Source organism: Euphorbia lathyris, chromosome 1, assembly GCF_963576675.1.
Source record: "Euphorbia lathyris chromosome 1, ddEupLath1.1, whole genome shotgun sequence".
NCBI lineage: Eukaryota > Viridiplantae > Streptophyta > Magnoliopsida > Malpighiales > Euphorbiaceae > Euphorbia > Euphorbia lathyris.
The window spans coordinates 32,607,300-32,679,388 of NC_088910.1; the positions used below are offsets into that span (position 1 = coordinate 32,607,300).

General features: G+C 36.5%; 5 protein-coding genes across 5 annotated transcripts in view; 2 read left to right on the top strand and 3 right to left on the bottom strand.

Moving 5' to 3' along the window:
- LOC136227113 (GTP-binding protein YPTM2) overlaps nt 1-507 on the bottom strand; it is a 3,118-nt gene extending 2,611 nt beyond the window's left edge. Inside the window, exon 1 of the mRNA XM_066015817.1 lies at nt 304-507. Within this exon, the coding sequence (XP_065871889.1) occupies nt 304-317 (14 nt within the window). The 5' untranslated portion in view covers nt 318-507. The remainder of the gene's footprint in view (nt 1-303) is intronic.
- A 7,207-nt stretch (nt 508-7,714) lies between these two features.
- On the bottom strand, nt 7,715-10,411 carry LOC136227993 (flavanone 3-dioxygenase 3). The gene is made up of 3 exons (XM_066016842.1): nt 10,008-10,411; nt 9,528-9,775; nt 7,715-8,515 (listed from the first exon to the last, which is right to left on the bottom strand). Exons 1-3 carry the CDS (start codon nt 10,242-10,244, stop codon nt 7,936-7,938), a joined length of 1,065 nt encoding a protein of 354 aa, XP_065872914.1. The 5' UTR covers nt 10,245-10,411; the 3' UTR covers nt 7,715-7,935.
- An 18,000-nt stretch (nt 10,412-28,411) lies between these two features.
- LOC136228067 (mavicyanin) lies at nt 28,412-30,234 on the top strand. The gene is made up of 2 exons (XM_066016918.1): nt 28,412-28,589; nt 29,801-30,234. Exons 1-2 carry the CDS (start codon nt 28,415-28,417, stop codon nt 30,184-30,186), a joined length of 561 nt encoding a protein of 186 aa, XP_065872990.1. The 5' UTR covers nt 28,412-28,414; the 3' UTR covers nt 30,187-30,234.
- Nucleotides 30,235-33,299: 3,065 nt separating this feature from the next.
- LOC136227124 (peptide methionine sulfoxide reductase A1-like) lies at nt 33,300-41,284 on the top strand. Its single transcript, XM_066015826.1, has 2 exons — nt 33,300-33,886; nt 40,719-41,284. The coding sequence occupies exons 1-2, from the start codon at nt 33,347-33,349 to the stop codon at nt 40,968-40,970; spliced, it is 792 nt and encodes a 263-aa protein (XP_065871898.1). The 5' UTR covers nt 33,300-33,346; the 3' UTR covers nt 40,971-41,284.
- Nucleotides 41,285-41,422: 138 nt separating this feature from the next.
- On the bottom strand, nt 41,423-43,362 carry LOC136227131 (nucleoside diphosphate kinase B-like). Its single transcript, XM_066015833.1, has 4 exons — nt 43,186-43,362; nt 42,805-42,853; nt 42,424-42,655; nt 41,423-41,768 (listed from the first exon to the last, which is right to left on the bottom strand). The coding sequence occupies exons 1-4, from the start codon at nt 43,234-43,236 to the stop codon at nt 41,654-41,656; spliced, it is 447 nt and encodes a 148-aa protein (XP_065871905.1). The 5' UTR covers nt 43,237-43,362; the 3' UTR covers nt 41,423-41,653.
- Between the last annotated feature and the right edge of the window lie 28,727 nt (nt 43,363-72,089).

Consider the following 72,089-nt stretch of genomic DNA (forward strand, 5'->3'; position numbering starts at 1 on the left):
AAAGTGAAAAATAACAATCCTAACTGCTTGATCTAAAGAATATATTAAGCCTAACAGCATGAAGTCAGACTTGAGGTGAAATTGAACCCAAAATTAGAGTTGAGCCATTTTTGCAATTGAGGGAACCGCAAACTATTATACTCTATAATAAACGTGGTGATCTTTAAAAAGTAACAGATCCAACAAAAACCCGGAGCAGAAAAATGAATTGAATCTTCATATCATTTACGAGACAAACCAATAGCAGATCTCGACAAATTTGAAGTGTAAATCAAAAGATAAAGTAAGATCTACAGGACTTACTATTCAGGATTCATGACGGTGAATAAGACCGGGATCGGACCGGTCCAGGCGGAAGCTTAACTGGAAATCACAGGTGTAAGGAAGGGGGAGAAGAGCGAGAGGACGATAAAAGGGGGTTTTTTCGTAATGTAGAAATAAACGAAGTGGAATAATGGAAATGAGAAATCTAAGTAAGAATTTGATGGAGCCGACAAATTCGGAGTTGTGTAGTGTTTCTAAATCTGGACCGTCCAGATCCGGCCTTATATTACACGAGTCCAACGAATCGCTGTGCTAGCACAGCTGGCTCTTTTCTCGTTTTCAATTTTTGTTCTTTCCTGCTCCAAAAGAATTAAGAAAAAAAAATTGGTAAATTGCATTTATGGTCTTCTAATTTTGTCTTTACTTTCATTATAGCTCTTTAATTTGGGTTATATATGTACATTTCGATACTAAAATTAGTAAAATTGTTAGAAAAAAATACTAAAAAGCGAAAAGTAGAATTTATTGTAAAGAGACAAAAACATATCTTTCTTTATAGGGTCATATGGATAAAATCACCTTGTTTTTCTCTGGATAAAGTGGTGACGTTCTAGATTTATAGAGGAATGAACCTTTTTAAGAGCTTCAGACTTATTTGAGATTAAGTTTGTATTTTAGAGGATTCGTAACAGATATCCACACATACAAGTGTATTTCGAATCATTGCATGTGAGTTAATACTTGAATATCGTCCGTCTGATGGTACGCGTGCTTGATGTCCACTTGAATAAGTGAGAGTTAATAGTTGTTACCTTTTGATTTGCTGGTGGTTATAGAATGGTGAAGGGTTTATAGACCAACTGTTTAGCGTGAAATCCTTTCGTCTTCTTATTAGTTCTAGTTAATGACTAGCTAATATGTTCTCGGGGGAGGCCAATCCCTGCTGCCCTAATAAATGATCGCTAAAGTCTGATATGGTTATTAACTTATTAATGATTATCTAATATATTCTCGGGGGAGGCCAACCCCTGCTGCCACTAGCATTGTGACTAAGTTGGTTCAAGATTTTATAAGGGAGCTAAACTAGATATGGAGGGGATGAAGGTTCCCACTGGTTGAGGGCCTAAACGTTGGGCATGTTCGCACTATTCTGTAGAGGCAAGGATTCCCCATCGAGAGATTAAGATTGCTCGAGCTTATTAGGGTTGAACTCAAGAGATATACCCTAGATCAATGAAGTATGGCCTTCTCTTAGTCATTGACTATTGTTATGTGCTTTTTTGCTTTATTCAGGATGTCACCCTTTTTTTCAATGTTTGAGCTAATGACTTGCTCTTGCAGGTTCTATAAGCGATCGAGCTAAGGAAGATTGGTGCTTAGACCCAGATTTGACTAATATGGATTTAACTCTGCCCGCGTCAGATGAGGGTATTGCTCCCACTTCTTTGTGACCGATTGGCCCGGGTCACCTTGTTGGGACTACTAATCTGGGTTCTGAACCAATCCCTAAAGAGTGGCTGAGGGATATAGTGGGATCCTAGCTTGGATCAAACTTCGTGGAGGCAGGGGCTCGTGTTGAGCCTCCCCGATCTTCTCTATGTAACAACTTTGGTCGTGTTATTTATTTGTATTGCAGGGTCTTCCTTTTATCTTGTGGTTGTATTCCTTTTTCTCCATTCTCATATATTCCCAGAAAAATCTATAGGAGGAGGTGTGAGCCTTCAGGGGCTAGGAGCTCAAGGCTCGAGTCTCATTCGTCAAGAATTTTGGGCCTGGAAGTTTTGGCCATCCTAGCTTTGATAACTTTTGAGATTGGTATGAGGGTTGACGAGTTTGAGAATAAGAGGAAAGGGCCAAGAACGCCTATTGAGAGAGTTAGGAAGCAGTCCAAAGGTCTAGTCGATACCCTTACTGATCAGTCAAATGATATCTTTGGCGCTGATTTACTGATCGAGGAAGCGCTAGTGCATGAACGAGAGCTTGTTGGAGTTGTGGTTACTTTTCCCAGGGCTGCCATGCCCGAGGGTTCTGCTCCTTCTGTTAAGCCGCTCAGGGATACCATTTCCCTTACCCCTAAGGATGTGAGCGATGAGGTTGCTGAAGGTCCCAAAGTTCCATCCTTGCGAGAAGGTTCATCTTCTAGTCACTAACCTCTTAACCCCTCGACTTTGACGAGAATGCGTATGAGTTTAGAGGTGTGTGAGAGGTGGCTTTGCAAGTAAGCCCATCAGTCTGACCATGTCCTCAACATCGATATGGTTATGTACATGGTGAAGTTCTTCCTTATGCATGCTAATTTAGATCGGTTGAGGGGAGACATTCTCCATACTTATTGAAAAATTAAGAACATTGAAATAGCAAGAGGAGGCTGCCATGCCTATAGTGCAATTTGGCAAAAACGGGTATGGGGAGAATTTATTCCCGTAATTGCAAGCTATGTCCAATTCTTGTGGTTATAAAGGAAGCTCGATTTTTATCTCCTAATCTCTCTTTAAAGATAGCAATCAAAGGGAACGTCTCCCACTCCGTAGTGTCAGATTTTTAATGCTTTAACTTTATTTTATATGTATGATTCATGGGAATCAAATGTTTTTGTGTTTTATGTTTTGTTTTCTGCCTTTAAAGCACGTTAGAAAATCCAACGTGGTATCAGAACGGTCACATGCTAGATTTTGTTAAAAAAGCACCTAATTAGGATTGCATGTACGCATATGTTATTGATTCAGGTTAATTAAAATTGGATTTTAATTATTAGATTAAATGAGATAAATGTTTTTATATGTTTAAAATGTTTTTTCGGATTTGAAATAATTATTTTATAATTCCAGAAATTAATTATAAACTCTATATTCACGTTCTTTGTTTTTCTATCTATTTCAAAACAAAAAGACAAACAACTTTATCTTTCCCGAAGTCATGCATCATTTGGTGTTTAAGAAAAAACGTTTTCTATTGTCATTTTTCCAAATTGTATTTTTAATTAAAAATAAAACAAAATTTAAGTACTATCTTTATCCAACAGTAAAAACTATACAAACTTGATTCTTGTTTGGGAAAAAAACTAGACAAAAAAAATCTCAATTGAAGTGCTCTTGGAGGGAGGATGTAGGTCGGACTCGCGAAGTCTTTCTTACTTTAATCTTTTAATCCACCCAACTCATTTATTTTCAGTATTTAATATTATACAAACATTTTCTCTTTTTTTATTTTTTTATTAAAAGCTGGGGACAGAAAATTGAACCCAAAAATATTCAAAGAACGAAGAAAAAATAAAGGAACAACGAAAACCAGAAATTAAGTAAAACGAAATAAAAGATGTCCTATTGCATTATCACGAATAAACAACAAACAGAAACCAGGAGATGAATCCCAAGAGTGACGACAGGCGCTGACACGACCAAAATTAGCAAGAGCATCCGCAACCTAATTACCCTCTCTGAAGACATGAGAAGAAAACACAATCATATCAGCCATAATCTCTAAACAGGAATACCACTCCGCATGCAAAGTCCAAGGTACCAATGTAGAACGAGAGCGAAATAGATGGATGACATAACTAGAGTCACTCTCAAGCCAAAGACGTCTCCAGCCAATGGAATGAGCAGTCAGAACAACAAAAATGGTATCCTTAAATTCAGCCATGTGCACCAGAGGGCAGTCAACCGGAAAAGCAAAAGCACCAACAGCCCAGCCACGATGATCCTTAAAGACACCCCCACAACCCGCCAAACCCGAGACCACCAAGGCATCAGTATTAGCCTTAATCAAGCAAACAGAAATCATACGCAGAGCAGAGTGCAGTCGCGGAAGTAAACCAAGAATGTGAAGAATTTGCAGCTCAACAGATGAGTTCCAAGTGGAATCAAACCCCCTAGAATCAGCCTCACAAATACAAGCCCATAAAAGCCGGAGCAAAACATGAATATTATAGGAGGAACATCGTGAAAAAAAAGCATTCCTAGCATGCCAAATAGTCCAAATAACATTCATCACAATACTACCCCATAAAACAGAGATTTGAGAGCTGAACCGGAGGGAACAAGAAGCATGTAATAACAATTCATTCAAAGAATAGTCTAGTTTAATACACCTACCAAACAAGTATGAGATGTTAAGCCAGACTTGCTTAGCAAAACGATAAGACACAAAGAGGTCATCCAGGGATTCAAAGTCCGAATACAAAAACAACATCTTGAAATAATTACTAACCCGCGGGCCTGAAGAGCATCATGAGTAGGTAAATAACCCAAAAAAGCTGGCCAAATAACCATGGAATGAGAGGATGGATACCAGGATGCCAAATGAAACCAAACATAGGAGGAGGGGTAGGAGTAAGCCTAAGCCAAAGATAAAATAAACGGGAGAAAAAATATCATTACTAGCCGGACGCCAAAAGCAGATATCAGAATCCATGTTGCAAGGTTGAAGGCTAGAAATCTGTTGAACTAAATGAGAAGGAAGACCAGGAAGATTGCTTCAAATACCATGCTCCCAAAAATCCGAAATTTTATCCAACGTCTAGCTCGGTCAGAATAAACAAAAAATTTCTTAACCGTGTTTATCTTTTGATATTTGCATGAACTTTTATCTCTAAAGAAAATCAATTGTTAAAACAAGTTTTTGCTTAACACTTCAATGCGTATTTTTTGGAGTTAAGAAAAATAATTTTTGGCAAGTTTTATTAAATAAAAAAGTAATTATAATTTTTAAAAGAGCAATAAATCCTATTCACTCCTTCTAGGCATTTATATAGTCATATTGATCCAACATCAGAGAAGAAATATTTGAACCTTTATATTATTTTGAATTAAGGAAATACATGATACAAAATGGTCCTATTTATAGAAAGGTAAAAACAGTAAAATAATTCCCCATCAACAGACCCGATCCTCAGATCTTGGAAGTCTATGGACGAAGTAGTAAATGTGGACCTTAACAAATAAGTACAAGTAAAGTAGGAAAATCAATTATGTAAAAGAAAATTGCTTGGAGATGACATTGTTTTATTACACAGGATCTAACAAAGACATCCAATTTCATATAAAAAACATTTTATTTCGCTTTAAACACCCATTTACTATACAAAACATTTTTATGAGCATTTTGTAGATGCAAAATCATTACACATCAATATGTTACTTTCTCTTCTTTGGGTTGTGGATATGTACTGCAATTTTTTAATCTTAGGATTATCGTGGTTGCATCTTTTAAAATTTAATTTCAATATTTTCTTTATAAAAATATTATTTTTGAGCCGCTCCATCCATTGGATCCTAAGCAGATGTCCCTCCTACTCATGACATGACGAGAAACGACCCAGCCCATCAATAAATTATGTTATAACAGAATTTGCATTCTCCCGCCAACTTCCACCTCTTATTCTTTCATTCTGTTACTTCAAAGTTTCCACACAATTTCAACAAAGAGTAAAGTTACTGCTAGAAAAAATGAATAATTATGTAAAGCTCCAGAATATTTCAAGGTAAAAAAAAGCTTTTTTTATTAATATAATGCTAGACAATGTGAATATTGTTTATCTATATCTAGAGAGTGTTACACGTTCGGTGTACTCCGTCATCCGTGCTACATCTAGGGGTTATAATTAGTTTAGGGTATAAATTTATTTTTTATTGTCTAGAATTTATATTTTAGGATCTAGGATTTCATTTAAACAATTAAACAAAAATATATGTAATGAATTAATTATGCAAGTTAATTTATTTTATTGGTTGAAGTGTAACATGATATCAAATCATTGGTTTGACAAACCCAATGATACCTGTAATATTTTTTTGTTACAAGCGCAACCTTACAAATACCTTAATTGTTTAGTAGATTCAGAGTCAATGAGATCAATTGGTAATAATCCAGTTTGAGTACCATCACTATCTGTATCAATGTCTCCTTCAATTGTCAATCCTTCAATTCTTGATGCAACTGTATCTGGTTTAATCTCCACCTCTACATCTGTTAATCAATTAAAACCAATTTTATTATTATTTAAAGAAAGAAAGAAAGAAAGAAAAAGAGGGAGAAATGAAATAAAAGAAAAGTACCTGGATTAGAAAAGAACCATAAAGTGAAGGCACAAAGAAAGAGAATAAAAGGAATAAGGTGAACTGAATTCTCAGCAAACTTAAAACGAGATTTGTCCTTCTTAGCCACGTCTGGAGTTGAATCATTGTAAATAGGAAGTTCTGTTGATGCACTTGGTGATGATGATGAGTGCATGAAATAATCATCCACCACCCTGCTCCAGCTTGCTGATCTATGCATCTCTTTCTTTTTCTGTAAACTAAATGATATTTTCTATAAAAATGTGATTTGTTATGTTCTTATTAGGACACAGAATACCATCTAAACACAAGAATTCCTATTTTCTTGTTGATGTTTTTCTTTTTGTCTTCCAAGTTCAAGGAAAAACGGCTTAGATTTGGGGTTAATTTGACCATCACATATTTTTCCTGTGAAAACGCCACTTGTTATAAAAATATTTTTTTATATAAAAATTTAAGATAGATGTGGAGATACATTTTAAAATTGAAATATCATATTAATTATTTGAGCCCTTTACATTGGTTTAGATGGATACTATAAATATATTTATAACAAAAAATCTTGCTCTATATAAAGAGTAAAAAAAATTTGGATGCCTTTTAGTATGTGCTTTAGACCGGCGTACTCTTATCCTATTTCTAGGACCGGTTCTAACACTACATTATGTTGTGTCAAGCTATATATAAACATACCTCCTTTTGAGATACTCATTGTATTTATTCTTTATTTTTTATTTCTTCTTAATAAAGGCGGGTCGGGGGTTCTGTTTCCTTAGGGGTGCCAGCTTAGCTGGGATGTGCTTGATCTTTTCCCTCCTCCTCAGTTTCAATAAAAAAAAAAAAGCTATATATAAACATACATGTTTATTAACAATTTTTTCCTTTTTTTTTCAATTTAGTCTTTGTATGTAGAATGTAGTGTGTAAAATTAGAGTTTATTTTTCAATTAATTCATTCAATATTTTGAAGGAGAATTTACAGAGAAATTCAAAATTTAAAAATTAACTACACCTTTAAAAATTAAAATTATGAATTATGTCAAGTTAGCAGTTAACAAATTTCAACGGTAAATTCATCAACTAAATCACTTAAAAAATTGACATTTGTAAAATAAAGATTTATACTTTTGATATGATACTAATTAAATTGTCAATATTAATTAAATAATAAATATTATTATATTCATGAATTTCCCGTAAAGAACTCTATTTTGAATTGGTTTATAATCATACATGAAAGGTTAAAAATTGTTATTTAGTTCACTTGTTTGCTGTTTGATGATATATAATAAATATTAGTAGATTTTTATACTAAAAGCAACTGTTTTCAAATTTTACTAAATCATTTTTATCTTCCGTTTAAAATTAAAAAGTAAAAAATAATTACATAAAATAGAAACAAACAGACACTTAATTGTTGATTTAAACTCGGAGGCAAAAGCCTAACCCATAAGCAAACTACAGACACGTATGAATTCGAGAAAAAAACAAGACGCACATTAGATAGACAGAAACAAAACAACATAAGATAGTGATAAGACTTAACTAAGCTAATAATAATGGAATAAAAATTGGCCAAATTTGATGTCTTAATCCCAATCCAATTGCCTGATCCATTAGCTGATTTTGAGTGTAGCAAGAAAGCTCTTCCCTTGAGTAATATCATTACTCGAAAGAAAATTCAAAAAATCTCTGAAACTACTTTCCTTATACCTCCTACGATGTTCATCATCATCAAGAAGCTCAGATGCAGTTGCCATTTTCTGATCCATACCCAAACTGTGCAAGCTAGCAATCGAAACTCTAGTAATATCAGAATTAAGGGTAGCCCTATGCAATACACTTTTGTATAGCCCATTGCTGAGCACTTCAAAATGGTCACCAACGTGGACTTGAAGGGCACCCTTGATTTGTGGGACAATTCGCCACTTGTTATCTCTAGGGTCGTCCTTAATTTCGAGCCCAGGTGAAGATTGTAGGACAATGGTTATGCAGCTGTAGTCGGAGTGAGGAGGTAGTCCGAGAGCTATTTCGGGGCTGGGGCATGGTGGGTAGCAATTTGCTGCTATTACTTGTACTCCTTCCTCCATTTTGTCTTGCATATAAGTTGAGCCTAGCCCAAGGCCTTCTGTCATTGCACTCATTAATTCTAGGGCTAAATTCCGAACTTCAGTGCAATAATTGCCCATCTTTTCCCTGAAACATTCAGAAATCAATGAAACATGTTCTACAAGTAGTACTTAATTTTCTGCTAAAAGTATTTTGTGCCCATCTTTTCCCTTCTTTTTATTAGAATAATTTTTGGAAAAAAAGCATAATTAACCCTTGAACTTTATATGTTTTAAAGATCAAGCTAATAATCAATTATTTTTCCACATTGAGTCTATGATCATTGATTCTGTTTCCGTCGAGTTTGGGCGGCACACATCGTTAGGACGATTCGGCCTATTGATGTGGACAAATAAAAATAAGAGTTTATTGACTAGGATAGATAAAGAGTAACACAGAAATCAATTTTCTATAAGTTCTTTCAAGCTCGACCTTATTTTCTCCTATTTCGCAATTTCCATCAAATCACCAAATTGATCTTCTTTCCTAATACCAAAATCCATTTCTAGCAGGTTCTTCCAAACTCGATTTCGAGCTTGAAAGAACCTGGTGGAAATCGATTTCTGTAATTTCTTTTTAGTTTTACTTTCTCTCCCCTAGTCAAGGAAGTTATTTTTTTATTTGTCCCCAAGGAAGTGAAAATGTCCACATCAACTGGTTGAATCTCTCAAAGGCTCGTGTTACCCAAACTCGATGAAAAAAATAAAGGTCAAATCTATAATAGAATCAACGATCAGGGATTCAATGTAGAAAAATAATTAATCAGAAATTTAATTCTTAAAACAGACAAAGTTCAAGATTTTATTATATTTTTTATTTTTTTAACAAAAAAAAGTATTTTCATAGTATTTAGAAGATATCATCATGTCATACTTGAAATATTGTACATATAACATAGATCGAGCTAAGTATTGATTTCTCCATTCAGATAATACTACATCAGTGATGTAATCCAAGTGGATTGAGCCCATATTGATTCTCACCTATTGTAGAAATTTTCTAACAATGAATACTAACATTCTATATGTTTTTTTTATATATACAAGGGTGAGATATTGATGATGTAGAAATTAGTTATGAAAAAGAATATATATAATACCTATAACTAGGAGGATTTAGAGGCCAAAGATGAATCCAATGGGAAAGAGGATAAGCATAGTGTTTAAGGAAAACCCTCCAGAACTGGAACTTGTCTACACCGTCCTTAATGCTTGTCCCGTATCTTACAGGGCTATGGACATCCTTTGACATCACCTTCTTCTTCTCTTCCATTGGTAATTCGAAAAATTCTGATGCTACTTCAAGAGCTCCTTCCATTACTGATTCACTTATCCCATGGTTCATTATCTAAATAACAATAAATTATATTACACAATGGAATTGGATATATATGAAAATAGCACGTGGCTTTTGATATAGACCGACAAAGTTTTTAGAATACATACATTCTCAACCGAAACCGAACAAATAAAATAATTACATTTTATCTATTTCTTTTTTTCTTTTTACCCACAAAAAAGTAAGAAACTGGGACAAAAAAAGAGAAATAAAGAGATTGGTTGAGTGATATTATTATTACCTGAAAGAAGCCGATATGGCGACATACATTAGCAATATCTCGGACAACCTTAGCCCTTTGGACAGCACCCTTTCTGAGGCCACCCAAATCAATGCCAGGCACATTCGCAATCTCATGAACTAAACTAGGACGCCCCGAACTGGGAATTTTATAACAATCAGGGACATAAGATAAGCTCCTCTCTTGTGCAGTATTGCCTATTGTAAATTTACTGCTTGACCCTTCATCACCCTCCATTTCTATTTTAATTAATATCAAAGAAAATGATTTAGTAGAATGAGATCCAGATTGGGGTTTATATACGAATTTCAGACATCCTAAAATGGCTGATGATCATATGACGGTTAGTCTTAACTTTTTTTTTTAATTTTAAAAAGAAGCTAGTTGAGGTCTGTATGCAGACAAGCTCCAAGGCAAGAGGAGGTAGAACCCAAACTTGTTGTTACCTTTAAACGGTCAGTTAAAGATGTAATAGCCCATTGGATTTGGACAATCTGTATACTACAAGTGGATTAGAATTAGATAGAAGAAGGAGGTCAAAAAGTCAAAGCACTAATGACCTTGAGCTCAGCCTTTTCATTTATATATATATATATATCCACAAGTAGTAGTAATACATTGTATGCGGTTATCATAAATGCTAATTCATGTCACAAGATTTCGTCGTATCATTGAAGATTTGATAATACATTACTCCCTCTTAGCTATAGTTAAGTTTATTTAACCTTAACTCATTTTCTTAAAAACAAAAGAAAAAAAAATGATAGTTATTGAATTCCATTCTAATGAACACATTTATATTTGCATGGGAGAAATAAATTTTGTGGCGAAGGTTTAAATCTAGTGGTTAAGAGTCTACCTATCGCGTAATAAGGATTGTTGGACCAAAAACTTGTAAAATCGAGACTCTAGAACGAAAAAAAGATTCATAAAGTATGTAATGCAAATCTCTCAAAAGTCTATTTCTAGACCAGTTGTATTGTGTAACCATTATTCTGAAATAATAAAGGTAATGGAACCGTAATTATGGTCTGGTGGATTTTCCCTTCATTGGGATTTCCAAGTAAAATTTATTGTGCTTGTTTCTATTATTTATTTATTTTCTCCAAGCAACCTAACTTAAAATTTGATATTGAGTGAGAAAAATCTTAAAAAATAATCTTCATTTTATAAAAATAAAGTTAAAGGAAGGTTAACAATCTCATAGAATTACCATTTTATATGAAAGGCTTTATATCGTGGTCTTTTATGAGGAAAGATACATTTATTCATTTATGCTTCAAATTTTGATAAGATATGTGTCATGAGAAATGGATCATTTTCTACAAGGGAAGATGAGCTTCTAAGGATTCATCTTCTACGGAGGAACACCGGTTTCTACCATAATGCAGACACATAGTAAAGAAAAATTCATATTCTACAAGAGAAGATATTTTATCTATACCATGATGCAGGCAATGCCAATACATTTATCAAAATTATATGAAATCCAAGTTGAAGTAATTGGGAGCAGGAAAGATTTTATGGAAATTAATATAATTAAAGCCAAATTGTGCCTTTTCCAAAGATTCACAAAGAAAATAAAATATGCGTACCCAAAAGATAAATTTATCATAAAAATAGAAAGTTTAAGGGTCTGCTTGTTTTACCAACTGTTTTTGTTGTTACGGTTTGCTATTTGCTGTTGCTGTTACAGTTTGCTGTTGGAAAAAACTGCTTTTCCAAAAAACAGAGATTCTCTGCTTTTGTAAGAGGCTGCTTTTCGGGTGTAAAAGGTAAACATGAAATTACTAACCAAACAACTAATGCGGATGTAAAAGACAAACAGGAGGTCACTAACCAAACACTTAAAACTCTCTCTTTTAAAATAAAAAGGCAAAAAGGAGTATGAAAAGGAGCAACCAAACACCGTCTAAAATGCAGGAGAAAATGGATTAAACTTCTGTTAGGGGTAAAAAGTAAAAATTATTACATGGTTGGTCATAGTTGAAATTTATTTTCACCAAAGGGGTTGTTTCTCAACCATAGTAATTATATTTTTTTTTGGAATTTTTTATTCATTACGGCGCCATAATGAGCTAGTGGTCCTGTCCACAAATGGGGCAGTGGCAACAAATATTAAAAAAAAATTAATTATTATTTAATAAAAATAAAAATAAAATTTATAAAACAATTATAAAGAAGAAGTTAATTTACCATTTTATAAAAATAAAATTATATATTATAATGATGTTATTGAATTTAACCGTAACGTTTTAAGTAAAGTATAAATTTAACCCCAACGTATGAAATTGTGCAAATTTAATTCTAACGTTTCAAAGCAAAATTAAATTTTAATTTTAATTAAACTTTTATAAAATAAAAATTCAATAACATCATTATAATATATAATTTTATTTTTATAAAATGATAAATTAACTTCTTTCTTTATAATTATTTTATAAATTTTATTTTTATTTTTATTAAATAATAATTAATGTTTTTTTTAAATATTTGTTGGGGGCAGTGGCATGAAGCCACTGCTCCATTTGTGGACAGGAATTTATTCCTATCCATTAGCTCATTACAGTCGTAATGAATAAAAAAATTCTAAAAAAATATAATATTTAACTATGATTGGAAAACAACCTTTTTGATAAAAATAAATTTTAACTATAACCAACTATGTAAAATATTTTACGCCAAACAAAGGTTTAATCCGAAAAAAGTATCATCGAAAGGAATGCTCCTCCTCATCAACTCCATGATCTTCATCCAATCGTTGCAATGTTGGTATCCTCTCATCTGGAGCAATATCTACTTCACAAGCTTTAATCCCATTCTTTCCATGAAATTCCCAAGGCCCATTAAGGTTCTCTAAATCAGCAATGAAGTATTCTCCCCCAACTTCTTATAATTAATGAAGGAATATGTAGAAGCATCTGCTTTTAAATTATCACGCTCACACTCTAAAGAGTAAATCCGTTCTTGAAGTCTTCTGTTATGATCTTGAAGATCATGGATGGTATGGTTGTAACACCCTGATCCAATACCATGTAGATATTATCCGCTTTGGCCCAATTCCAACACATTGGGTCTCACGGCTTTAAAACGCGTCACGGCTTTAAAACGCGTCAGCATGTATTAGATTCACATTTTACTAATAAGCCCCAATCACTCCCTCTCCATTTCCGATGTGGGATTCAGTTCATTCCTACCCCCATCGCCATCCCTTAGGCCGCTCCTTGCTCAGGTCTTCTACCCCGGCGCCACCTATTCCGGACCGGGTCGTTACACTGATTCATTTTGAATTGATGAGTCAAAGAGTCTACAAGCTTGTTTAGCAATGATATTGCAAATCCAGAAGCTGCTGAAGCATGTTCAACTCCCTATCATTCAAGGAAGAAGATTATTTTCGAACTTCTAAAAAAATGAATGAAAAAAGATATATTATACCTCAACGATTTGATGCTCAGCTACATCCTTAGGGAAATACTTTTCTCCATCTTGAGATAAAATGGGAAAAGTTAGATAACCAAAATAAAAAAATATACAATTCCTAGAAGTTGAACAGAAAAGTTGTATCTAAACTTTGGCATACAAGTTCACTTTCATGGCATTAGATTAGAGGAATTTACAGAGTAAAAAAGAAATTTGATTTTAGACAATTTAGATACTTGGGCCGAATTCCATTTTGCAATAAGCTTTAGGGGGCGTTTGGTTCACAAGGGGTAAGAGAAAATGAATCAAGAAGGGGAAACTAAGCCTTTATTTGGGAGTTTGGAGGTTAATGGAGGTGAGAGTTAAAGGAGGTAATGGAAAGGAAATGGAAGTGATGGAATGGAAAGTTAAAAATTAATCTTGTTTGGGAGTTTATAGGATGTAAATGAGTTAACCTCGTTTGAGAGTTTTAAATATGGAGGGGGGAAGGTTAAATTTACTCTGTAGAGACAAAAAAATTTAAAAAAGTTTACGTTACTTGGTTAGAGTTTGAAGGTTAGAGAAAGTAAACATTTAACCTCATTAACCTCCATTTACTCTTAAAAAATAACTGTCAAACAAGGTTAACATAATACTTAACCTTCCATTACTCCCATTTACTCTCATTAACCTCTTCCCAAACAAGGGCTAAAGGAAAGGAAATGAATAAACATTAATTCCCCCATGTGTTTGGATATGTTTAGGAAAGGGAATGAGATAAAGTGAATCCAATTCCCTATAAGGCTTGGAGTAATGGGCTTAACCTAAAGTGGGGTAAACCCATAATCTAAAATGAGTGAAGGAAATGAGTTTTTTTTTAAACAAACAAGAACAAAGGAAATGAAACCCTTCCATTCCTATTCCCATTCTTAAAGATCCAGAACTAAACGCCGCCTTAGTTTCTTTCTATTGTGTGTGTGGAATGAAAGATAATTGAGTAAGGCTCTGTTCTTTATCGCTGAACTGAACTGAATTAAACTGAACTGAATGCTACTGAATACTGAACTGAACTGAATTTAACTGAATGCTACTGATTTGGAACAATTTCGTACACTGTCGGAACAATGTAAGTATTCTGTTGGAATAATTTAAGAATTCTGTTGGAACAATATAGTTATTTTGTTGGAACAATTGATACACTGATTTGAAACCTATGAAATTAAATAAAAATGAGTCTAATTTAAATTAAGGGTTGATAAAATCTTGGCTCGATAAAAGCCTATGAAATTAAATAAAAATGAGTCTAATTTAAATTAAAAATAAAAATTACATACAAACACAAATTTACATATAATTTAAAGCCTATAAAATTAAATACAAATCTTCATATGAATACAAACTCTTAACTTTTTATTTTAATTAAGGGTTAAAAGTGCAAAAATAATGTTTTGGGTCAGGAGTAATTTTACCTCTAACGTCTAAAATGATGCAATTTTATCCCTAACATTGATAAATTCGGTAAATTTGAGAAATAATTCATAATATGGATATAATTCCTAATTTTTAAATATGGATGCATACTTTAGTTTTAATTTTTTTTATTAAACGATATATACTTTAATAAACTATCATTTCTTGACTTTTATCTAATTTATAGACAATGATAAACTATAAATAATAATAATAATAAATTATGATAAATTATAGATAAATAATAATAATTATAATAAATTATATATAAATAATTATAATATAATAAATAATGATAAATTACTGAATACTGAAACTGAATGTTGAAACTGGATACTGAAACTGAATGCTGAATCTAAACTAAACTGAACTGAATTGAATTGAACTGAATTGAACTGATTGTTACTGAAATTAAGTGATAAAGAACTGGGTCTAAATCCCTTATTAGGAGGTGAGGGTGAGGTCTAAATCTATCTATCTATACAATATATTAAATCTGTAGACAGATTTGACACATGTCACTTCTAAATTTACTTTTGTGTGATGTGTCAAATGCATAACCAAGAGTTGCAACTGCACTTTTTTAAGTTATACTTCGTTGTAAACTTCTTGCACCATAACTGTTCATCTTCTACCCACTCCACTATCACGATCCCAAATTCTTGCACCATAACGGTTTCTTCTTCGATAGCCTATTTAGCAGTTTCTCATGCATATGTCCTACTTTATCTTCTTCACCCTCAACAATCTCTTTCTCTGTGTCGATTTCTAATTGTTCAGATTCTTTCTTTTTTTGCTATTGGGTGTATTATGGAAGAGGATGGATTGGAATCTATTGTGACTGGTGAGCAATTTTACTATTTTCTTTAGGCGCTTTGGTACTACAGTCATGATACAAGAGCAATTTTAATGAAGTTTAATACAGCTTTTAGGAAGAAATAGATGTGGTGATTTACATATGGTTGAATCAACTTTGGATGAAATTGAAGTAGCTTTAAGGAGAACGAAGTTTTTTGAACCTTTTTAACCAATTCGGCTCTTCTGAGAATGTGAATTGCCTGATATTTTCATTTTTAATCCTTTTGATCTCAATCTTACCTCTGCCCATTTTTCCTCTTTCAAAACTGATCAAAACTCACAAATTTGAAAAAGGAGAGATCAATTTAAAGTTCAATTTTGAAGCTTTGAATATATATATATATATATATATGACTTACTGGTTCTTTTTTATGGCAATTTCAAATGATTTTCTGATTGTTATCTTGGAAATTATATAATTATATTCACTGTAACATTCAATTTAGAATACTTCACTTCTGATAATGTTATTCCAGTTTATTCAGCTTTTTATGGGTTCTAAATCTACTCTTCATTCATGAAGAGCGTAGTGGATGAAATTATCATATTTTATTTACGATTTAATAAAATTTGCTGAGGAGAACCAAGGCTACTGCAGAATTCTCTTTGGTTGAATCATTTCCTAATTTTAAAACATGAATGAGTCAAAAGGGTTGAAAATTCACTTATGAAATGTAGAGGTAGAGAGGGAGGGGGATCAAACAACTTTAAATGGGTGTTTTAAAGAGAGAGAGACAGAGAAAGCAGAAGTGTATTATTCAACTTCGTATTGCTCTGTACACTAATCAGGTTATCTAGAAAATATCTTAGTGAAAAAACATTACACTACTCTCTTTCACTTTTCACATAGAAAGAAAAATGATTTTAGACTTCCTGGCATGATGTTGTTGTTTTCATGCTATTATAGTTCCTCCAAAATTTTTAGCAAAAATAAAAACATAATGAATATGTTACTGAGTTTGTGATCTCTTGAGACTAAAATGATTTAACATTTGTTATGATTATTGTACTTTGCTAATTGAATTTAAATTAACTTGCTAATATAGGTATAGAATCTCAAACTTATGGGTGGAAAATGAATAATTTGTTCAAATTTCTGTTTTGCTAACCTCATTTTTACGCCCAATTATTTGGCTTCAACTTACAGATATGTTTACAGCTTCTTTTCATCCGTTTTTACTGCTCAATTCTTCCCAATTTTGAAATTGCTTGCTAAATATTATATTTGTGCTTCTGGCTTTAAGTTTAGAATGCCACCCACCTGTTTATTTTTCAATTTTCTTCTATATTATATTCTTCAAAGAATTTAGACTGGTGCGAAGTGTTCAAATTAATTTATGTTTACCTGCTAAATATGTAATGCGATTTTGCCTATCGATGTAGCAAGTTCTGAAGTGAGTGACTGATCAGCCTACATAAGGGAGAGATCACATTCTTCCTGTTTATCATTCTGGTCTGTCAAGTTTGTCAATAGAAATATGAAAAATTCAATTTGGTTGCTACCAAATATGGACTCTACTGGGAACTGGTGACTATACAATTAATTGGGAATTAAATCTATTTTAACCAGTTTGGCTTCGTATGTTCTGAATATCGTTTCAGATTTTAGGTACGAGCCTGGACAAGTGTTTCTATAGCAAGATCTGATTCTTCCATATGTCCCCAATGTTGAATTGTATGATGCAAAGTGTGTAGAATCGAGTGAATCAAAGAGAACTAAATGGAGAAATGCATATGTCACTTTCCAATATGGAGCTTCTATTTTTCTGTTGTACTCCTAATAATGTGAAAATGGTGTCAATATCACATGTGGCTCATGAGTAATTTCTCGCACATGATTTGAAGTCATTTTAACTTATTTTTCTACCCATTTCTTATTTTCTGGCAGTTTTCTTCTCCCTTTCTAAAATACTAAAGTCTACATATGCTTATTGTTTGTTATCAGATTTAAAAAAAAAAGTACAGTCTCCTCGGATAAATTTGTTATATTGTTCTTTTATTAACTTTATATTTGATTTTTTTTTCTCAATCAAACTTATGGTGGTAGTCTAAGTTTTTGCTTAAGTTGATATTTTCATTGCTTAAGTTTTTCTAGACTATTAATTAAAAGTGGCAATACATACTATTAGAGCTGCATTAGAAGAAAATAAAACAAATACGAGTACAAATTTCAGTTTATATGTTCATTAGTATTTTTATAAGATAATTAATACAAACAAAAAATTGCATTCCTAGAAAATTTTATAAACTCCGTGCAATTGCACGGGTCTAAACTAGTATACTACTAAAACACAAACAATCCTTCTCCAACTATAATCAAGTAATGTTATCCCATAAAAACATGTTTTCAAAAAGCATTACTACTATCCCATACACCATTCTTATTATTATTAATATTTAATTGTTAAAAAATGGTACTAGTAGGCAAAGCTTGATGAGAACTAAAAACCCAAGTTGCCAAATCCGCGCAGATTTCGAATTTGGATCATATTAGTTTTTTTTTTAAATACAAATAATACAACAAACATTAGAACCAATTTGTGACTCGGTGGTTCAACCGGAAATCAGGACCCGATTTCTTTTATTAATTTTAATTTTAATAAAAAATATTTTCGACCGATATTAAAAAAAACATAAGATGTTTTTGAAATGGAAATAAAAAAAACTCTAATTCAGCAAGGGGAGAAATTTTATTGTACACCCGACCCACCTCTTAAGGGTGAGGTGGTATGTATGCCTCACCAATTAGAAAATTAAATGTATTAAAATTATTAAAAATAATTATAAGGCAAAAAAAAATGTGGATTTATCAGTCTTCTTCTCCTCCACGCCCCACGCCCTTTCTGCAATTCTCCTCCTTTTTTTTCATAGGGATCTATCCCAAAAACCAAACTCTCAACTTTCAGAAAAGATTGCGGGCACACAATGAATTTTCGGTTAGTTCCACTTCACAGGTCGTCATCTTGTTTCGTTCAATCTCCACCTGGTGACTGCTAGTTGGTCCTTCCCCTCCACTATCATTTTCCGTCTGCTCCAGGGGCGGATTTAGGGGGGGGGGGGGTCAAAAGGGGGCATTTGCCCCACCCCCATCCTGGAAAAAAAATTAATCCAAAACGACGTCATTTTGTTTCCCCTCAAAACGACATCGTTTTACCTTGTGGGTTTTTGATATAAAAAGAAGCAGTATAGGTAGAGGCAGCAGATGGTTTTTTTATATATAGGGGATTCTTTTAATAGCAGCCGAGCTCCCTCCTCCAAGCTTTGAACTCCTCCTATCCGTCCGGCCAACGTCTTCCTTTTCCGGCCGAGTAGTGTCGCCGTCGGCCGGCCACCATCTCCTACAACACCTCAATTTCAGATTTAGGTTAGTTAACTTTTACCCTTTAATTTTAAGGGTAAATTACAAAACTAGGTCAAATGGGAGGCTCATTTATATATTTAACACATTTACTCAACCTACTACATATCTAGACTGATTTTGTGTGACTTTTCCATAATACCCCTAACCTTCCCACTTCCCCCTTACGCGAACGTTCTCTCCCCTCTTCTCTTTGGTTGCACGAAACGGTTGGCAACTCCTCCATTAATGATTCCAAGACTTTTGATCTTCATATCTTCCTTTAAATTGCACGAAATCTACACCATTTCTCCAAATCACAATGTATTTCTCTTCTTCCTCCCTTCATCTCTTGATTCTGCAACTTCCTAATCCTAGAAAACGAAGCCATGGTTCCTCATCTTCCATTTCCTGCTCGTTTCTTAGTTTCATTCTTCTTGTGACCATCGAAGAAATGGTGATTCTATGTTATATTCATCGTTTTTCCCAGTTTATCATATTGGTTTCGTTGAAAAATGTAAGTATATACTATTTTTTTCTGCGTTTTTCTCATAAATCCACTTAGCATATGCAGTTTTCACGAAGTCTGTGGGGAGAAATTTATCGATTTCACTTCGCGAAATGATGATTACGCGAAGTTTGCGAGGTAATTCGATAAATTTCTCTCGCAGACTCCGTGAAATCATCGTTTCGCGAAGTTAGAGCGTCACATTTCTCCTCACAGACTCCGCGAAATCATCAATTTGCGAAGTCAAAGCGTCACATTCCTCCTCGCAGACATCGCAAAATCATTGTTTCGCTAAGTAAAATCACCCTCTTCCTTGCACATTTATGTTTGCATACTTAGCGAATCATCGTTTTGTGAATCCAAATCTTCCTTTTTTTCTGACTAACACGATTAAATTTTTCTAAAGGTGGTTGAATACATAATATTCATTCTTGGAAGTCGGCGTGTTGGGGTGCCATGAGCGACATCCATTCCAAAAGGCCTAGACTTCCAACCATCGGTTGTGAATAGGAGTCTACACCGTGGGACACATCCATCCCTGTGGTGAAAAAGAGCCTATGTATCGTAAGACATCCATCCATCCATCGATCAGTGATGAATAAAAGCCTATGTATAATGAAGTGATTTGTTATGGAGTTTATTGTGGTAATCTTGTTCTGTACCGTGAGACACATCCATCCATCGGTATTGAATAGGAGCCTATGTATTATGAAGTGATTTGTTAGGAGTTTATTGTGGCAATCTTGTTGTAGATTTTGATAATGTTATGATTTTAATGTTAGAATCCGTTGTTGTTTGGTATTTTTTTGTTATATACCACTTCACGAATTAGCTTCAAAACACATCCAGGCTTCGCATATGCTAATTAAATTCATCAACTAAATCAAACATTAGCTTCGCAGGCTTCGCATATGCTAATTAAATTCATCATGTAAACCCAAACATTAGCTTTGCAAGTTTCGCATAAGATCGAATCTGCGAAGTCAGACGGGAGGGAGACAGACACGCTTAAATATTAAGGGTATTATGGGAAAGTCACACAAAATCAGTCTAGATATGTAGTAGGTTGAGTAAATGGGTTAAATATGTAAATGGGCATCCTATTTGACCCATTTTTATAATTTACCCTAATTTTAATTCATGTGTGAAATTGGATAACCATGTATAAATTTGGTTGATTGATGATGACATATTTTATTTATTTTGAAGAATAATAGATGATGATTTGATGATGATAGATTGGTGTATCGCCTAATTGAGTTGACATTGCTTTTACCAGTTGCAACAATTTATGTTAAAAGAGTATTTTCAGCAATGAATATTGTAAAGACCGATTTGAGAAATTGGATGTCAGATGATTGACTGAATGACTGTTTGGTAGTATTTAGCTCGAAGGATATCTTCATTAACATTGATAATGAAGATATTTTGGATCGTTTTCAAGCTATGACAGATCGTAAATGTCAATTGTCACCTTGTAATCGTCGATCTACTTAGCATTAGATTTTTTTTTTTATTTTAAGACACTTTCTATCGAATAGCAATTATGTACTAAAGTATATTTTTTTCAATTAATGCTATTTTGTCTAAAAAAATTTACATAGAGTTTTGCCCCCCATCCCTCAAATCTTGGATCCGCCACTGGTCTGCTCTTTTCTTTTTCTCTTATATTGTCAAAGTAAACCACCTGGCCGACGAGGCAAAACTGACATTCAAGTTCCGGCGACGGCTATTCTGTTTTCTAACTCTGCCAAAATCCAACGCCACAAAGTAAGTTTGAAGAAATAATTCAAATTCATAGGGATATTAGTGAGATCCAATTGAAAATCATCAGTAATTTTCAACTTCATCTTTTCTTTTGAGTAAAAATCCCTCATCTAAGGAAAATAGCCTTAGATCTAATGGTGAATGATAAAATTCTACGTGGTCATTAAGGTGCATGTGATCAAAACTGTATGAATAGAATAGCCTTTGGTTCTGGGATGGGATTTGCTGTAATTTTTGTATAAATTCTAATATATCACTCATTCAATTGTTGTAACTATGTTTTGATTCAACCTTTTAGTTTTAGCCTATAGTTTGAGACGAGATATGAATGATAAGAAACAATCTATTATTTTGGTTTTTGGGACAGATTCATATGAAACAAAAGAGAATTGCAGAAGGGGCATGAGGCGTGGGAGAGAAGAAGAGTGATAAATCCACATTTTATTTTTTGCATTATAATTATTTTTAATAATTTTAACACATGTAAATTTTCTAATTGGTGAGGCATACCACGTCACCTTCACCTTTGAGAGGTGGTATGCCCGGCGTAACATAAAATTTCTCAAACAAGAGCAGAACATACATATGGGGGAGGCTCTGAAAGCCAGACCTTCCTACCATTGACCGATGTAGCTGCACGAGCTAACGAATGAGCAGCACAATTAGCTGTTTTACGAATAAATGAAATAGACGAATTAGCAATTTCCTTGATTAGGTGTTTGCAGTCTTCAATTATGAGGTCGAGAGTCGAATTGCCACTAATTTCTCGCTGGATAGCATACACTAGTAGTTGGGAATCCGATTCAATTAACACATTTTCCTTTCCGGAGTCTTTAAGCCAGCTCAAAGCCTCACGACACGAGATCGCCTCAACCAGGAAGGGGTCTAGATTGCAATGAAACACACCATTACCCGCTGCCTGAAAGTCACCTACGCTATCCCGCAACACAAACCCATATCATGCAATCCCCAAACTAGAGAAAATAGCCCCATCAAAGTTTAACTTATACATACCAGGGGGCGGCTTACACCATTTCTGGATATTGCCCGGTGACGAACTTCGAGCACCAAGCCGTTGGTTTTGTGCAGCTTTCCAGCTCGCGAGGAATTGCAGAGCAGACGCAGAGAGGGCTGTTGTTGTCATTACCTGTTGATTCCACACTTTATTGTTCCGATTAATCCAGAGAAACCAACAATTGATTGCTGTGTTGCCCGCTTCATTCGGATAATGCTCAAACAGTTCCGCCCAAAAGGTTTTAAACGATGTGCATCTATTACCGAGTGCAGAGAGCCGCGACAGATCCCAGAGGTTCCGCGCATGTCTGCAAGAAATTAAGGCATGAAACTCGTCTTCTTCCATTTCTTCACACATCGGACAGCGATTGTTAATTGGAACCATACGGGCCGTCAATGCTTTTAGTGTCGGGAGGCATCCAGACAGAGTCCTCCACAGTAGATTCTTCACTTTTGGTGGAACTTTAAGAGCCCAGACTGATTCCCACTTTACTTCACTTGCTTCCGATGTCAAACTAGTTCCGAATTGATCATTCCAGAGGCGTCGGTATGAGCTTTTAACACAGAATCTGCCTCTCTTACCCAATGACCATTCCCACGAGTCCGGGACCGGGCGCATACACAGTGGGATATTCCGGATGAGGGTTGCATCTCTTTCTACAAAAATACCATTTATTAGTTCTTCGTCCCATTCCCCTGTGTCTCTCTGGAGGCTTAATACCTTTGTGCTGTCAAGATCCGGGAGATGAGTACTAATAACAAAAGGATTGTCCGGGTCAGGAAGCCATGGATCTTCCCAGATATTGATAGATTCGCATGTACCTACAACCCGCCTTGCACCTGAGGCTATCAGAGATTGTGCCGCATGAATACTCCTCCAGATAAAGCTAGGTTTATTACCCAATTCCGCTTCCAGGAAAGAAGAGGATGGATAATACTTAGCTTTGTACACTCGAACGGCAAGTGATTCGGGGTTGGTTAGAAGTCTCCATGCTTGTTTAGCTAGCAGAGCTACATTGACAAGGTGAAGTTTACGGAATCCCATTCCTCCGTCACTCTTCGGGGCACACAGCTTATCCCATGATTTCCAGTGTATGCCTCTTCCATCTGAATTAGACGAACCCCACCAGAAGGAGTTCATCATCCTCTCTAGTTCTGCACATAACAACTGAGGGAGGAGAAATAGACTCATTGCATATGATGGCAAAGCCTGAATAATAGATTTCAGAAGTACCTCTTTGCCTGCCCGAGATAGCAACTTCGATTTCCAGCTGGTGACTCTGGTTCTAACTCTGTCTGCTATGTACTGAAAGATCTGTGATTTATTCCTTCCTATCAGAACCGGGAGACCTAAGTATTTAGCCGTGCCCAGTCCTAATGGAATCCCCAATAGAGAGCTCAAGGTGGAGCGAAGGTCAGCGCTGCAGTTTTTACTGAATGATATCGATGATTTGGAAAAGTTCACTTTTTGCCCCGAGGCTGCTTCATACTGCCGTAAACACTGTTGAACTGCTAAACACTCCTCTCTTGAGGCTTTAAATAATAAATAACTATCATCTGCGAAGAAGAGATGGGATATCGAAGGAGCTGACCTGACAACACGGCATCCACTAATCTTTCCTTGATTCTCTAAAGCTTGTAATGAAGCTGATAGACCTTCTGCACAGATCAAAAATAGGTAAGGAGAAATTGGATCCCCCTCTCGAAGACCTCGCTGTGGTATAATAGGGCCAATCGTGTGATTGTTATGTATAACGTTGTACTTTACCCTGGTAACACACTGCATAACAAGAGAAATCCATCTGTCGTCAAAACCCATCTTCTGCATCATTTGACTCAAGAAAGTCCATTCTACTCGATCATATGCCTTAGCCATATCGAGCTTGAGAGAAACGTACCCTTGTCAACCGCGTGTCTTGTGTTCAAGAAAGTGGTTCACTTCAAAAGCTAACATAACATTGTCTGTAATCAGCCGACCCGGGATAAAGGCACTCTGTGATGGAGATATGATTAGCTCAAGGACCTTCTTTAATCTGTTTGCTACTGTCTTAGCTAGGATCTTGTACACCACATTACACAAAGCGATTGGACGGAGGTCAGACACTTTTTCTGGAACTGTTTTCTTAGGAATCAGCACAATATTTGTTTCATGGATAGCATCTGGAAATACCCCTGAATTCAGCCAATGTATACAAGATTGAACCACATCCGGGCCAACTAGGCCCTAGTAATGTTGATAGAAGCAAGGGTTGAAACCGTCAGGCCCAGGGCTTTTATCAGGATGCATTGAGAAGATTGCTTGTTTAATTTCATCCTCAGTGAAGGGCTGCAGCATGTCTGCGTTAATCTCAGGCGAAATTTTGTGTTGGACATGGTCCAGAATAGGAGAAGAGTGGCAGCCTGTAGAAGAAAAGATATCGTTAAAATAACCTGATATAAGGGCGGGAAGCCCAGATTGCCAGTCAACCCAATTTCCAGCTTCATCTTGTAGCTTATGAATAACATTCTTTTTCCTCCTAGTGCTAGCCGCTGAATGAAAGAACTTGGAATTCTGATCCCCAGAGCTAAGCCAAAGAGCCTTACTTCTTTGTTTCCAATACGTTTCTTGCTGAAGAAGGAGTTCATCAAGCCGATTTCGTGCTGTTTGACAGTCCTGGCGGGCCTGAGCATCAGTTTTATTTTTGATCCTTTTGATTTCTGCCCTACAGCTGCGAATTTCTCTCTTGAATCTGTTCCTGATACTATTTCCCCAAGTTTCGAGAGCCTCCCCACAGCTCCTCTGTTTACTCAGAAGATCTCCTTCTGCTGAATTCTGCCAGGCCAAGGTGATCTGATCCGTACAGTCTACCTCCTGTATCCACGCGTTCTCAAAGCGAAAACGATGAATCATTGGACTAGAAGCTTCAACTAAAGTCAAGAACAGCATTGTGTGATCACTGCATTGGGCGTCTTCATTAGTGACTGAGGCTGCACTGAATAGAGAGAACCAACTGCCATTTGCTAGTGCGCGGTCAAGTTTTTCTTCAATAGGGTGAATTGAGCTATGCCCCCTTTCCCAGGTGAAAGGGTAACCTGTCATACTAACCTCTGCCAGACCACAATCCTGAATGGCTTCACTGAATCCCCTAATTAAGTTTGGGGGATGCCTGTTCCCCCCTCGTTTTTCTGTCTGTGAGAGCAAGTCGTTGAAGTCCCCAATAATAACCCATGGGTCGGAATCCATAGCTCTGAGGCTTCTGAGAAGATGCCAAGACTCTGCACGCCTAGATCTCTCAGGGTAGCCATAAAAACCGGTTAATCGATACTCCGGCAAACCTAATAAAGTGACCCTGAAATCAATGAAATTAGAAGAATACCCCAATAGCTGAACCGAGTTGGCTGTTCTCCAAAGAAGAGCTAACCCACCTCCATTATTAATAGGATCAACAAAAAAGAGGCCCTGAAAAGCAAGTTTCTTTTTTATAGCTTCTACTTTGGTACGACTACATTTGACCTCCATCAGAAAAATAAATTCGGGTCGTAGATTGAGTGCACAATCTACTAACTGACGAACTGTCGGAGCGTTCCCGATACCTCGGCAGTTCCAAGATAGAGTGCTCATATCCCCTTGCAAGCCGGACTGTCACGGCTTGCTTCAGAAATTTGTTTTGTGCCTGTTCCCTGACCCACTGCTTCGTTATCCTCCATCTCCATGAACCCACTCAGCTGAAACAGTGCCTCTTCTGTCTGCGGCTCTATACGCTTCCTTTTCGGATCAGTTATCTCAATCCCTATTTTCTCTGGAGTCTGTGTAAAAAATCCTGACAGTTTATTCCCGCCCTCAAGAATGTTTTCTTTTCCCTGTTTACAAACTGTCCCTTTATCTTTCGAAGTGAAGCCTGGTGGGATTACTACAAACTTCGGAATACATACCTCCTTTGCCCCAGATACAGTACCACTCTGACAGCCAGCTGTGTTCAGATTGCCCAATTGAGGAAGTGCCTGAAGAGGACGGTGTAACAGGAACTTCGATTGTGGTTGGACTTGGGAACGTCGAGTAGGTGCCCTGAGCCACGGACCATAGGCTCTCTCTACTTTTTCGGGTTCTGCTACTTGTAAGAGAGCTTGACAGAACTTATCTGCATGTCCTATGTGCCCGCATACAAAACAGAAGGTTGGTAGCCTCTCATATTTAAAATTAATCCAGTAGACTGTACCCCCTGAGATACTGATTTGCATCTTTCTTTTCAGAGGAGCAAGAACATTAACAGAGACTCTTATCCTGAGATAAGTTCTGGCAATCCCTGTGAAGTTATTTGGGTCAGCTTCCACAAAGGTTCCCACAAAATTTCCTATACTGGCAGCTACCTTTTCGGACATAAAACCAATTGGAAGATCATACACCTGTATCCAAAAATCAGCATGGGATAAGCACAATTCCATGGGGTTTTGGTTTTCTTCCAATTTCTTCATCAGAAGTAGGTGTTGTTCAAACATCCACGGTCCTCCCTGAATCACTCTATCTCGTTCCCATGGATGGTAGAATTCAAAACGAAATAAATTAGGACCCAAATCTTCAATGAATATACCTTTCGACGGACTCCAGACGTCAGCGAGTGTTGTTTTCATGAACGAGCTCTTTATCGGGCGGTCAGTGAGAAAAGAGCCAACTAAGCACCAGGAATTTGGGCGAGCTTGGACTTCAGACTCGTCCTGCTGAATGATTAATCCCTTGTTTCATCCTCCAGAGTAAGCAGAGAACTCATGTTAGTAATGTTATCCATGGAAGCCAGGAAAACGCGGCTTGGGAAAATCAAAAACGGGTTTTGGGATGTAATTGGTAAAATCGGAACTGGAATTATGCAGAAGTCGGGAAGAAGGGATATGGTGATTGGGTGTTTGATTACGGGGGGGGGGGGGGGGGGAGAGTGGGCTAGTAAGTCCAGCGGCCGGTCACCGGACGGGGAGCAGGGGCAAGAACAGGGGTGCGATTTTGGGGTCGGGCTGCAGAGACAAACGGGGTCGGGATAAAATAAGAGGGGAAATTGAAATTGGGGTTTTTCCTTATAGGTTGTGCGGTGTGTTTGAGGAGGACGGAAGGTAGGATCTGTGCTTGATTTGAGGGTGAATCTTGGTTGCCGGAGGTACTGGTAATCAGCGATGGTGGGAGAAGAGGAAGAAGGGGCTCGTCAATAGCGAGGTATTCTCAAGTTCTCAAGTTCACATAACTCAGATAGTTGATATTATCAATTGTTATATTTCGAGTGCTTAAACTATACATATAACCTTGATTTCGACATTTAAGTATCAAACAGTTAGTCAAAAAAAAAAAAAGTATCAAATAATTAAAAATTGAAAGGATAAGAGTGAAATTTATTATTATATATTAAAGTGGATATAATTGGGAAAAGTCAAAATGAAGATAAATAAGGAGTTGGAAGAGGTTTAACTCCTTCCACCAAAGATCCTTTTGGCTCTCACCCACCTCACCAACTGGACGAATGGAGCATGGATTCATCAAAGACTGCAAGTTTTTACTTCTTAACTACGCCCAAATCTACAAATTCGAATCATAGTTCAGGGTCCAAAAGTATAAAATTGATCAAGTCATAGACTAAAAATATTATAAACCGGTCTGATAATTTAAAAGCCCTAAATAAAATAAATAATAAAAACCACTTTAATATAAGATTTACTAATTAAAGTGTAAAAGTTGGACATACGTTTTAAATTATTTTTATTAATGAATCTACAAAAAGAATTAAACCCTTTTATATAATTTTATCATTATCTATATATAAAAAAAATTAATTTTCATATATAACAAGGCCCCTGTATTTACCCCTGTCTCAATCCAACATTTATTACCCTTTTATATTTTTTAAATTAGTAATTAAGAAATTGTTTATACATTAGATGGGAAAATATGACGATATTGGTAAACTAAGAAATCATGCAAAAGATGAAGTTAGGTGATCTAATAATAATCAAGCTTCACATATATATTATGTACAAAAGGCAGGGCAGGCCATGCTTAATTAATTGTATTGTCATTTGTTTGTTGTGTATATCTCCATGGATATGGCTAGACCAAGGTTACCTTTGATTTATGTTGTTGCCTTTCTAGGCTTTTGGGGTTTAACATGTTCTGCGACAACTTACGTTGTGGGGGATAATTCAGGTTGGGACATTAGTACTGATCTCGACACTTGGACACTGGCCAAGAAATTTGTTGTCGGCGACATTCTATGTAAGTCCTTGTTTATTTCTCCCGCTGCATTAATTGCCACAAATTGCTTTCTTTTTTTACAAGGTTCAATTTCTTTTCGTAGGGTTGACTTAAAAATTAATCCCTGTTTTTTTTTTTTTTTTTGTTATGAGTAGATTTAGCTTCTAAACGGTTGAATCTTAATACTAACGTCTATTAAACCGGTGCAGTTTTAGATTTCATTAAAACGCTTTATTAATAAAAGATATACAATTTCAATTTTTATTGGGTGTTTAGAATGATAAAGGTTGAAAGGAGTTCCGAATATGAAATTATACATTAAAAATTACTCAACTTTTATTAATAAGACTTAAAATTGTAATTGTTGATAAATATTAGTTTTAAGATTGCAATGTTTTATATGTGAGTATTAAATTCAATTCTCCCCAAATAAAATTGTATCTTTTTAGAAGTGTAGATATACATTTTGCACGAGAAATTATGAAAATTTTATTCTTAACGTTTTTAATTTGAAGCAATTTTAAATTTAAATAATAATACATGAAGCAATTTTAGATCTATTTTTAGGGTTTGGAAGACACTTAAGCCCCCACTATTCATTAGAAAACTTTATTGAACTTAGGGCATGGGGTTTTAATCTTTTAGGTAAAATCACACAAAAAAAAAAAAAAAATCCTATTAAGTTTCATTAGAAAACAATACTTATGTTAGTAAACTCTGGATACATCACTAAGTCCATGTAATAGAATCTATAAAGTAAAATCCTATCTAAGTTTAGAGGTTGAGGTCACGAGTATGTCGGCACACTTGAACCATCGGGACTACCTATGTCTATCTTTACTTATAGTCACCACCAACTGAAGAGTGCTCGATATTTATTTATTTTGCATTAGCTTGGGCAACACCTGAAAATTTTATTTTCTTAGAAACACATAAAAATTGTTACTACAAAATGGACGGTGATAATCACATTATTAATTGTTTCATTAATTAACTACTTCATTTATGAATTTTATAATAATAGAAATAAAATACATGTATATCTTACCGACTCAGAATTGTCACTCCTTTTTAATTGACATTGCTCTGTATTGAAACAAAATTTACTATGAGAAGTATATCTATGCTTCTACAAAAACATTTAAGTAAATTTGAATTTATTTTTCAATTTCAATGAAGAGAAGTCATGAATGTTCTTGTTTTAATGGTTTCTTTTTTTCTTTTTTGGTCAGTGTTCCAATACTCATCATCGAACAGTGTGAACGAGGTGACAAAACAATCATTTGACGGATGTAACACAACCAATGTTATAAAAACATATTCAAATGGGAACTCAACAGTGACATTGTCAAGAGCAGGGGGTTGGTATTTTATTTCTGGTAATAAGTTATATTGCTTAGGAGGAATGAAACTAGAGGTTAATGTACAAGGTAATCAAACTATTTCTCCGGTGGCCGGACCTCAAGCACAGCCTGGAACTACTCTTCCTCAGCAGCCATCCTCTAAAAACAATAATCCTGTTCCAACTTCTCATGGTTTTACGTTTAATAATCCTAATCAATTTCTTGTCAATGTCTTCTTTGCTTATGCCGCCGTCATATTATGCTTGGTTGGTTAACCAATAATTGTCCATATATATGTGTTAATTATTAATTGTTTTTATAACAAATTGGATCATTTTTCTCCTTTCATTTTCATTTGTACCTATTTTATTCCATCAGTAGTCAATTTTCATTGCTATTAAAACGATATGTAACATTGAAACTACATATCAATTGTGGCAGCTATGTATCGTTTCGGTCAATTAGATAGTAATCACGTGTTGTTTCGAATAGTAATGAAAATTGACTTGCATGACTTTTTGTGGTCAGAGTAATTTAATGGAGATAAAATTTAAAATTAGAATATTTTGTAGAGATAAATTGAAATTGAGACGATTTTGAGATAACTATAATAATGGTGTATTTATCCCAATAAACTTGTTGATAAAATTGACTTGAGAGCCCAAAAGATAGAATACTAGGCTTAAGCCCATGATACATGGAATAATGCAATCCACATACACATGGGTGATGGGCTTTGAGACACGTGATACATTCTAAATCACATGATTGGTATGATCTCAGTAACCAACCAACCAACTAAAACTAACCCTATGTAATCTACCTACCATATTCCACCTTCAATTATTCTTATTGCTTTATCAACTTCTCCAATCAATTTTAAAACTAATTTTTTATTTAATTTATTTCTGGTATCAAATTTTTATAAGTCTAGATTTAACCGTAACGTATAGTATAAATTTAATCATAATAATAATTTTAAGCAAAATTAATTTTAATTTTATATTATAAAAAATTTTGTAAAGTTAGTTTGATTATTATTTAACTATCAAATCAGATATTCCAAACAAATTTATAGATAAATTGAAGCAATTTTGTACGATTTTAATTGGCTATTTATAATTATATTAGTAACTTAACAAATATTTTAGACACTTTTACAAATTTTGTTGTGATTAACTTATATTTTTAAAAACATCTTAGACATTTTTTTCAATTTCTTTTAAAAACATAATTGATGTTTAATGTGAGTTAAACAATAATTAAACCCGGTTTTTGAAATTTTCGGTAAAGTAAAAATAAAATTGATCTTATTTGAAATGTTAATATTAAATTTGAATTATTTTATATGTTAAATCTGCAATTCATTAAAAACGTTAAAGATCAAATTTTGCACTTATCTTTTACCTTTAAGGCTTTCTCAATTGACTTCCTCAATTGTCCTAATCTCCGCAAGCAATTATAAAAGAAAAAGGAGGAATTTTATAATACTCCAAAAATGATATAGAAAATGATATAAACGACCATTTAATGAATGTCATTTATACATATTTTTTAATATTAATTATTGCATACATCACGAGAATGTCATTTTTATATATTTTTTTAATATTAATTACTGCATACATCACGAGTTTTTTGTATTCTTATTTTTGCAAAAAGATGAGTTCGAACCAAAAGGCTGTCACCTCTAATTTTAAAAGTATACAAATGAATATACTCTCTCGTTTTAGCTACATCATTGTTTTAGTTTGTGACATACATTAAAATATAATTGAAATATTCATAAAAAAGCTAAGAATGTTTACATTTGTCTAAAGTTCCATAAGCTATTAATTGGAGTAGTTAGTGGTGAGAGGAGAAATTATACAATACGCCTGGCATACCACACAATCTGATGTGGTATGCCATGGCCAATGGAATATAGACAAGTGTCATTAATTTTTTTTAAATAATCAAATTAATATTTCACCTCCTTCAACAAATTTGCATCCCATTCCTTCTAAAAAACGGTGGAAATCTTATACGGCCAGACATGTTATCTTCTCCGTTTGTTTCCATCCATTGACACCTCCTTTCCGTTGATAGAACAGATTCACAAATGTTAATGTTTACACTTTCCATCATTGTTTAAAATTTCTTTATTTATTTTCTAAAATCTAACACTAGTACATATATAAAATTTGAGCCAAAATATGCAGATGAAAGTGGTTTTATTTTTTCAATTTCTTTTGCTTCTTCACAATTTCCCATCTACTAAACAACTGATAATATCAAGTTTCCAACCTTTCCGCTTTTTAATTTTTATTCAGAATTTATTTGGTTGCTGAGAAAAAGGAAAAAGGAGGAACAAAAATGGCAATTGGAAGCCTAAATAACATAAAATCACATTCTCTCTCTAAAATTTTGCAGGCTGTCAAACAATAGATTACACCCATAAACAAAATCCAATTCCACTGATATTTTAAAAACTTCACAATCTCTGTTTAGTTCAGAGAAAAAGAGAGAAAATCGAATTAACAACACTCAGAGAAACTCAGATATTTGGGGTAGAAATAATAATTATGAACGGGGTGGAGTAAGTAACAAAGCAATGGTGAGTGGACAGCGGAAGGAGAAGGAATGGAGGAGGAGTATCGTTGCCGGCCGTAGTTTTTGAAGACGGATACAGATTCCGATTTTGAGAAAATTAAAATTATTATATTTTTCTAATTATTATTTAAATTTAATAACACTTGTCTCTGTTCCATTGGGCATGGCATACTACATCAGATTGTGATGTGGTATGCCGGGCGTATTGTATAATTTCTCTAGTGAGAGGGTTTATCAATAAATTTAAAATTTGAGAAGGAATAACCACAAATTAATTAATACTAACTTAGGCAATTGATAGTGATGGTTTTTTTTATACTTTCTAATGTCAAACTATGCAAATAAGCTTGAAGTGCAAGGAATAAATATTTTACTCAAATTAAACATCATCTCACATTACCTCCTTAACTTTATTGTTTTTGCATATAGAGCTTTTTCAACATTTCATTTTTCAATTTAACACCTCAAAATTTCAATCAATTACATTCACACACATCGAATTTCTTCATAGCGGGATTAATATCAAATTCAGCTAAAAACGCATCTCATAATTTAATATTGCATTACTTGAGAAGTTATTTTATCATCATCTACCGAGTTCGTAACTGAATTCGTCTGAACTGTTTGCCTAGATTTCAGATAGTTAGAAAAAAATTATAATTTAATTTGTAAGAACAAAAAATATTAGGGACCTCATGAATATTTTTTTTCCAAAGATTTTATTAATATTTTCAAATAATATTAAACAAAAATGAAAAAGATAATAATAAATAAATAATTGTATGAAAAATGCATTACTAAAAAAACTTCACGCAACACGTCAGAGATATCCGCCCAAGAAAAATGCTCCAAAATCTGGCCATCTCCACCATCGCCACCACCTCCACCAGCACACGGCTCCTCGTCATTTCTTCCTCTCTTTCAAAACCTTTCTTATCTCTCTCTAGGAAACTTCAATTTTCCTGCTCTAAACCCTTTACTTCCCCTCACAATTCCAAATCCATCTCCTACTACAAACCCCCAATGAACATCTTAAACAAATTGGGTTTCGGCAGCAAGTCTCCTGACCCATCCACCATGGACCCAACAATCCCTCAAGGTCCCGATGACGATGTGCCTCCTCCTGGCCAGCAATTCGCTCAATTTGGTGCCGGATGCTTCTGGGGCGTCGAATTGGTATTCCAGAGAGTTCCTGGTGTAACCAAGACTGAAGTGGGTTATAGCCAGGGGTTAGTTCATAATCCTTCTTACGAGGATGTGTGTTCTGGTACTAGTGGTCACAATGAGGTTGTGAGAGTTCAATACGATCCTAAGGAGTGTAATTATGAGTCTCTTCTCGATGCTTTCTGGGCTAGACATGACCCTACCACTTTAAATCGTCAGGTTAGTTTCTTTTGAAATCGTTTCATCTTTCTTCCGATTATTGAATATCTGTAATTTTTCTTGTTTAATTGATTGAGGGTTTTGATTGATCTCCTCCTATGCTTGTTTAATTTTGTACATGTTGGGTTCTATTGGAATTTGGTGTTTTACTTTTGGGGTTTTATTAGTTTGGATATGTTTTTTATTATTTGATCACATGGGGTTGTATATTTTAGTTCCTAATTTTGTCTTTCATGCTGTAGCTTGATGCGAACTTCAGGCCGATGTTAAAGTCCTTTTATTTTCATCCTTATTTGTCGATATCAATATGTTGTTAACTATCAATTTTCTTAAGCATAACACCGGATTAAGTTCAAGTAATGATTAATAATATTAGCATAAATTTTTTATAAATAATCTATCCTTTCTTCTAATTCTAGTTATTATGATGAGGTTTTGCTTTAAATTATGTTTATTATATTAATTGAACTTGACTTTGTTATGAACTTAAGTATCACTAGTTTTTATGATCTTGATTGAACTTGACTTTGTCCCTTTTACTGCTGCATCTGATTCCAACCCCAAAAACTAATCTTACTAATAACTTGCTATTTTAAGTATGTTGTTCGCAGAGAGTTATGACTAAATCAATATACTTGATCATGTATATAGTTATAGTCTTGTTATCGGAATAATCTAACCTTTATTCCAATTTTACTTTATCAGTAGCTTTATGTACGTTGTTGTTGTTGTTGTTGTTGTCACTTATAGTATAACTTAATTCAATTAACGCAACTAAATCAATTATACAAGAATTTCATTTAATACAAGTTAACACAACTACATCCATTAACACAAAGATTTCAATTAACACAAGAATTTCAATTAACACAACTAAAAAGAAATCACAATTATCAATTCATTTTATTCCCATTACGAATAAAAGAAAGAAAGAAAAATTACCTGTTGGGGAAGAAAAGCAGACTTCGAAGGACGGACAGACACCGGAGACACGGACGGAGGTGAGTGATGAACTGATGATCGGTCGTTTTAGTTTTAGGGATTTCAATTTGGGAATTGGGGATTTGGTTTGGGGGGTTGAACAATAGAAGTCGAAGGCTCAAGGCTGGTAATTGTTGTATGATGCATCAAAGGGGAACTTAATCTTTAGGGTTTACATATTTGTTTTTTTATTTTATTTCCTTTCCTGTTGAAATAAACGACACCGTCCCACTTAAGTGGAACAACGTCGTTTTGTTCAACAGAAAAGAAAAGAAAAGAAAAACAGATATGCTAACAGTTTATCTCCAACCTTTGAAGAGCCAGCAACGCTGGCAATGGAGGGAAGTAAGGCTGATAATGTAGAATCCTTGCCTTTCCATTCATTGATAATGTGATATATATACACAAGATATATGTGTGAACATGATAATTACAAATCAATTATATTCCTAAATTACAGCAGAAATATCCATATCTAATACACCCCCGTAGTCGAAACGGGAGGTGGTCGAACGTTGAGACTAGAGCGGAAGTCGTCGAAAAGAATTTGTGGTAGACCTTTGGTGAAAATATCTGCAATTTGATGACGAGAAGGAACATGAAGTACCCTAACCTCTCCTTTAGCAACCTTTTCTCGAACAAAATGTATATCCATCTCAATATGCTTGGTACGTTGGTGTTGTACAGGATTACCAGTGAGGTAAACTGCACTCACATTGTCACAATATACCAAGGTGGATTTACTAATAGGGCAATGAAGTTCAAGAAGAAGATTTCTAATCCAGCAAGTTTCAGATACGACATTAGCAACACCACGATACTCTGCTTCAGCACTAGAACGAGATAAAGTGGGTTGCCGCTTAGCAGACCAAGACAGAAGATTGTCACCAAGGAAAACACAATATCCTGAAGTAGAACGTCGAGTGTCAGGACATCCCCCCCAATCTGCATCTGTATAGGAGACCAAGGAATCTAGTGAAGAGGTTGTGAATGTAAGTCCGAACTCCAGGGTTCCTTTAACATATCGAAGAATCCGCTTGATAGCTGCCATATGAGACGTTTTGGGATCGTGCATGAATAAACAGACTTGCTGAACAGCATAACTGATGTCTGGGCGAGTGAGAGTCAAATACTGTAATGCACCAGCTAAACTTCGATACTCAGATGGATCATGATAAGCAGAACCAGATGAAGCACTCAGTTTTTGCTTAGTGTCAACAGGTGTTGTACAGGAATTTGCTGAAGAAAGACCGGCTTTAGAAATGATCTCAGTAGCATACTTCTTTTGAGACAGAAAAAGAGAGCCGGCGCTCCGAGTGACAGATATCCCTAAAAAATAACTCAATGGGCCAAGATCTTTCATAGCAAATTCGGAACTCAATTTGTTGATAATTGACTCTCGTAGAGCAGTGGAAGAAGTAGCTAGAACGATGTCATCCACATATAAGAGTAGATATGCCATCTCTGCTCCCCGACGAAAGACAAACAGTGAATGATCAGATTTACTGTGAGAAAAACCCATGGTAGACAAGAAAGAGGCAAACCGTTGGTACCACGCCCGTGGTGCCTGTTTGAGACCATAAAGAGACTTTTGAAGAAGGCATACATGATCTGGATAGTTGGGATCCCGAAATCCCAGTGGTTGATGCATATAAACAGTCTCATGAAGATCCCCATGAAGAAAAGCATTTTTTACATCCAGCTGATGTAGTGGCCAACCTTTAGAAAGTGCAATACTTAATACAGCTCGAATTGTTGCTGGCTTAACAACTGGACTGAAAGTATCACCACAGTCTACCCCAACAAGTTGATTCGCCCCATTTCCAACAAGTCTTGCTTTGTATCTTTCAAAAGATCCATCTGCATTAAATTTGTGCCTGAGAATCCACCAACTACGAAGAACATTAGCATTAGAAGGACGGGGTACGAGGACCCACGTCTTATTTTCAATAAGAGCCTTATATTCTTCAGTCATGGCTTGTTTCCAATTAGGGTATTGTAAAGCAAGTGAGGGATTAGAAGGAATAGGAGAAATAGTGGTGGTGTGTAAGTTGAGCTTTCTTTGGGGTTTGAAAATTCCAAGTTTAGCTCGGGTTGTCATAGGGTGAGTCGGTTGGGTTGGGTTGGCGTGTATAGGATCGGGAGAAGGCGGGGAAGTGGGCTGTTGTGGGGAGGTGAGCTGTTGTGGGGAATTTGTGTTTGGGCCGTGTTGAATTGGAGAAGGAAAGGGACTGTCGAGAGGAGAAGGGGGAAGTGCTGGGCTGTTTTGGGAAGATGGGTTGGGACTGTTGGGCCGTGGTGAAACTGGGCTTTGGTTAGGAGTGGACGCATTAGTGGGGAAGGGAATAATGGGTTGGGTTGTTTGTGTAGGTGAGTTGGAAATAGAAGAAATGGGAGGGGAGGCCGAGACATGTTGAGTGGAAAATGGAAATTTGCTTTCATTGAAAATAACGTGACGAGATATAATTATTTTCCGCGCGGAGATGTCGTAACACTTATAGCCTCGATGATTGGATGGATATCCAAGAAACACACATGGAGAGGACCTAGGTTGAAGTTTATTTCTAGAGGAAGAAGGGACAAGTGGGTAACAAAGACAACCGAAAGTGCGTAAGTGAGTATAAGAAGGAGTACGATTGTAGAGAATTTGAGTCGGTGAAAGAAGACTAAGATTTTTGTGAGGGAGAATATTTAAAAGATAGGTCGCATGAGCAAGAGCATGAGGCCAGAAAGAATGAGAGCAAGAAGCATGTGTTAGAAGAGTGCGAATTATATTATTGATTGTTCGAATCGTTCGTTCAGATTTACCGTTTTGGGAGGAAGTATGTGGACATGAAAAACGGAATTGCATACCATTATTGTTAAAAAAATCATGAAAATGACTATTGTTATACTCACCACCATTATCACACTGAAAAGTTTTGATATCTTTTTCAAATTGAGTACGTACGTAATTTCGGAATGTGAGGAACACAGAAAAAACTTGAGATTTATTTGCTAAGGGAAAAGTCCACAGAAAATTAGAATAATCATCTAGGAAAAGAACATAATATCTATAGCCACTAGAACTTAGAACAGGAGATGTCCATATATCACTATGAATAATATCAAACGGCATTGATGACATATTTTTAGAAGCATAAAAAGGCAATTTAATATGTTTCCCAAGCACACAAGAATTGCAAATAGAAAAATCAACATTTTTAGGACAAGAAATAAAATTATTAGTTCGAAGATTGTCTAAAATTTGAGGACCAGGATGGCCCAATCTATTGTGCCAAACTGAAGGAGATAAAACAGAAGCATTTAAAGCATAAGAAGACTCTGAAGAGGAGGATGTGACTGGATATAAATCACCGGTGCTATTACATCTCATAATAGGGATCCCCGTGCGCAAGTCCTTCACAGAGAAACCAACAGGATCAAATTCAACGGACACATTATTATCAATAGCAAATTTCCGCACAGATATAAGGTTTTTGATTAATCTAGGGGCATGTAAAACATTGTTCAATTCTAGGGTTTTGTTGTTTGTTTTTAAGGATGCATTACCAAGACCGATAACAGGAATACAAGTGCCATTACCTACTACGATACTCGTGTTAGGACTCTTATTTAAATAAGATGTGAGTTTACCTCCATCCCCGCTCATGTGAGAAGTGGCGCCGGTGTCCATATGCCAAGGTTCTGCAGGTGGTGTGATTGTCAAGGTGTGCATAGCCGCCTCAATGTTTGTTGGAGTGTAATACTGGGCCAGATGGGCCTGCGGATGGGCTCCCAATATGCCTGGCTGGACTGCAGAAGAATTGTTATTAAAAACAGGCCCGCGAGTTGCACCATGAGTTGCACCATGTGAAGAATTGGGCCAAGAAGGATAAGGACATGGGGGATAGGCCCATTGGGGCGCCTGTCCAGTCCATGGCCCGTACCCCCATGGCTGTTGTAAAGAAACAGCCCTTGACCAGCGAGGACCGCTATTTTGCTGCCATCGTCCGCCTCTGCCCCGTCCGCCTCTGCCACGGCGATAATAACCCCGGCCACCGCGAGCAGCGCCAGAATTTTGAGGGAAAGAAGGCCGAACGTGATTTGAATATGGAGGAGCTTGATTCGACGGGGACTGTTGGGCGATAGTAACGGCGGCAATTTCAGATCCGACGGTGGCGGCTGTGCGTTTTTTACGGGCAGATTCTTCCAATAATAACATGGACCTTGCCTTTGTGAAATTGGGCAGAATGTCATTGTGGCGAATTTGTGTTCCGATTGTCTCGTAGGCGTCAGTGAGCCCCGAAATTAATTGAAGAACGAGACGATCGTTGGATACGGCAGCCCCGACGTTGCTTAATTGGTCCGAGAGGGACTTCAAATGTTGGCAGTAGGCAGAGATATCATCAAAATTTTCAAGTCTAGCATTGGACAGTTCTTGTTGTAAATAAAGGGCTCTTGAATTTTTATTATCGGAGAATTGTTGTTCTAGGAGTTTCCAAGCGTCGGCGGCTGTTAAATTTGGTCCGATGATACTGTTGAGAAGGTCTGAAGATATGGTTCCATAAATCCATTGCAACACGATGGCATCAACACGAGACCATAAACCTGGATTCTTTGCTTTCATAACCGAAGAAGAGGTTTCCGATTTATCGTCGGTTTCAGGAAGGATATGATCAAGAACTTGAAAAGCACGGGCATGTGTTTTAAAAAGTTCAGCCCAAGTGGTATAGAGGCCTTTGCCGGATTCGAGAGGATCACGAATAAAGGAGGTAATGTTGATAATGGAGAGGGCCGGATGAGTTGGTGCGGCGGCGGCACCATTGTTTTGTTCATTGTTTGGCATGGTGGCAGTAGAGTTTTTAGGGATGAAGAACGGCAGAATGAGGAAGAGAGAAAGAAGAGATTTGGGTGGGATTAGGGAGAGAAATTTTAGGAGAGAGTTTTTAGGAAAGAAATTAGGCTCATGATACCATGATAATGTAGAATCCTTGCCTTTCCATTCATTGATAATGTGATATATATACACAAGATATATGTGTGAACATGATAATTACAAATCAATTATATTCCTAAATTACAGCAGAAATATCCATATCTAATAAAGGCAAAGCTTCAAATTTCATAAATTTAATACTTGGGTTCTTAAAAATTTCTAGATCTCAGTAGGGCCAAGTGCCCCAATTGCTCCCACTGTAGATCCGTCCCTGATTAATATATCTATTGTTCTTGATTGAAGTGAAATTTGTCAATCACCTGAATTTCAGACCTGAGTCACAACTGATTGGGTCTGTGGGTCTTTTGATCATCATCGATACCACTGTACCAGTCTTGGTGTGTAGGGAAGGGAAGCATATCAGCTGGATAAGTAGAGTGGGTTCTGGTTGCCTGGTGCTAGTTGTCCATAGGATATCACATAATTGATCGAATATGGACTCAACTTTTTCTGTGTAGGTGAAAGTTATCTCATTCACTGCCTATCATTGTTTACATCTACTGTTTTGCTTTGTTGATTGATGAATGCTCATGAAGTTGTTTTACTTCTGTGATTCTCCTAGTTCATCTAGTTTTTAGATTGTTCTAGTAATCTCTTTTTCAGATGTAATTATCTAAGACCGGTACATGCCCGTGTTTATATGGTGTCCGCTTATGTTAATGGAGGATGTCGGAGATTGTTTACCCAATCATGGTTTTTATTTTAATAAGTGCCAAGTTTTTACCTTGTTCTCACTCTACGCATCCCCGTTATGGTATCAGAGCTGATGATATTGATATGAACTCAGATACCTTATGTTGCCATAAAATTCATTTGTCTTCTCTGACAGTTAGATTGCAAAATTTTGATGCCATTTTATACCATTATGAACAGGGGAATGATGTGGGAACACAATACCGATCGGGTATATACTACTACACCCCAGAGCAAGAGAAGGCGGCGCAGGAGTCTTTGGAACGACATCAGAAAGTCCTGAACAGAAAGATAGTTTCCGAGATTGTACCTGCCAAGAAGTTCTATCGCGCTGAAGAATACCACCAGCAATACCTTGCAAAGGGAGGCCGCTTCGGGTTTAAGCAATCAACTGAGAAAGGCTGCAATGATCCAATCCGATGCTATGGCTAAGTCGTCTAAAACCGAAACTGGAAAAAGGTTGAATTTATTTAGGGACTATAACTTATGTTGATATTCATGTGTGTTTAGTTGCACAATATGGGTGTCTATAATGAGCTATGTATATGTAAGGTATATGCAAAGTTTATTAAGTATCTATGTAAAGTTGGTTGTTTGAGAAGATTGGTGGGTGGATATAGGAATAAAAAGTATTCTATGTTGTCCATGATGCTTGCTATTGTTGGTCATTTTTCAGTGTTATAAACACCATTGACTGAGGATCATTCTATATAGAATCCAATTTGAATACTGTTTTATTGACGTTTTACATGGTGCTAATTTTGGACTTTTGTCATTCTTATTCGTTGATTTGGTATACTTCAAAGTCGATATGGCACCAATGAGTCAAATATTAAGGATCTTACCTGAGCTGCACAATTAGAAGATCTAAGCAATATTGAATATTGAGACAAGGCAAAATCTGAGTTATACATTATTGAATCATGTAGTTGGGTATATAAATATATACAAGATTACTGCATTAATTGCAGTTTCCCAAGTTAATTATTGTGTAATTTGGGAATAGATCAGAAGCAAACAAGCTTCATCCATAGAATTAGGATGTAAGAGCAAAAGAGAGTTGCCGAATCAACTTAAAACAAAATTGTGATTAGCAACTCGGCCATGGTAAAGTTTCACTCGTAGATCCAGCGATTGAGGCAACTCTGCCAACTCACAGTGCCATCAGGAAACCACAGTGCTATCTCTTTCTTACCATTCTCTACTGAATCACTTCCATGAGTCACATTCCTGCAATTTTACCAACAATAATTACACCATATCATACGCCAGCTAATAAATATTACTTCCTGTTAGGAATTGTAGCAATTGTTGTTGATTATAAGCTTGATATGCAGAAATATTAGATATGCAATCACAAGAATAATAAATTTACATGATTCCTCTATTTGTGTCTACATCTCCAGGTGAGAAGCACATAAACCATTAATTGTCAAGTTGGTACAACAGTAATAAAATCTCATCCTTCACTAAAGTTCATAACTCTCAAATCTCATGAGACCCGATTATATCTAAAGCTCGCACATGCACATATGAGAACACAAGCTCTAAATCTCTGCCGGCAAATAAATAAGCAAGCAACCCTTGTTTATGTGAGCCTAAAAGTATAATAGGATTTTAAAGAGAGACTTTTCAATTTCTTTTGTGAAAATCAAACTAAACAGTATACCTCTTAACAATTCTATTCCTTGGCCTTTCACAATAAAAGGGAACTTGATTCATATTCTTTTATGAAAATCAATCGTGAACAAGATGTTTGTTGGATTGGAAGAATTAACTAAGAACGCATGATGACTATAATTGAAATCCTAAACTCAGTCCTTATAAAAACTGTAGAAATAGACCAAAAGAGGGAATTATATGGTAAGAGTTGTGAGGAAATAACCTTCCAACTTGAACAGAAAAATCACCACGAATGGTGCCAGGAGCTGAGTCAGCTGGTTTAGTAGCACCAATTATCTTCCTACCAGTTGCTACAACGTTCTTACCTTCCCAAACCATAGCAACAACAGGCCCTGAAATTATGTACTCAACTAGCCCTTCAAAGAAAGGCTTTGTTGACAAGTCCTCATAGTGCTTTACGGCAAAACACCGTTCCACACTCAACATCTTCATTCCTATATTCAAATAAGACTGTCAAAACCGATTATCGTGTCATAATCGTATTAAATCAAGCAGATTGTCTCTATAAATCCTATAATATTGCAACTAATAAATAATAAGGAAATCACTGGAAAATCAATATGCATCAATTTTAAGTGGTTACCTTTCAAAGAGAAGCCTTTTTTCTCAAATCTGCTAATGATCTCACCCACCTTACACAAACAACAGAGAATATGAATACATAGAAAAATGGTCCAAAAACAAACTGTCATATCGATTTTGAAAACAGCGGATGATACCAAAATTTCAATTCCATCTGTGACTATAAACTGTATAAGATTTTGAAAGTTTCATGTCGGTTATTAGAAATTAAACAAAAAGGAAAAAGTAATAATAATAATCGCATGTTTGAATATAAGCCCTAGTCAGTGAAGTGATGAATGATGAGACATATTCAATTCAAATACTAATAATTGTGAACGAAGGAGATGATTGAGTGAGTAAAGCTGCAAATAGGAAGAAAAGAGGAGGAGAAGAGACAAACCAAGCCTCTCTGAACTCCGTCAGGTTTGATCATGATGAAACTCTGCTCCATCTTTTGCTTTGCAGTCGAATTGCAGTAGAGCAGATGGTGAACAAGCACAAAGTTTAACTCGACAGCCGAATGAGTTTTGATTGAAAGCTATGAACGAGGCCCATTTATGCATCCATCCAACTTCATTCTAAATAAATAAAAGGTCAAAAGCATCTTCTTAAACTTCACCATTTCAATTTTATGCGTCTTTTGTTTTTTTTAACTGAACTAGATGTTTAATTTTTAACTGAACTAGATGTTTATAGTTAATTAATTTACTTGCTAAATGTTGATAGTTAATTAATTTAGTAAGTAAGCGATAATAAATACAGAAGTTGCGGTCAATAAAGTAGGGATCATCAAAACACTAAACTATCCAATGTAAAGACGGTTTTCAGTGCTGGTTATCCAGTTACAGAAACAACCCCATAGGCTTTCGCTTTCGCGTCTCTCTAAAATTGCAGTCATGGTAAAATCTTGGTTTATTTAATCATCAGGGTGCCAAGCAAGTCCGATCTTGGTTCCAATGCTGCAGAGACAGGTGTTGCTGATCGAACTAATCTACTTTTCTTTCTACATACGGACTTAATATAATAAAAATAAATAAATAGGGATATAGAATCTCATGTGTTTTTGGTCGTAATCTATTAATTGGGTCGGCACTAAGTCTAAGCAAGGAGTGCAAACGCCTACGGCTCAAGCCTAAAAGGGAAAAACATACTATACATGTAAAAATAGCTTAATAATACAACAATATGGATAGAGACAGAAGTTTTAGTGAACCAAAACCTTAATGAATTTTATTATAATGTATTTTGAAATTGTAAGTATTTTTTTTATTATTATTAAGAGTGTTTTTATCTCTTATTTCGTCTAAAACTTACAAAAAAATAAGGACCGACCATGTGCACCAAAAGTGGAATAACCAAGGAGTTTGAGATGCTTTTCGTCAATGTAATTAGGGTTAATTTTAAAAAACTTGTGATTTTGTTAATTTATAGATTTGTATCTGTGGGTTTCTTTTTTTCTAAAAAAAGAGGACTCGTGAGGTTCTCGTGCAGATGCAAATCAAGGATTTTTAGGTTGATATTGACCATTGAGGAACTTCAAAATAAAAAAAAATTCAAGAATTTATGATATTCTAAACAACTTTAATTTTTCAACCTTTTAGTTTTGAGATTATTTTAGATGTTATTTCAGGGCCGTCTTGAACATTTTTGGGGCCTTGTGCTAAATGAAAAAAAATTGGACCTATCCATTAAAAAAATTAATACTTTCATATAATAATAATTTTTGTATAAAATCAAAACACCAAAATACTTTTACGGGGTGTTTAGTATTCTATTGGGATAGGGATAAAGATAAAGGTCGGGATATGGATAAGGATAAATGGTTGTGATAAGAATAAAAATATGATAGTCGAGAATTATTATTCAATGTTTGGTATGTGGGATAGAGATAAAGATAAAATAATACATTTTTACTATTTTTAACCTTATTTAAACTACATAACATTAATTTGAGGGATAAGATGGACTTTTTCATCCTATTAAAATCGCAGCAGCTTATCCCATCTCCTTATACCACCCCCCTCCTCGGTATAGGATTTGAGGGATAAGGCTCATATCTCTCCCTTATGTCTCTAACCTATCTCTAAAACAAACATGAGATAACTCGTCTCAGTTTTTTTTATCCCTAATCCCGTGTCTTTATCCCCTCTAACAAACACCCCGTTTTATTATTTTTTTTAAACAAAAAAACAATGCATTAATGAGCCAGATCATGGCAAATTGTAACAATGAAACAGAAACAGAACTCGGTAATAAATTAAAAACAGAAGGGCAAGTGGATAAACGAGAAGACTGTGCTAACACATGTGTCATCCCATTCGCTTGCCGCCGCATCCATTTGACTAAGTAAGAGTCATTTGATATTATAATCGATCGTATTTGAATAATTCTATCCCCAAATTCAGAATCATCAACAGAAGTAGAATTTATTACATCAATTACTTGTTTAGCATCAGATTCGAAAACCACATTTCTTATTCCATCAACTTGTAGCCATTCCATAGCTTGTAATAGAGCTTCGGCCTCACATTCTTGTGTTGTCAGACAACATAACAGACTCGCACATCTCCCCATTACAAACTGCCCATGTGCATCTCGTACTGCTGCTCTCATCCCTGCACGACCATCAGTGTTAAAACATGCAACATCAACAAAACACGAGAGAAATCCTTCCGATGGTGGGTGCCAAGCCGTGCAACATATGAAATATTTCCTGCTACTGTACTTCCGATCTGCTGTTCTCCCGTACCAGTCCGATTTCTCAAGGCATTTGCTTCTAACCAATCATTAAGTACTGTGCAAGCTTGAGCCACTATTTGATCTGTTGTACGAATCTCATACTGCCAAAGACGGGTATTTCTAGCCTGCCATAAGCTCCAGAGGTGCATCAAAAATGTTTTCACAATTTGTTCCAGTGCTGCTCTAATCATGTTATGAAACCATGCTGTCAAGTTCTCAGCCACTGCCGCCTCCGCATTAATTCGATCCAGAAGTCCCGCCTTCTGCCACGCTCTTATTGCTCATGTACATTCAATAAAAAGATGTCATCCATCCTCCCAATGTTCGTTACATATCACACAAGTACTACATACCTGTAACCCGCGTATTTGGAGATTCACACGTGTTGGGAGACAATTGCGTGCTAGTTGCCAGCCAAAATGCCAGACCTTGTGTGGAATTTCAGCATACCACAATTTTTTCCAAGCACCCCGAACATGAAATCTCTCTCCTGCTTCCAGCGTTGTAGCCAGTCGGTAAGCACTTTTCAGTGTGTAACGTCCTGAAGAATGGGATTTCCATATTAACTGATCCTCACTAGTCAAAGTACCAACAGACAGTTTATGAATTTCTGTAATATCTCTATGCTCGAAAATTTCCTCCAACAGCTCTTCATCCCAATCCCTGGAATTATGGATAAACAAATCATTGACTTTCAAATACTCTAACCCTTCCACCATAGGGGTTCGTATATAGCCATCCTCCTCATCACGCAACCATCTCTCAGTCCACACATTTATTGATTAACCGTTTCCAATTTTCCATCTGAATCCTTCTTTAATGATTAGTTGGGAACTCCATATACTTCGCCATATAAAGCTTGGTGAATGCCCAATGAGGCCCTCATAAAATCCCCTATTGGATAATATTTAGCTTTGAAAACTCTACTAACAAGCGAAGATGAATTGGTAAATAACCGCCATCCCTGTTTTCCCAACATAGCAAGATTAAAAGCCGTGAAATTTCGGAAACTCAATCCTCCCAACAATTTTGGAGCACACAATTTGTCCCATGCCATCCAATTCAGTCCTCTCTCACCTGACTTTTTATTACCCCACCAAAACGAATTCAGCATTCGCTGTAATTCCTCCGCCGTCGATATAGGGAGCAGGAATACACTCATGAAATAGATTGGGATGGCTTACCCTGCTGCTCGAATAAGTGTAGCCTTACCAGCTTTTGATATTCCTTTTCCTCTCTAGCGTTGTAGCCCCTGCCATAACCTGTCTCTGAAGTGTGCAAAGATTGCTCGTTTCGTTCTACCCACCAACGACAGAAGACCCAGATATCTTCCCGTATTCAACGGACTAGTAATACCCAAAATGCTAGAAATTCCCATACCCAGGTCATTTGCCACATTTCTACTGAACATGATTCCAGATTTTTGAAAATTTATAGCTTGCCCCGAAGCTAATTCATATGATCTAAGTAATTTTTTTAAGACTCTACTTTCAGATATGGTAGCCTGACAAAATAAGAATGCATCATCCGCAAAGAGCAAATGTGAAATCGCAAGTGCCCCTCTCTTAACTCGGCAACTATGCAATAACACTCTATTCTCAGCTGCCTTCAATAATGACGTCAACCCTTCAACACAAAGCAGAAATAAGTACGGTGACAATGGATCACCTTAGCGGAGTCCTCTTTTTGGGCAAACAGGACCAACCAATTGATCATTTATTCTAACCATATATTGCACAGAAGACAATGCATTATCAAATTAACCCATTTATCTGTAAAACCCAACTGTAGCATCAATTCTCTTAAATAATTCCAAACCACTCTGTCATATGCTTTACTCATATCAACTTTTAATGCCACACTACTTGCTTTCTTAGCAACATTATTGTTAATGCTATGAATAAGTTCAAAAGCGATCAAAATGTTGTCATGAATAGACCTCCCTTTAATAAAAGCAGATTGATTTTCAGAGATAATCCCAGGCAAAAGCATTTTCAATCTATTTGCTAAGACTTTGGAGAAAATTCTGAATATAACATTACACAGTGCTATTGGACGAAGTTCAATCATAATAACAGGATTCTCACATTTTGGAATGAGAGTAATGATAGTATTATTAAGCTCAGAGGGGAACATACCTTGATCAAACCATGTTGACCCAACAATGAAGATATCATCTCCAATTATGTCCCATTATTTTTGATAAAAACCTGGATTAAATCCATCAGGTCCTGGAGACTTATCAGGATGCATTATTTTTAACATAACAAATATAATAATAATAATTAAATTAGATATTGTATAATAATAATAATAATAATAAAATTGGGCTCTTTAAGACTCTAGAGGGTTAATTTTTTGGATAAGTTAACATTCACTTAATTTTTTACATAATAATTAATAATAATAATTTATTTAGATTTGTATAATAAAAAAATTGGGCCCTTTAAATTTGGGACCTATGCGGGAGAGCTCATTGTACATCATTCTCTTACTCACCTGTGTTATTTGTTTAGAAGAGGGAAAAATAATGTTTAGATAATAAAAGCTTCAAAAATTATGATTTAAAAAAAAATAGTTTCATGATAAATATAATACTAAACAAATTTAATTATTGGAATTTTTATTTTGAAATCATCAAATGATCAAATTGATTATGTTAACCTAAAAAGTTTTGATTTATAACTCGGACAAAAATCTCAGTTCTCTTTTTTTTTCAACAAAAGACCACATGTTTTTTTTAAATTAACTCATATAATTACCACAATTATTTTACTTAGACAAACAATAAATTTTTTTATAATAAAAAAATGTTTTATCAATAAAACGTTGGAAAATTACAAAATTAGGTTAAATGGGAGGTCCATTTACATATTTAACCCATTTACTCAACCTATTACATATCTAGACCGATTTTGTGTGACTTTCTCATAATACCCCTAACCTTCTCATTTCCCCAAACGCGAACGATCTCTCCCCACTTCTCCTTAGTTGCGCGAAACGGTGGCAGCTCCTCCATTAATGATTCCAAGACTTTTGATCTTCCTATCTTTCTTTAAATTGCACGAAATCTGTACCATTTCTCCAAATCACAATGTATTTCTCTTCTTCCTCTCTTCATCTCTTGATTCTGCAACTTCCTAATCATAGAAAACGAAGCCATGGTTCTTCATCTTCCATTTCTTGCTCGTTCGAAGAAATGATGATTCTACATTATTTTTATGGTTCTTCCCAGTTTATCATATTGGGTTCGTCGAAAAATGTAAGTATATACTGTTTTTTTTTTGCGTTTTTCCGGACCAATCCACTTAGCATATGCGGTTTTCGCGATGTCTTTGCGGAGAAATTTATTGATTTTACTTCGCAAAATAATGATTACGCGAAGTTTGTGAGGTAATTCGATAAATTTCTCTCGCAGACTCTGCGAAATCATAGTTTCGCGAAGTTAGAGCGTCACATTTCTCCTCGCAGACTCCGCGAAATCATTGTTTCGCGAAGTCAGAGCGTCACATTCCTGCTCGCGGACGTCGCGAAATCATTGTTTCGCTAAGTAAAATCACCCTCTTCCTTGCACATTTATGTTCGCATACTTAGCAAATCATCGTTTCGCGAAGCCAAATCTTCCTTTTTTCTGACTAACACGATTAAATTTTTCTGAAGGTGGTTGAATACATAATATTCATTCCTGGAAGCCGGCGTGTTAGGGTGCCATGAGAGACATCCATTCAAAAACGCCTGGACTTCCAACCATCGGTCGTGAATAGGAGTCTACACCATGGGACACGTCCATCCCTCAGTGGTTAATAAGAGCCTATGTGTCGTGAGACATCCATCCATCAGTGGTGAATAAGAGTCTATGTATAATGAAGTGATTTGTTAGGAGTTAATTGTTGCAATCTTAGTGAATAGTGGCCTATGTATTATGAAATGATTTGTTAGGAGTTTATTATGGCAATCTTGTTGTAAATTTTGATAATGTTATGATTTTAATGTTGTTATTGTGGCAATCTTGTTGTAAATTTTGATAATGTTATGATTTTAATGTTAGAATCCGTTATTGTTTGGCATTTTTTATTATATACGACTTCGCGAATTAGCTTCAAAACACATCCAGGCTTCACATATGCTAATTAAATTCATCAAGTAAACCAAACATTAGCTTCGCAGGCTTCAGATATGCTAATTAAATTCATCAAGTAAACCCAAACATTAGCTTCGCAGGCTTCACATAATATCGAATCTGCGAAGTCAGACGGGAGGGAGAGGGACTCGCGTAAATATTGAGGGTATTATGGGAAAGTCACAGAAAATCTGTCTAGATATGTAGTGGGTTGAATAAATGGGTTAAATATGTAAATGGACCTCCCATTTGACCATTTTTGTAATTAACCCACAAAACTATCATTAAATAATTTTTAGAGTGAGATTGATAAAGCATGATTAATACAAGCGAGAAGTAATACTAAGAAAAATATGTTAAAAATGTTAGCTGAGAATATAATTTGATGAATGGGGAGGATAATTTCTCTTAAAAAATAATATCATATGGGAATATAATGACTAGTAGAGTAGGTAAGAGAAATAGTAATCAACTTTTTATTTATTCCTTATTGATAACCATTTTGAAATTATGAGCCTACTTAAACTTTATTTTCGGGATTCCATTACTTTTTAATTTATCTCTATTTTTACTATACTTTAATTTAGTGGGGGGAATTGGAAATTTTTATAATTTTAAACGAATGAAATTTTAAAGAAAAATCGGTTGAATGAAAGTCTTTTCTGTGGGTTGTATATCAAATATATTGATCTCACTGATTCTGTAAGGTTTTTTTTAATAGATTTTGAATCATTTACAAATATATATTTTTTTTTAATGGAGTTGAACTTTGAAGTCAATGTGTTTTTTGTTTTTGAGCATTTGGATATGTTTTTGTAGTATTTGAGAAGGAAGAGGTCATATAATATAATGATTGTCTCAAGTTAAATTCCACAACAATTGATAGTTATTTTTGTCAATTTCTTAATCGTTTGGATGATGAGGTGTTCTATTTGAGAAATTGAGTGTTGTGAATTTAGTTTCAGACTTTATGAACTGTCCAGTTTATAGATGTCGCAAAAGGTGGATAGATGCGGAAATAACTTGGTTGCAATTGGATATTAGCTCGTTTTTTTATTAGGAGAATGAAGCTCTACATGTTCTGGGAGTGAAGGACTTCAAGACCTTTAATCAGATTCTATTGGGCAAGATGTGTTAGGAACTAATCCAATGGACTAGTTTTACTATTCATATGTTGTGTTCAAGATTTCTTTCAAAATCGGGTTTACCTAAACTCATCATTGCTCCTTCGTCAATCTGGTCCTCTTATCGAGAGACTTATGATTTGATCAGGGATAACTCGCATTGCTGGATTGACAGATCGTCATCTTTGAACTTTTGGTCAGATAACTGGATCAAGCCGATGGTGGCCGACAGCCTTGGTATTCCTGCGCGGAATCAACGCCAACTGTTTAACTTTGTTGATGATTTCTGGAATGGGATCAAGTGGTATAATTTAGACCGGCTTCCTCTGCATATCCAGAACTGTATTTGGTCAACTGACAAAGGGTTGGATCAGTCGGATCTTTGCATTTGGAAGCCTGATATGAAAGGAGAATTTTCGGTAAAGACGTTCTATAGTAATCTGATTCCTGGTATTTCTAGAACTGATTATAAATCATTCATCTGGGGTCAACATATTCCCCATCTAGATCAATGCTAATCTGGCGAGTAATTCATGGCAGAGTGGCAACTCAATCAATTCTTCAGATGACGGACTTGCAACTTGCGAGTCGCTGTGTGCTTTGTTATATGGATATTGAGAATATTGATCATCTTTTTATTCATTGCAATTTTGCAGAGGTGCTTTGGCGTGAAATTAGGAGGATTTTCAATCGTTCAATTGTCACCTTTCCTTCTTTTGTCTCATTTTTTTATAATCTTCGTGGCATGTCGTTTGGGACGCAGGTTGCTGCTCATTGGAGCTCAGCGGTCGTCTCCTGTGTCTGGATCATTTGGAAGATCGGAAATGAAGCTTTGTTCAATGATTTATTGCCATCTACTTCAGTTACAATTCGTTCGATTCAGCTGCTAATTCGTGAGGCTCGATCTGGTAGTTCAGGCTGTTGTCTCTCCCAGCGTGACGCGATGATCCTGGCTCGTCTTCAGGTCCCGATCAGACCCCCTCGAGCACCTAATATCATCTCAGTAAAATGGATTCCTCCACCGCCTTATTGGCTGAAGGTTAATGTTGACGGATCTGCACTGGGCTCCCCGGGGACTGCTGGCGTCGGTGGAGTATTCCGATCATCTAGAGGGTTTTCCATTCCCAATTGCTTCCTCTTATGCTTATATTGTTGAGCTGAAGGCGATAATTTTTTGCAGTTGACCATGCTTTGGAGAAGAATTGGCACATGCTTTGGATTGAATCAGACTCCTTGTTAGTGGTCGATAAATTAAAGTCACATTCTACCAATGGTCCTTGGTCCGTCCATCAAGACTGGTTGAAATGTCTACAACAATGCTCGCATATGTTCGTCGTGATTACCCACTTATACAGAGAAGGTAATCGGATTGCTGATGCTTCAGCCCACTTTGGCGTCTCCTCCTCCGGCATTACGTGGTGGCAATCGGCTCCGCACTTCTGCCACTCATTGCTTTTTTATGATATCTGTAATGTTGGTCACTTTAGATTTCGCTGATTTATTTGTTTGTTTGTTTGTTTTTTATTGTTATTTGTTTTTTTACTTTGTTTTTCCGTTTCCCTCTCTGTGTTACATTATTTTTTTCTTTTTTTTTAATAATATCGGGTTTTCAGTGCGTGCTCTTGGGGTGCTAACCTAGTTGAGATTCCAGGATCATTGCTATTGTATCGTTCCAGCTTCTATAAAAAAAACAAAAAAAATTGTTTTTTAATTCTGTTAAATATTTATATTTTCAAATGGAATTACACATGTGTCTTCCACTTTGTTGTCACATTGGATAGATTTGAATTTTTATGGAGATATCAGAATTGAAAATGATGTTATTGTACGTTTTTTTTTTCTAGAGTTTGTGCGTAGGTTGAATTCTAATATTAAAATAATTTGAGCTTGTTTGTATTAGTATGCATTTATATAGTCCTTGATATTTTAGGAATGTTGAAAAACAGTATTGTGAAAATGTTTCTTTCAGTTTTCTAGTATTTTCCAAATAATTCGTGTGTTTGATATTTTACGAATAAAAATGATGTAATATGATATTTAGGTGAATTCCCCATAATAAAAAGATTAATACATCATGAGTCCATAAACTTGTCCCAAAAACCTAATTGGTTTAAACATCTCATTAATTCTTGAACTTCAGTAAGTCCACGTGGCAGAAGAAGAGAAGATTTGAACAGATTAAAATGTATATCACTTTAAGGAAATTCAAAAGGTTAATAAATTACTATAAGTAAATTTAGTGCGTTAATAATTTACTTTAAACGAATTCATGTAGCTAGCAGATCATTTTAAACAAATTAAAAAAAAATTAACAAGACACTTTATAAGTGAAAGTGATATATATATATATATATATATATATATATATATAAATTCAAGAAGATTGATGTATTAAACCAAAATAAAATTAAAGTTTTATAGCAATTAAGAGTATTTTTAACCTTGATCTTGTCGAAAACATGCAACGCATATACTCTGCATATATATAAGGCTGTATCCTGCTATTTGTATACTTGTAATTGTTAATAAATATTATGCAAAAATTAAAGAATATATATATTGAACATTTTTTGCATCTTACCAACGTGTAAATCACAATTCCCCCTCATGCCCACCACTACATCATATATGTTTAGTTGTGTGCGTGTAGTAATTAATATTTAAGAGTTTGGAACCAACCTATTGAACTTCAGGAAATTTATACAGTAATACAGACATTAGTTATAACTGACTTCCATAACTTCTCCTAAACATAAGCAATAACGAAATAACTTCTCCTGAATTCAAATAATTAAATAAAACATTATCTGTTAATAAATTAACTAAGTCACATTTCCAATAAACCCCTCCTTGCCTTAGTATTTACAAACACCCAACTTGTTTCTCAAATATTCAAATCTTCCTTTTGGAAGAGCTTTGGTCAGCACATCTGCAATCTGCTCTTCTGTTTTGCAATAAATCAGCTTGACTTCACTAGGGGTGGGCACCGTTCGGTTAACCGGTCCATTAGGCAAAAAAATTAACTGAACCGTTATCAACGGTTTTTTAACCATCCAAACCGAAACCGGTCCATATCAATCGGTTAACCATACAACCGGTTAACTATTAATTTCGGTTAGGTTTTTCGGTTAACGGTTTTTAACCAATTCTCACTGGTTAACCAAAAATCAACGGTTAACCATAATTTTTATCCAAACCTAAATTTTTAAACAATATTAAAATACATATAATTTTAAAAATTCAAACGAAACAAAATGGCGGTGTGAGATCGGAACGGCGGTGTGAGGAGGAGAGACGGTTGTGCAAGATCGGAACGACGGTGTGAGGAGGAGAGACGGAAGGCGGTGCGAGAAGGATAGACGGACGGCTATGTGAGGAGGAGAGCGTAGAAGAGGAGAGACGAAGGTGGCGTGGTCTGAGTAAGAAGAGGAAAGAACGAGAAGAATAGATTAGAATATAGGGTTTCTTTCTTTTTCTGATTTTAACAAAAATAATAGTACATCAATTAATTATATTCATCTATCTATGTTAGTACAAATTTGATGTATTTTGAACAAAACTAATGTAACTTATATAATATATTTATATTAATTTATATTTGCAGAAATTATATATTATAATATAACTTATATAATATATTAATTTTTTTAATATATAGTTATTAAACGGTTCGGTTAACCAGTAACCGCGGTTTTGGAACACCCTAACCCGAAACCGAAACCGAAACCGGTACTTGTCTATTTTTTTTAACCATTAAAAAACCCACCGGTTCGGTTAACCGTTTTTTCCGGTTCGGATTACCGATTTCCAGTTCGGTTATCGGTTTGTCCGGTTTTTTTGCCCACCCCTAGACTTCACCATCTTTCTGCTTTTCTCTCAAGTGATAGAGTTTGATATTGAAGTGCTTTGTTTTCCCATGGAAAATGGGATCTTTAGAGATTGCAATAGCTGCTTGATTGCCTACAAATATCTCTGTTGGCTGAAACTGCTTCATGTCTAAATCTGCAAGTATTTTTCTGATCCAAATTGCTTGATTCACAGTAGTATTTGCTGCAATAAATTCAGCATCTGCTGTACGAGCAACCACACTTTGTTTTTTTTGAACTCCAAGAGAAAACACCTGAGCCGAAACTGAAACAGAAACCAGTTGTGCTTCTCATATCATCAACTGAACCAGCCCAATCACTATCAAAAAATCCTCGGAGCTGAAAATCATGACTGCCTTGGAGTTGGAAATTATTGCAGCAAGAATATTTAATACCATAATTTGTCGTGCCTTTGACATATCTCAAAATATGCTTAGCAGCAACAAAATGAATTTTACTAGCACAATGCATAAACCTGGACAACAAACTTACTGCAAACATTATGTCTGGTCTTGTGGCTGTGAGATACATCAAGCAACCAATCAAACTCCTGTACAGTCCTTCATCTACTTTCTCAGCTCCATCTTCTTTTCTTAACTTCTCTTTTTGATTCATTGGTGAGCGAATTTCTTTGCAATCCGCCATATGGAATTTCTTCAGAATTTCTTTTGCAAACTTCCTTTGGCATATAAAGACTTCATCATGACCTTGTTTCACTTCCATACCAAGAAAGTAAGAAAGCAAACCAAGATCTATCATCTCAAAAACTTTGAACATATCTGCTTTAAATTCATTCACAAGCTCCTCATTGTTTCCTGTAACAAGCAGATCATCCACATAAATAGACACTATGATTAAGTTAGCATCTGATTTTTTTATATATAAGGTGGCTTCACTTGGACTTTTAACAAATCCAAGACTCTGCACATACTCATCAATTCTGCTGTACCATGCTCTAGGAGCCTGCTTAAGGCCATACAATGCCTTTTTTAATTTGTAAACTTTCTCCTCCTGTCCTTTGACTACAAAACCTTCTGGCTGCTCAACAAAAATTTCTTCACGAAGATAGCCATTTAGAAAGGCTGATTTAACATCCAATTGGTAAAGCTTCCACCCATTTTGTGCAGCCAATGCCAATAACATTCTGATGGTGTCCAAGCGTGCAACAGGAGCGAAAGTTTCTGAAAAATCCACACCAAAAACTCGACTGTACCCTTTAACAACTAGCCTCGCTTTGTGTTTGTTGACAGAACCATCAGCATTGAGTTTGGTTCTGAAAACCCATTTAACTCCAATTTTCTTTCTATTTTGAGGCAAGTCAATTAGCTCCCAAGTGTCATTTTTCTCAATCATACGAAGCTCCTCTTTCATGGCTTCTATCCATTTGTCATCCTTCTCGGCTTCTTTAAATTTTGAAGGCTAAAAAACAACAACATTACTTCTTTCATAGATATCAGATAGAGATCTTGTGCCACGAACAGGAACATCATCGATCTTTTCATCAAGAATCTGCAAATTTGTTGGAGATTGCCTTTCAAGTGACTCCTCCCAACTCCATTATTTATCTTCCATGAACTTGACATCTCGGCTCACAATAATTTTCCCATTTTGTGGTTGGAAAATTCTGTAAGCTTTTGAAGTAGTGCTATAGCCAATAAAAATGCCTGGTTCTGCCTTCTTATCGAGTTTGTCTCGCTTCACCTGTGGCACATAAGAAAAAGAGAGACAACCAAAAATTTTCAAATTTTGAAAGCATGGTTTATAACCAAACAAAGCCTCAAATGGTGTTTTTCCTTGCACAGCTCTAGTGGGCAGCCTGTTTAGTAGAAAAACTGTAGTACTCGCTGCTTCCGCCCAAAGACTTTTTGGCAATTCCTTTTCATGAAGCATGCATCTAGCCATCTCCATGACACTCCGATTCTTTCTCTCACTTACACCGTTCTGTTGTGGTGTGTAAGGTGTTGTAAGTTGATGCTCAATTCCTGCTTCCTCACAAAACTTATCAAAAGTTTTATTTGTGAATTCCTTTCCATTGACTGATCTGATTATGCGCAACCTGCAGTTACTTTGATTCTCCACCCAAGATTTAAACTTCCAAAATACATTAGCAACCTCAGCTTTGGATTTGAGAAAATAAATCCAGCAAAAACTGGTAAAATCATCTATAAAGACAATGTAGTATTTGCTACCGTTTAAGGATGGAGTTGCTAAAGGTCCTCCAACATCGGTGTGAACAAGATGAAGTTTGTGTGATGCTCTCCAACTAGAATGAGGAAATGATTTTCTAACTTGCTTCCCGTATTGACAAGCCACACAATCTGCTGGTTCGCTCTTTAACAATGGTACACCCTTCACATAATTATTTTTCAGCATATATAAAAGTCCAGCATGATGAAAATGCCCAAGTCGTTTGTGCCACAAATCTTCATTGCTAACATGACTTGCTGGTGTTGCTTGCTCATCCTCCATCAAATTCAAGGAAAAACTTTTGGCTTTCATCTTCACTTTAAACACATCTTTGCCCCTTGTATCGTTGATGAAGCACCACTTGTCTTCAAAAGTAACTTTGAAGCCCTTTTCAACAAGCTGTCTAACACTAAGCAAGTTTTGATCAATGTCAGGCACGTATAAAACATCAGTAATATGTTTTACACCTGCTAAGCTTTCAATGGCCACTGTTCCTTTTCCTTTCACTGAGATAAACTCACCATTTCCAATTCTGACTTTAGAAATGAGAGTTTTATCTATTTCTGTGAAAAGAGTTTGATCGTTGGTCATGTGATTTGTGCAACCACTATCTATCAACCACGCATCACTGGAACTGTTGTTAATTGCAAAACACGTTGCCACAAAGAGTTGCTCTTCATCTTGTTGTTCTGTAACTTTTGCGGCTTCAGTTTGTTGTGATCTGCAAACCTTTTCCATGTGCCCTATATTACCACATTTTCTGCACTTGATGTCAGGCCGCCACCAGCATCTTTTTGCCATATGATTCATCTTCTTGCAATGTGGGCAAGGTGTGCTCACATCATTTTTGTTGTCACTGCTGAACTTGTTCTTCTTCTTCTCCTTGTAACTTTTGTCTTTGCTGCCTCATGAACTTTCAGTTTTGGCCTTGAAAGCACCCTCTACCATTTCTTCTTTTCTCATCATTCTCCTTTGCTCTTGAGCCTGTAAAGCATTCACTAATTCTGCCAAAGATATGTTTGTCAGATCTTTAGACTCCTCCAAAGAAGAAATCTTAGACTCATATTTTTCAGGCAAAGTAACAATGATTTTTTGGACAATTCTCTCATCAGAGAACTCCTTACCAAGCAGCCTCACTTTGTTAACAATGCCCAGCAACTTGTCAGAATAGTCTTTAATTGTTTCTGACTCCCTCATCTTCAGCATCTCAAATTCTCTAATCAAATTGAGCACCTGCATGTTCTTGGTTCTTTCATTTCTCTGGTACTCCTTCTTGATGTAGTCCCATATTTGTTTTGCTGATTCCAGACTCATAATTCTAGTAAATATGGTGTTGGAAACAGAAGAAAAAAGACAGGCGTTAGCTTTTGACTTCCTTGTCTTTCTCTCCTTATGATACTTTATCTGCGCCATTGTTGGATTTAGTGGAAGCGGAGCAACTTCATAATCTTCTTCTACAGCCTCCCAAAGATCCAATGCTTCAAGATAAACCTTCATTTTAATAGCCCAAGCTTGATAATTCTGACCATAAAAAACTGGTGCAACAACCTGATTAAAAGATACTGCATCTGCTTCCATTCTCACAGATCCCTCAAGATAATTTGCTCTGATACCAATTTGTAGTAATTGATATTTAAGAGTTTGGAACCAACATGAACTTCTATTGAACTTCAGGAAATTTATACAGCAATACAGACATCAGTTACAATTGACTTCCATAACTTCTCCTAAACATAAGCAATAACTGAATAACTTCTCCTGAATTCAAATAATTAAATAAAACATTATCTGTTAATAAATTAACTAAGACACATTTCCAACAGTGCGGATAATTTAATTCAGAAAGAAATTATTTTATAATTATGAAATAATTGAAATCTTACTAAAGTTAAGCGCTCAAGGGATGTAAATGAGCGGATTCTTCGTTCCTGTTGGTGACCCGCTATGATAGATATGGGGAATGCTAATAAGAATCATCATAGGATGGGGATGAGATAGTTTTATCTTCCGTGATGAAGATGGAGCAGGGATGATGAAAGGTATCTCCGTTCTGTTAATTTCCGATGGGGATCCCGATCATTTCTTGTGATAATTAATTTTTTGGATGATTTAAGTACATTTTTAATAAAGTGATTGGTTGTTTTCAATTTTTAGATTTTGGTGGTTTAGAAAATTTAAAAATGATTGTTAGTGCTTAGTATTATTAGCTGCTTATTCATAAAAGTTTTAGACATTATTTTTTTTAACATAAATGATGATTTCCCGTGAGGAACGGGAAATGTTGAATGGAGAAAAAGGTTTTAGAACTTCTATAAACGGGAAATGGAGATCCTGCGGGGATGGGGACAAATCTGTCCCCGTTTAACTCGCAAGGACGAAGATGGAAATTCCAACTAGTTAGAGAAACGGGGTTGAGGCCACATCACCATTTTACATCCCTACACTCAGCCTCACACAATTAGTATTAAATTAAGCATATATTATTCACTCGATTGCTCACCCTTTGTCTAACTCAGATTTGGTGCTTACAACTATAAACTACATAAACATATTTATAATACCTTATGTCGGTTCTCAAGTAAACTACACCACAAAAAAATTATTCAATTATTTAATTAGTGATGGTTTAGTATGCCCAATAGTGATGATGAAAATTTGCAATCTCTATACAATTCTAGAGAGTTATGTCGGTGTTGAATATTCAATATTTCTCTTTGACATCCATCTTTAATACTTCATAATTTGTCGTCACTCTAAATTGCTTTATCAATTGTTGGAATTTTATACGGTTTAAGTCATTTTCTAAATATATTAGCAATTTAGTGTTTGGTCATCGCATACTGCAATACTGCATTTTGACGTCTCTATATAAAATATTCTCTTATATGAAATAGTAATTTACCTCTACGTGTTTGGTTCTCGCGCGGAACAATGGATTTTCAGTCAAGTGTATAGAGGATTGATTATCACGATATAATTGTACCGAGTAATCAACTAGCTGATGAAAATCCTTCATAAATTGTAACAGTTAGGTACATTCTTGAGTTGTTGTTGATGTTGTTATGTACTCTCGGTACTCGATAAGGAAACTGTAGGTTAACTTTTGTTGTAGCATGATACAGGTCTTCATCCAAGACTATACATAGCTTTGTAGTTGAATGCCTTATGTCATGGTATCCAACATAATCAGCATCACAACTTTCACATAACTCACTCTTTCCACCTTTCCTGTATAAGATAATATAATCTATATAGTACCTTAGAAATATCATAGAATTCTTTAGATAGTTTCTAAAGAAGGCTTCTTCGGGTTCTGCATAAATTGACTCACCATGCTTACTACATAACATATATCGAGACTCGTTGGACTGAGATAGATAAAGTTACCAACAAGTTACCTATATATTGCAGCATCTTCCAAGTCTTTCCCTTCAGCGGGCATAGCTTTGTATGTACCTCTACTGGAGTTGTAATTGGCTTGCACCCTAGCATCCCAAACTTCTCCAAAAGATCCTTAAATACTTGTACTAACACAAAAAGAATCATGTGTGTTCAACTTCAAGACCAGGAAAATGTTTTAATTTTTAGTCTTGTCATATTTTCGGAAGGGCTTCTTGTTAGGGATTATTGCCAGTTAATCAACTGTAGCGCAGCGGAATTGTGGTTTAAAATTTGTTTCTAATCCCTTTAATTTGATCTTTGTCCGTTAACCATTAATTGAATAAACCTTTTGATCCGTTTAGGGATATAGACATACCCGGACTGTCTCTTTTAGAGACGGCTGAAGAATCCACAAAGTAGTAAGATCTCCGTAGTCAGGTGCAGGAACAGCTATCGAGCCAGAACCGGTGCTAGCCGAAGAACGAACGAAGAATAGGAGAGATTAGGTAATTAGCCAAAACAAATCCCACTTTTTACTTTTGGTGGTTCTGTCGAAAAAATCAAATTGATTTTTCCCTCTGTGGCGGCCGATCTGAATAGTGGTTAGTTAGCTTAGATTAGGTTTTAGGCTTTTATTATATATAGTGTAGTTATTTTTAAACCTAATTGGTTTAAGGTTAATTGGTTAATTACAAAACTAATTTAATTCTAACATAATTACTTAAATAAATACCAATAGTATTTATTCTATGCAATTAGTTATAATTAGATTAAATTTAATTACCCCAATTAAATAAACAACACTAATTAATAAATTGACGTATTAGTTTGATTAATTATTCACGAATGCAATTTCATTAATTTACAAATTAATTAATTACATCCCGTAAACTAATTAACCAATTAAATACTCAACGCCTAAATCTATTAATCAATTACATTGATACAAAGTATCAATTAATCAATTAATTAACCACCAATTAATTGCCTTGATATTTTACTATCAACCAATTAATTAATCTCATCCCTCCAGTGTACCGTTCTATAAGTTCTAACTCAGATGTTCAATGTGCATGATCCTATGGGACTGTCCTTAGCTAGCAGTGGGCTCACGGCCCACAGACAGTAAGTGGGTTCTAGCAAACCATTACTGCCCCTAACCAATACAGCTATTTCAGCAGTCTAAAGATGCAGAGACCCTGTAGTTATCTCTTAACTTCTTTTACCATTTGATATCGGTATTATAAACTAGAGGCATGGCGGCTGTCATCCTCTCTGATGTTTATGATATTTCTTGATCTTAAGTAGATTGATGAAACAGATAAGTAAACTACTTATCAGGGTGTGGCCACACACTTATCAATCTCACTTATCAAGTGGCCTGTGATATCATCTCACTATTACATGAGTGGTAATTCCATCACTTCAATATCAATACCAACGTGTTCACCTGTTCACCCAATCATACCCGTATTTAGCATCCTGTTACAGACCTGTTAGGCGTATGTCAAAGTGAACCGGATCCCATATTGATATTATAATGAAATCTGGTCTGAAGATAGTTAGAGACCTACTTAAGAAAACTAATGACACAACCACCATGTAGTTTTCTCGGGCGGATCGATCCAGTCACATGTATACAACATGTACCCATATTCACAACTGACTTATCAAGTGCTATGACTAGTATCAATTACTACCATACAGTCGTCGAATATACAAGTCTGTGGTCCTAATCATTCCCATGATAGAATAGACTTGGGATATGGTTTTACGATTATCAATCAATGAATTCTCTATTCATATTATAGCACAAGATATAAATGAACTAGATTAATGCCTTTATTAATGTAACACAAATAGTGTATCTATGCAAGAATAATCAAAAAAGCATAATACAATATACATGAACCAATGCCTAAGAACTAGGGCACACCAACACTTCTTTCCATACTTTTCGTTCTTCCGGAACATCCTCTTCATCTTCCGGGTAAACATAGCCATTTCCTCATCAATTAAAATTTACTACTTACACTAGAACTCGAATTCAATATTTTTAACTTAAGCGGTTTTAAACTTTTAACACTCAAAGCAATCTTAATTAGTCATGGATGAGCTAAATGATCCGCTATTTACATTCTAAATGGCATAACATGCAAAAATACACCCAAAGTTCGCAACCAATACCAATTTTATCTATAATGTCTAAAATTATGCAATTTTATCCTTAACATTACAAAATTTGACTAAATTTTACCCGTAAGGTTTAAATATTGGGCTTAGCCCTATTATGAATTTATAAAAAGTGTTTTTTTAGGCTTGGCCCAAATTTGAGATTTGTTAAAATTTGACTAAATGCCTATAGCGCACTCGTTGTAGTTGCACAAGGGATAAATAAAATCTTAAGAATCCAATGTAGGAAACTTATCACTTGTAAGAAGAGTTTATAAAGTGGTGCTTCATACTATTGGGATGCATCCAAGAAGTACCCACTTTTGTGGAAGGAAGATGACCTACATGTGCGTGTTTGACCTTTGATCACCACACAGGCACGTAGCCTTCCCTCCGACCAAAATGGGTTGGTGTGGTGTGGACATTTATATTTTTTTATTAATGAAATAATTATCTAATTAAGTAATTTTTAATCAATAAAGAATTATCTCTGAACTACTCAAAAACGTTTTTTAATGGTCCTCAACAGATCTGATTTGGCTTCAGAAAACATCCCCCACTAATTGAAACTTGCACATTCTTTTCTTCTCTATTCATACTTGAAACACAAAATCTACAAAGAAAACATCTCTTCCGAATTTAAAAAAAAAAAAAAAACTTGAGCAATTTTTTATTCTCGTTTAATTTAGATACTGAATAATTCTAAACTAGCAAATTAGAATTGTATACTGGACTGTTTTATTTTGGAGGCGACCGACAGTAAGTATGCTTGCACAATCTCGAGGCAGTACCATGAACGTTTTAAAGAAAGCGACCTCGTTCGCAACTTATCCTAGACTTTTATTGTTCGGTATTTTGGTTATTTGCCTAACTGTGTACACCAATATTAAAAGTTAGACTAATTTTCAGTTATTACTGACGGAGCATTTTATGCAGTCATAAATCTCGCTATCTCCACTGCACATTTGGTGTTATGTTATCACTTATAAAAAAACACGTGAATTAAAAAAAAAATAAAAAAAAATTATATCGTGTACAACACCAAATTAAGGACATACACACGTGTATTTTTTTTTCCACATGTCATTAATCTGTTTATGTCGAATGATAAAATAATGCACATGTGGAGTGAAGATAACGGTATTCATGATTTTGTAGAGTATAATTATAGTTAGAGGTAAAATTGGTCCAACTTACTAACATTAGGAGTATAATTACACAATTTAAGACATTAAAAATAAAATTACTTTTAGTTATCAATATTAGATGTATTTTTTCACATCATCTCTGATAACATTAGGATATTATCATAAGGACCAAAAGGGGTAATTACCTTAAGATATGCCACGTAGCAAAGGAAGCCGTCTGGCGGATCATCCTAGATCAGCTCTAAGAGATCCGTCGGCGGATCTCTTAGGCGAATCTCTCCATTTACCTAGATAACGGCTGGCCGCCGTCTCGGCCATAAATGATTATTAAATGAATCATTAAATAGTCTCAAACCGCCATTAAATGAGCATTAATGGAGGCTTTCTAGTTACCTAGGGGTTACGAATTCCTCAACTATATATAGCCTACCTTTCCATGCTATCAAGGTACACTTACTTTTATATTCTCTAAGCTTCGTCAATATAGTTTATTCTCCCTATATTCTACTGACTTTGGCATCGGAGTGTCCCCGGCCGATCCCAACGGCGCCTCACAGGGACGTGATCCGATCAGAAGTTTCTCTTGTGTTATCAATTGGTGTGGTGATCGTGGAATCCTTGATCAAATAAAGGATTTTTTCGTTCACAGTGAAACATCATGACCAATGAAGGACCAAATCCCTCCTCTGGGATTGAATCACCGATAATTACACCATCTAGTGCTGGACGCATAAGCACAACTGCTCCTACAATAAATATTGATGGAAATATGCCCACTGCCTCTTTCATCGATATGTGTGTTCAGGATATTGAGGCACGATATGGGCTTGAGATAGGGAACCGCCTACGGGCATCCATGACTATCCCTCCGCGTTGGAGTACAATATCTACGACATCTGTCTCATCCTTACCTCCTTTAAACTTTGGTCTGGGACCGGGTGCCCATAGCTCTTCATTCCTTCAAGCTCATAATATTGATTCCATAATAACCACTACGGCACCAGGTGACGGACGACAGGTTAACAGGGAATTATTTCCTGGCGAGGGAAGTCGAAGGAATGATACGGTCCCTCCTGGCGGATCGGGGGTTCCAAGGTTTAGTCTCGATGGACCAAATGTACCTAGGCGTCCGCGGACAAATTCGTCTCTTGGCGGATTCAAGGAGCCCATGCGTAAAAAGCATAAAAAGAATAAAAATAAGCGAGCAGGATCCCCACGCCGTGGCAGATCTCCTCCATCTACTGGTCATAGAAGAAGTAAAAGGCCAGAAATAACATCTCATATAGGTGGACCACCACCGCATCCATCTTCGGGAACTGTTGGACACACCTCGCCAGGAGGCCAGTAAGAAGGAAATGGTCCAACTCCACCAGGCAGAGGAGGTAGTGGAGGAGATGGGGGAGGAAGGGGAGGGAACGGACGTGGTAATGCAGGAAGACATTCGCCATCAGATCCATCGTCTGACTCAAGTTCTTCTTCTTCTTCTTCTCCAAGTAGATCGCCACGAAGGGGTCGCCCCAGGGCGGATCCGAAGAATTTTGATGATAGGGTGAGGGCCCTAGTACTCCAAATGAACGAAGAAAATGCTAGGCATAATCCATTTGCCAATAGGGATTCGCCTTTTGCAGCCTGGATCGAGGCAGAGGAAACCGACAGAGCTTTCAAGATTCCCAACCTTGCGATATACACAGGCAAAGATAATCCGGAGGCTCATATTCGAAAATATCGAATCCTAGCCAGACTCAATAGAGCTACTGAACCCGTGCTTTGCAAAATGTTTGTCACCACACTAGGAGGTCCAGCTTATTTGTGGTTTCAATCTTTACCTCCAGGCTCAATAAACAGCTTTGATCAATTGAGCAGGGAATTTTGTGCAAAATTTGCTGGATGCATCCCTGCAGTGGTGAAATCCGAAAAGCTTTTCGAATTAAAGCAAAAGGCGAATGAGCCCCTCCGAGATTATGTGGACACTTTCAACCAGTTGTGTATACAAATAGTTGATATCGATATCTCCGTAGCTGTGGAATGTTTCATGAGAAACACTACATGTAAAAGTTTACAAGAGGACCTCATCCGCAAGAAGCCTACCAGCATGGCAGAGTTGATGGAGCGTTGTAAAGACTTTATAGAGGTTGACGATATTCGCCGAGGTTCTCCATCATCGCCAAAAAAAGACAAAGGCGAATCTCGTCCCCGAGATCGGGACAGAGACAAACGTCAAGATTCTTCTTCTCGGAGCAAACGAAGGGATTCTAGGAACAAATCGACGTTTGTCACTTCCTTCACACCTCTCAATGCTTCTAAGAGCGAGGTTCTTATGTGGATCGAGAATAGTCAACACAAACGGAGCATTTCATACCCCGAGCCAAAAGGAGGGGAGTACACCAATAAAGGAAAGAATCCTAAAAATTATTGCAAGTATCACAGGAAAAATGGCCATGATACAGACGCTTGCTGGGAGTTAGCTCGAGAAATTGAGCGACTCATTGAAAGAGGAAAGTTGGATCGGTTCATCCAAACAGAAGGAAAGGAAGATGATAGATCCAAGGAGGACCCAAAGAAGAAAGGAAAGGGTAACATCAATGTCATAGCAGGCGGACCTGGCTATCAGCCAGCATTGAAAAAGGCGAAGACAACCACCCTTGATAGGACATCGCTAAACCGCCCCTTCTCGGATGCGGGTCCTGAGATTTTACCCCATGCGGACGCACTGGTCGTCACTATGACGGTCGAAGGTTGGGAGATGAAGAGGGTAATGATCGATACGGGAAGTTCATGTAATGTCATTACCCGAGGAGCATTCGCCAAACTCCGGATTGATCCCGTCCAGGTGGAGCCAACGGTGGTTGACATTTTGGGAGTGACAGGTCATACCATTCAAACGAAAGGCCAAGTAACTTTGGATTGTGAGCTTGCTGATAATGATCAAGTTTGGAGAGGAGATTTGGAGTTCTCGATCTTGGATGGACAATTAGCTTATAACATTATCCTTGGATGACCTTTTATCTCCGAAGTTGCAGCTCTTATCTCTATTCGCCATTTGACACTTTACATTCCCACGGTCAAGGGAGGTGTGATGGTCAAAGGTTGTCAAAAGGTAGCCCAAGAAACATATACGGCATCCTTAACGATTCGCCCTCAATCTAAAGAAGAAGATGAGGAAGAGCGTGTCACAATGGCCCTAGGTGAAACCGAAATGTACTTTGTGGCAGAAGAGAAGCAGGTGCGAATAGCTAAGGGGCTACAAGGCAAGATCCGGGATGCGATCACCAAAGTACTTTGTGAAGCTGAAGATGTCTTTGCATGGATGGACGAAGTTCTCCCGGGAATCAGCCCAGATGTGATCACCCACAAGCTTAACATCGATAAAGATGCAGTTCCTGTGGCTCAGAAGCGGAGAAATCATGGCCCAAAAAGACAAAAAGCGATAGAAGAAGAAATCGCCAAGCTCCAAAAGGCGGATGCCATTGAGGAAGTACTTTACACTCAGTGGTTGGCGAACGTAGTGCTAGTCAAGAAAGCTGGCGAATCTTACCGCATGTGCATTGACTTTACGGATCTCAATAAAGCTTGTCCTAAGGATAATTATCCTTTGCCATGCATAGACATGCTTGTAGATGGAACGGCTGGTCACGCAATGTATTCATTTACTGACGTAAAGTCAAGTTATCATCAAATCCCGATGGAGCCCTCAGATAGGATCAAGACCTCGTTCGTAACTCATCAAGCGACTTATTGTTTTAAAGTCATGCCCTTCGGGCTCAAAAACGCAGGAGCTACCTATCAGAGGATGATGAACAAGATATTTGTAGACAGTAAGACTGATAATTATTCTGTCTATGTAGATGACATGATCATTAAAAGTACAACTGTGGAGAAGCATGCAGAGGATATAAGGGGGGTACTGGACGTACTTCGCCACCACAACATCAAGTTGAATCCAGAGAAATGCACTTTCGGGGCAACATATGGCAAATTTCTAGGGTTCATGATTAGCGAAAGAGGAATTAGCCCAAATCCTGACAAAGTCAAAGCAGTCCTAGAAATGCAACCTCCTAGGAATATCAGAGAAGTACAACGCCTCAATGGGCGTATCATAGCCTTGGGCAGGTTTATCTCTTGCTCAGCTCGTAGATGTCAGCCTTTTTTCGAAGTTATCAAGGGACAAAAGGCGTTTGAGTGGAATGAAGATTGCCAAAATGCATTCGAAGGAATCAAGCGGTTCCTTACAGAGCCACCCATGATGAGTCGACCTTTGAAGGGGGAGGATCTATACATGTACGTGTCAGTCACGGATAAAGCCGTATGCACAGTCATGGTGCGAGAAGAAGATGGCCAACAATTCCCCATTTATTACGTGAGTAAGGTTTTGAAAGATGCTGAAAGCATATATTCGAAGTTGGACAAAATGGCACTGGCTGTCGTAACCACGGCAATTCGCCTTAGGCCATACTTTCAGGCGCACACCGTGATAGTTCGAACCCATATACCGATGAGAAAGGTATTACAGAAGCCGGACACTTCGGGAAGGTTGATGGAATGGGCAATTCGCCTGGGCGAATTCGATGTAAGGTATGAAAGCAGGTCGTCTTTGAAAAGTCAGGTCCTGGCGGACTTCGTGAATGAATTCACTGGCGAGGGGATATCTCATCCCAAGCCTCCATTAGAAGAGTGGTCGATGTATACCGATGGAGCTTCCTCTGCAGATGGAGCTGGTGTAGGAGTCGTGATCAAAGGTCCCCACTATATAAGATTGCGATACGCATCAAAGTTAAATTTCCATGCTACTAATAACGCTGCTGAGTACGAGGCTCTAATATTGGGCTTACGCCTACTTCAAGAAATCACCCCGGAACAGATCGTGATATACAGCGATTCTAAACTAATGGTCAACCAGGTGATCAAGAATTACGAGGTGAAGGACGAGGTTCTAGCCAAGTATGTAGCAGAAGTCAAAAAGATTCTAGATAACCTTGAAGCTAAAGAAACTAAGTGGGAATTGGTTCACATACCAAGGGAATCCAATACAGAGGCTGATCAATTGGCCAAAATGGCTTCTTGTGAAGTAAACTGGGCGGATCCAGATTGTCCCTTCGAGGTAAAAATGGCTCCAGCATTCGCTGCTAAGGAAGTGTCCGTACTCACAACGGTGGAAGATGATTGGAGGACAGTCATCCACTAATATCTACTAAATGGAACATTACCTGAAGACAAGGAAGAGGCGAAGAGGATTGTCAGGAGATCAGCTTACTTCTCCTTGATCAATGATGGTCTTTACAGAAAATCCTTTAGTCATCCTTGGCTAAAATGCATTCTACCAGAAGAAGGGCAGCAGATCCTCAAGGAGCTGCATGAAGGATCTTGTGGGTCGCATGAAGCATCCGCCACGATCTTGAGGAAATCCAGGATAGCAGGTTTTTACTGGCCCACAGCTGAGTTAGATGCCCAAAGTTTGGTGGAATCTTGTCACAGTTGTCAGATTCATGCGAATGAGTCACACACTATCAAGCACATTCAGAGACCAATTATTGAAGGCCGTCCGTTCGCCCTTTGGGGAATAGACATCGTTGGCCCGTTCCCTCCAACTCGTCGGCAAAAGAGGTATGTAATAGTAGCAGTGGACCATTTCACCAAATGGGTAGAAGCCGAGGCCGTTTCCTCCATTACAGCAGAACAGATAGTGGAGTTTGTCAAAGATAACATCGTAGGAAGATATGGCATTCCACATACCATCATCACTGACAACGGGACACAGTTTAACTGTGGCAAATTCAAAGCTTTTTGTGAGGGATTGGGCATCCTGAACAGATTCGCCTCCGTTTATTATCCCCAGTCCAATGGAATGACCGAAGTGACCAATCGAACGATTGTAAAAGGGATAAAAAAGAGGTTGGGTGAACACGACAAAAAATGGGCGGACCAGCTTACAAGTGTTTTGTGGGCCTATCGCACCACCCCAAGAACTGCTACGGGAGAAACGCCATTCGCCCTTTCTCATGGAGTGGAAGCCGTAATCCCCGTTGAAATACAAGTCCCCAGTGATCGAGTGGCCTTTTACTGTGAAAAAGACAACGATAAGCGATTAAGGGAGCGTCTGGATCAGGTTGAGGATCGCAGGAATCAATCCTATGTACGCATGGCAGCATATAAACAGCGGATCGCATCCTATCATGATAAAAATGCCAAGCTTGTGGATCTAACGATAGGAGATCTTGTGCTTCGCAAGGCTGATAAAGTCCAATCTCGAGAAGGCAAGGGCAAGTTGGGGATCAATTGGATAGGTCCATACCAGATAGTGGAGAAGGTGGGACCAGCCATATTCAAAATATAAGATACGGAGGGCAACACCTTGCCACGCACCTGGAACCTCCAAAATCTCCGCAAATACTTTGTTAGAAAATAAAGTGTGGTCTTGAGTACTCTTTTTTCTTTAACAAGCTTTTTCCCATGGGGTTTTTCTTGTTAAAAGTTTTGACGAGGCTCATCTATAAAAGACATGTCCGATGTAATAAGGTGTTCATCCCATTAATAAATATCATTGGTTTTATTATTCATGTTCTTTTTATAATTTACTGCTGCAATATCAATATTCCAGTCTTAAAAAGAAAGGGGAGGCATCCAATGTTCTCCACATTCGCAATATATCGCTATCTTAAAGCACATAAGAGGATCAATCTTATGGGCGGATCCGTCTCTGGGCGGATCCCAATCTTCAATAAGAGTTAAAACGATCCTTGGACGCAAGGTCTTTACACTCTCTTATCCTTTTCAAAAAGGAATTCACAAGTCCTACGGGCGGCTCACTTCACCTCAAAGATAGGTAGCAAGTTGGACCCCTGGGCAGCTTTACTTCCTCTAAAGAAGGAATAGAACAGCTCCAAACCTTCACAAAGGTTCATATAATGAAGTATGGCTGGCCACCTACTTCAAACAAAAATCCTAAACATACTCACATTAAAAAACACTGTCCTGCGCAAGGATAGAAGTAGCATAATGTTTATACATAGCAATGTTTGGAATTATGCTTGAAAAGTTTTTACAAAAACTTGTTAACTAAATGATAATAGGGGCATCTTCTTTTGTGCTTCTTTCGCCCCCAACGCTCACTTGAGGGTCTTTCTTCTCCACAGTCAGGGATCCGCCTTCAAGAGATACTTCCTTATCCCCTTTTTGTTCAGAATCAGCTTTGGACGGCATCCAGCGCAACTGTGGTAGAAGGTTTGACGTTCGGCAGGGCTCCCTTCATCCATTTTCGCACATAGTTGCGAAGGTACTCCTTGGCATTGGGCATCTTCTTGAACCTTGCCACGTCTTCCGGTTCGGGGACAGCGAACTCAGGATCTGTGAAATCAACTTCAGGATGGGATAAAAAGAAGTACGCCATAAGCATCTCTCCATAAAAGAAGGCTTGTTCGCCCGCTGTGTATTCCGCTTCCCCAAGAGCATCTTCATGGCTTTTAGCATCAGAAGCTATTTTTGCCTTCAGGTTTTGTATCTCCTCGTCTCGGAGGACTAAAGCAGCGGTAGCGGAGGCTAGGTTCGCGTTAGCAGTAGCAATAGTGGAATTGGCATTTGCTATCTCTTTCTCTAGCTTTTCAATAGTTGCCCTATTCGCCACATTCTGAAGAACTCCATTCTCCAGAGTGCGCAAACGAGCATACAGCTGAGAAAAAACAAAAGGATTTAGTCTAAGAACGAAACAAATCATCACATTCTTTTAAAAACTCACCGAAAGAAGCTCAGACTTTCCCTTATGGACGTGGATCGATTCAGGAATTTGGTCATAATCCTTTTGTACTTCTCCCACCTATCCTAAAGCTTCGTCCAGGTCATTTAAGAGAGATTCATTCTCAAAAGTTCCTTGAACCCCAAACTTGGCGGACCAATATCCGCCGATATCAGGCTTCGCCATCTGCTTAAACAGGAAAAAATCATACGCCGCTTTAAAATCAGATGAGCAGGAAACAAAATCAAGAGACTAATTACCTGAGCCACTTTCTCAGTAGGTTTGGCGGATTTAATCGCGTCCGCCATTATCTTGGTACTCCCAACATTATTGGGCCGCCTCTTCTTCAGCGGCGGATCGATAGCCATCTCCATAGGGCGTTTGCCCGTATCAGGTTGAGGGTTAGCCGCCTGATTTTTCTTGCGGGCTTCCTCCTCTTGAAACATCCTACGCGTCTCTGCAAGAGCACGATTTGCCTTAGACACACCCCTGTCAAAGAAGATATCAGAATAATTAAAGCTCCTGAATTATACAAAGTACCTTGATCAAACTGAGTAATTTTTGAATAAATGAATTGATCCTCCACTCGGCGGATCAGAGGAATGTCACTCATCATGAAGGCTAAGGCATCCGCATACGTCCATGCATCCGCCTTAATTTGCTTCATGAGATCCGCCACCTTTTCATCACTTTGTGTTAAGATTCGCATATCGCCCGCCATGTGTAGCGGACGAGAATTCCAGACAGAAGGAAAACCTAACGGGTCATCCTCCTTTATCTTCACGTAGAAAAAACTCTCGTCCCAACTATGAACGTTGGACATTTTGTCGTAAAAGGGCGA

Bases quoted from the DNA above. Each gene is read 5' to 3' on its own strand.
- LOC136227993 (XM_066016842.1), bottom strand. From the start codon at position 10,244: ATGGAGGGTGATGAAGGGTCAAGCAGTAAATTTACAATAGGCAATACT. The intron at 9,776-10,007 runs GTAATAATAATA...ATTGTTATTTAG, and splicing joins GCCATATCGGCTTCTTTCAG to ATAATGAACCATGGGATAAG. The intron at 8,516-9,527 runs GTATTATATATA...TGAATGTTTCAG, and splicing joins CTAAATCCTCCTAGTTATAG to GGAAAAGATGGGCAATTATT.
- LOC136228067 (XM_066016918.1), top strand. From the start codon at position 28,415: ATGGATATGGCTAGACCAAGGTTACCTTTGATTTATGTTGTTGCCTTT. The intron at 28,590-29,800 runs GTAAGTCCTTGT...TTTTTTGGTCAG, and splicing joins TGTTGTCGGCGACATTCTAT to TGTTCCAATACTCATCATCG.
- LOC136227124 (XM_066015826.1), top strand. From the start codon at position 33,347: ATGCTCCAAAATCTGGCCATCTCCACCATCGCCACCACCTCCACCAGC. The intron at 33,887-40,718 runs GTTAGTTTCTTT...CATTATGAACAG, and splicing joins CTACCACTTTAAATCGTCAG to GGGAATGATGTGGGAACACA.
- LOC136227131 (XM_066015833.1), bottom strand. From the start codon at position 43,236: ATGGAGCAGAGTTTCATCATGATCAAACCTGACGGAGTTCAGAGAGGC. The intron at 42,854-43,185 runs GTTTGTCTCTTC...TGTTTGTGTAAG, and splicing joins ACGGAGTTCAGAGAGGCTTG to GTGGGTGAGATCATTAGCAG. The intron at 42,656-42,804 runs GTAACCACTTAA...ATTTGAATATAG, and splicing joins AAAAGGCTTCTCTTTGAAAG to GAATGAAGATGTTGAGTGTG.